General features: G+C 39.8%; 5 protein-coding genes across 12 annotated transcripts; 2 read left to right on the top strand and 3 right to left on the bottom strand.

Annotated features, from left to right (window-relative positions):
- Positions 1-11,615: 11,615 nt before the first annotated feature.
- On the bottom strand, positions 11,616-16,019 carry adcyap1 (adenylate cyclase activating polypeptide 1). 6 transcript variants are annotated; one of them, XM_023950331.1, is made up of 7 exons: positions 15,699-16,009; positions 15,430-15,534; positions 15,016-15,153; positions 14,540-14,644; positions 13,764-13,898; positions 13,179-13,299; positions 11,616-12,098 (listed from the first exon to the last, which is right to left on the bottom strand). In XM_023950331.1, exons 2-7 carry the CDS (start codon positions 15,525-15,527, stop codon positions 12,090-12,092), a joined length of 606 nt encoding a protein of 201 aa, XP_023806099.1. In that variant the 5' UTR covers positions 15,528-15,534; positions 15,699-16,009; the 3' UTR covers positions 11,616-12,089. The 6 variants fall into 6 exon arrangements, with proteins under 6 accessions (XP_023806099.1, XP_023806097.1, XP_023806098.1 ...); XM_023950329.1 differs by having other exon boundaries at positions 11,616-13,299; positions 15,699-16,008; XM_023950330.1 differs by having other exon boundaries at positions 11,616-13,299; positions 15,016-15,150; positions 15,699-16,006.
- A 7,021-nt stretch (positions 16,020-23,040) lies between these two features.
- On the top strand, positions 23,041-51,341 carry yes1 (YES proto-oncogene 1, Src family tyrosine kinase). 2 transcript variants are annotated; one of them, XM_011489015.3, is made up of 12 exons: positions 23,041-23,640; positions 37,890-38,187; positions 40,479-40,578; positions 41,021-41,119; positions 41,324-41,427; positions 42,853-43,002; positions 43,714-43,869; positions 44,212-44,391; positions 45,013-45,089; positions 45,973-46,126; positions 48,982-49,113; positions 50,117-51,341. In XM_011489015.3, the coding sequence occupies exons 2-12, from the start codon at positions 37,896-37,898 to the stop codon at positions 50,323-50,325; spliced, it is 1,653 nt and encodes a 550-aa protein (XP_011487317.1). In that variant the 5' UTR covers positions 23,041-23,640; positions 37,890-37,895; the 3' UTR covers positions 50,326-51,341. The 2 variants fall into 2 exon arrangements, with proteins under 2 accessions (XP_011487317.1, XP_004081179.1); XM_004081131.4 differs by having other exon boundaries at positions 23,042-23,756.
- A 1,438-nt stretch (positions 51,342-52,779) lies between these two features.
- enosf1 (enolase superfamily member 1) lies at positions 52,780-57,168 on the top strand. Of its 2 annotated transcripts, XM_004081129.4 has the most exons (15): positions 52,780-52,925; positions 53,020-53,122; positions 54,307-54,422; positions 54,799-54,885; positions 54,958-54,984; positions 55,062-55,134; positions 55,212-55,250; positions 55,419-55,501; positions 55,573-55,695; positions 55,760-55,894; positions 55,989-56,030; positions 56,111-56,240; positions 56,720-56,819; positions 56,893-56,974; positions 57,054-57,168. In XM_004081129.4, the coding sequence occupies exons 1-15, from the start codon at positions 52,845-52,847 to the stop codon at positions 57,144-57,146; spliced, it is 1,314 nt and encodes a 437-aa protein (XP_004081177.2). In that variant the 5' UTR covers positions 52,780-52,844; the 3' UTR covers positions 57,147-57,168. The 2 variants fall into 2 exon arrangements, with proteins under 2 accessions (XP_004081177.2, XP_023806028.1); XM_023950260.1 differs by lacking the exon at positions 53,020-53,122 and having other exon boundaries at positions 52,817-52,925.
- Positions 57,169-57,507: 339 nt separating this feature from the next.
- tyms (thymidylate synthetase) lies at positions 57,508-60,258 on the bottom strand. The gene is made up of 7 exons (XM_004081130.4): positions 59,954-60,258; positions 59,627-59,700; positions 59,349-59,523; positions 58,309-58,410; positions 58,059-58,234; positions 57,915-57,986; positions 57,508-57,846 (listed from the first exon to the last, which is right to left on the bottom strand). Exons 1-7 carry the CDS (start codon positions 60,177-60,179, stop codon positions 57,709-57,711), a joined length of 963 nt encoding a protein of 320 aa, XP_004081178.1. The 5' UTR covers positions 60,180-60,258; the 3' UTR covers positions 57,508-57,708.
- A 1,700-nt stretch (positions 60,259-61,958) lies between these two features.
- Positions 61,959-66,609, bottom strand: clul1 (clusterin like 1). Its single transcript, XM_004081306.4, has 9 exons — positions 66,296-66,609; positions 64,754-64,856; positions 64,506-64,654; positions 64,071-64,241; positions 63,558-63,996; positions 63,341-63,466; positions 62,723-62,937; positions 62,356-62,536; positions 61,959-62,175 (listed from the first exon to the last, which is right to left on the bottom strand). The coding sequence occupies exons 2-9, from the start codon at positions 64,842-64,844 to the stop codon at positions 62,165-62,167; spliced, it is 1,383 nt and encodes a 460-aa protein (XP_004081354.2). The 5' UTR covers positions 64,845-64,856; positions 66,296-66,609; the 3' UTR covers positions 61,959-62,164.
- Between the last annotated feature and the right edge of the window lie 2,984 nt (positions 66,610-69,593).

Genomic DNA, 69,593 nt, shown 5'->3' with positions numbered 1-69,593 from the left:
ATCCTTCTGATCCCATCAATTAAACATTGCATGAGGGAAAGTTTCTGACGCACCTCTCATTTTCCACTAGTCTTTATTAACCTTTGTGGTTTGTGTTATAATTTAAGGCTTCAACCTGACAGCTGGTGGTAAATTGCCCGACCGGGGGGGGGGACTCATTTCCCCCTTGAGGTGGACTTTTGTTGGAGAGGTTACCCTTGGGGGTAAATGAGCTGATGAAATGCAGTGTGAGTTAAGGCCTGACTGTCGTTGGAGAAGCACCACTGTGCACAAATGAAATCTTTTCACGGAGAAGAACCAACCTTTAATGACCACTATTAACACATCTAACTTTCTGCTGATGGGGCCTGGGGGTCACATTCTGCTCTTACCTTTAACTTCACATAACAGTTAGAAGTTTAAAGTGGACACTTGATAACTGCCGTGCAGATTGCAGTCACTTGTAATGGCATTCCTGCTGCCACATGAGAAAATACATTAACCTGATGGGTTTCTTTAGCAATTAAAAAGATTGCTTTCAACCGACTTCACGTCTCTACTTCTGATTTATTCCTTTAGAAAACACTGTTTACTGTATTTCCATCACTCTTGTCATTAACATTTCATTTTAATCAAGTACCACAATTATTTTTGGACTATAAGTTGCTCCGGAGTTTAAGTCTCAGCAGCCAAAATGTGAAAAATAAAGAAAAAGTAAAATAAAAAATTATGATAGCTTTTGGGAGAAAAGTGGAATTTTGCCAGTGTAATTCTGAGTTCACTACCTCTTTTTGATGCACGTCACATTCCATGCTCAATGCTTGTCCATAAACGTAAAACTAGACCCTACTTACCGTTGTGTGCGGGAGATAACGGGGCAAAATGATGGCAAAAGGTTGAATTTACTGTCAGGACGGTTTAGTATTAGAATAAGCCTAAAGCACATTTTCTGCATCATCTTATGTTGAACAACAGTGGTGTTCAAAGTACTTCAAGTATAGAACTGTATTTACATCTATAAATAAAAAAATAAATAAATATGAAATCCCAACTGGGTACAAATTTACCAATGTTATGTTTAAAGTTCATACTAAAAAGGAGAAAAAGGAGGAAGTTGCACAAAAGTCACAATGATAGAAAATACAATTTTTTTCCTTTTCTTGCATTTCAATTGCAAGTATATGGATCTGATTTTACGCAATGTATTTTATTTTGAATGGAACTTGTGTGTGCTGTGGTTTTCCTCATTTATCTACCCTCGTTTTCAGTTTTCATGCCAGCTGTTTGCTTCCATACCCCTCATTATGTCCAGGATTGGCATTTTTATTGTGCGTTTCAGATTCTGGACTTTTGTGTATTTGAACTTCTCTCCTCCCATATTTCAAACAGTTGTGAAAACAATGTGCCAGGACGAAACAGTTTGTGTCTACTTCTTTCAAATTAAAATGTAATTTTTTAAAAGTAAATACATGTTAATAAAAGTGCATTATAGAGTGTGGATCAATTGATTTTTTTTTTTTACTTAATTTAAAAAAAACCTAATGTTGCACTTATTTCCTTTAACCCAAAATTGCCCTACAGTTCCTAAAATCTGTTTTCGGTTAACATTTTTTATTTAGCAAAAAAAAGTTTTTTTTTTTTTTTTTAAATGCATCATTTTTTTCTGCAGTTGAAAGTGTTGAAGTTTTTTATTGGCTTTCTTCATCAACACTTACACAGGGAGAATCTGAGGAGACAAAGTTTTTTTTTTGTCACTTTCTGCTAAGATGAACTGTGAAGAGCTAAATATAGAGGCTCTATTTTAGTGCTTGAAGATATTAAAGAAACATATGAAACAGGGTAGCCGAGAAGAAAAGAATGATTCACGTTGATGCACGTTCATTCATTGAGATAGTGGGGTGAAAAAAAACGAAACAATTACTGTGAAACATCCACCACCACTGAAATTAAACAGGATTTAAAGAATTCAGCTTCCAATTGTTCAACATCTGTTTTTGGTGGTTAACCTCCTGACTTATTATTCAGGAACATAAAAGAGTCAAATAAGACAAAAACCTTACATCTCACATCAGGACAAAAATAAAAATCAGCACAATCCTGATTTTAGCTGCACAATTACATTAATGCTAATGATGTGTGACGACTAAAGGAGGGCTTCAGTTTCTGAACCATGACCAGAATAATCTTCCAAACAAGCCGTTTAATCATCTATGACTTGGAAATGAATTTTCACCTAAAGAAGATTGCCACAGTAAAGCAGCTTTTGCTCAGCCAATTAGGAAATATGTTTAGCTTTGAGTCAAATCCAATTACTCTCTCTATTCTTCACCGTTTATTTGTGTGTCACCATCGTGGCGGCCTTTTGAAAAGGGTTATGGGAAGTTTTGAAGCCTGATTTAGCTCCTCTCTGGATAAGCAAAAATACGTAAATGATGGGAAGAAAAAAAATCATTAACAGAGATAAATAACAGAGGAACTGTCCTACCAGAATGTTGCTAAATAGGAGGAATTGAATGGAGTTTTATTTTTTCGAAACTTTGATGAGTTAAAAGTAAAAAAGTTCCTTCAATCATTATCCTAAAAATGTGTCCCCATTTCAGCTCAACTTGACAGGATACTAATTTCAGGGGGAAAGCTTTAAGTGCCTGTAAATTTTCTGGAACACATACAGCCCAATCCATGACAACCTCAGAAAATGGTCGGAATTTACCTTCTAGGTGTACTTCAGAAAAGAATCAGCCTCATTATGTTCTTGAGGGTTTTTGTTTTTGTGTTGGTTTTTTTACGCCAACTTCCTGTAAAGTTCCTAACAGCATGATCTGACCATGAAGAACTGAAAACCAGACACTTAAATACACTGAAGCTCATCAACACAAATCAAAACAGCTGTAGATGATTACAATCTGGTGTGATTGACAAAAATAGTAAATGGTATCGTATCTTTTTTGCATATTTTTACATAGTTTGGCTGGGAGTGTGACTTATACTCATATAAAGGTTATATTTGATATTAAAAAAAAAATTAATAAATATTAGGCTCATAAATATAGGGTCACGTGTTTCTTGTTTTACCACTAATTTGACACTCACAGCAATGCAGAGGAAGAAGCTGAATTGGCAGATTCTTCAATAGATTCACCCTGTGTCTGAATTCCCACCCTAATCCCTATATAGTGTACTATATAGGGATTAGGGTGGGAATTCTGACACACCTTTAGTGATCTGAAGTGACAGAAAGAGTTTAGTTGACTTGTAAGCATGTTCTGTATGCTGTTGTTAACTGAATAATTGTTCATATGTTGTTTTAATATATTAGAAACTTATTCAATTCCTCCTATGTTTCATCAAGACAAATATGGTTATTGTAGTGAAGCGTGCAAATATTATTAGTACCTATTCTGTTATTTTAGTTTGTCTTTCAAGAGGAAATGTCCGTTCTTGTTCCTGTTTTGTGTGAAATACGTTTCTCCTTAAACTTCCACTTAAGTATGATTTATTTCTTCCCTTTTATGCATTTTTGGTGCTGCGACTTATACCCTAGAGCGACTTATAGTCTGAAATATACAGTAATTGAATCGGTTAGTTTAAAAGGGGCCCAAGTCCACAATCTTTCAAAATAGAGATCTTATGTGTCTCTATGGTCTTCAAGGGAAAAGCTATCTGATTATGTGCAAAAAAGTCCCAAGTCCCTTGTAATGTATTGACAATGCTTGACATTTAAAATGCATTAAGTGCAAAATTCCTAGACTTGGGCCTCTCTTGCATGGGTTTTGCTTTATCCCATAGACGGCAGCACTGGTTATCCAATATGGCAGTGCCCCTGTTTAATTCAAGAAGGGCCCAAGTCCAGAGACTTTAGTTTGCTAGTCTTCTGAAATGATAAAAGTGATGTGCTTCATATTATAGCATTTGTAAGCTATGAACTGGTGCTAAATCTGGGTAAAGTATTAATCATTTGGTGTAGCCTCCCTTTAAGCTATGCAATTAAAATTAATTCCTGGAAAAACAAACCTCTTGGACTTGGACCCCTTTTGAACTAACCGATTCAATTATATAGCGCTTTTCTAGCTTCTTTGATGGTCCAAAGCGCTTTACAGTCCCATGCACGCACGCACGCAAATTCATACAATGATGAGACACTATAACCACCAGAAGCAAAATAGAGTTCAGTGTCTTCCCCAAGGACCCATGGGGCAGGGTGGGAACTGAATCTGAGATCTTCTGATCAGAGGTGTACTACTTTACCTCTGTCTGCACCAACATGATAAAAACTGAAGAACATCCCAAAAGTCCAAGTTCAGAGTCTTCCTAGATTCCAGATGCCCCAAAATAATGCAACATGCGGGAGGAGGGGACACAGAAGAACAAGAACACAAAAGCAAACCAGAAAAAGTTCAGGTTCCCGCAGCAGTGAGGGGGTAGCAAGGAGATCCCCTCCTCAGGAACTGGCACAAAGAGGGGCAGTCCCGACAACTCTCCCCAGGAAACTTGACAAGACACATGACAAGACACCTGAAGCATGGTCATGGAAATGCCCCTCAGAAATAGCCTGGATGTGGCATGCCGTGGTTTGAAAGGGCTGCAGGAAATCCGTCACCATACTTGGCATACTTGGCAGGATTCGGACAGCAATGGTAAGAATCCCGCAAGGATACAGATACTGTCAAGAACTAGTGGTGTAGGGCCCAATATGCAGTAGACCAGGCTTGGTGGCAAAACAAAAAAACATCTGATCAATAAACTTAGACAAGACAAAACCCAAAAAAGTGACAGAGCAGATGACCTGACAATGATAAAGCAGTGAGGATAATTAACTGAAATGACGTCAGCTGCAGATGACTAAAAACATGAGCCTGGAGTGACTGACAGGTCAAAACCATCACTGAAAATCCAAACTTAACTGCACAGTCCAGCTATTTTTAAGTACAGTTATGTTGACCTCTTTTCCAGGCTTATTATTTGGGATCAGAGGTGCTTTTTCTCTGCAATTTGGGAGTAAAATCAAACACTTTTCTATCAAAAATCCCCTGCCTTTCGTTTTCTCTGTCCCTAACATTCCATCTAAAAAAGAAAAAAGAAAAATTGTGCATCTTTTATTACAATTTAATTCAATTTTATTTATTTAGCCATAGTCATAGTCATTTCAATGGGCTTTAATCTTTAAAGAACTAAATCGTGAACTCTTCCTATAATAGCTTTTGCCTGAAAGGATTAGATCAATCATTTTTGCATTTTCCATTTTTGATTTGGACTGTACTGAATGCCTATTTTAAACCACAGGCCACCTGCTACTTGCACATTTGTCTGATTTTTGCACATTCAGTTTTATAATTTTTTGTAGCCTGCTGTGTTTTTTCTAGTTATTCATCTGCATTGAGCGTAAACAATATAGAGAACTGTTCCTATCTCAAATCTTTCTTGTTTGCTGCAGAACATTATACCTCAGTAGCCAACAGAAACATGCGGACTGTATCAGTTTACAACTTTTCTCTAAGACTAAATGCTCTATTTTCATACTGAACGATTTATTTTAGTTTGCAGTGTGTGCCTCCTACGGACAAGTGTAACCAAGTCAGCACAAGTGAGATAAATTAACTTAACTTCTATCTTTAGCAGGATATAAAGCAAGGAGCTGCTCTGATTTATCGCCTCCATTTTGCTGCTGTCAGGTGAATGATGGACATCTAGACCTATTTTCAATACTGTGTGAATGTCTGAGACGTGTGTTTGTGTCTGTCCAGAAATGCCGGTGACCTCATTTTTGCCGTTTGCTTAAAAGTTACCCCCATTGTTCATATTAGATATGATTTCATGTGGTGATGGGGTCTGTTAATGGAGAGATCGATAGTGTGACGACAGCGAATGCATATTAATGTCACTAGGAAGTAAGCCCTATGAGAGCGGCTCTGAGATGAGAAGGAAATGCCACGGGGGTCATCGGGAAAGCTCCGTAATGAGAGCAGCGTTCAGTCCAGATCCAGGTACACGCTCCTCGACCTCTGACTTTTCCAACCAGACCGACATGACGTCGGACTTCTAAGGAATGGTAATTGGGCAGTGATGTGCACCTCTGCGGAGAAACCCAGATAGGAGCCAACTCAACTCGAAAAAGGGTTGTGTGCCACAGTGTTTTGAAATTGATCTTTGCTCAGAGTTTGCAAATTAAAACCTGCTTCCCCTTGGAACCTAAAGCTTTAACTATAAAGGTGAAATATTTTCAGGAGCAAGAACTGAGAAATTCAGTACAAGAATGTGAGCAACGACAGCTCAAGATGCAGGAGGCGGGTGGGTAAACATCAGCTGTATAGAAACATTTTCCCCTGGACACCTCTATATTTCAATGAATTATTAAATAAGAAAACACTTGGAATTTAAGTCGTGTCAAAGCCTCCTTAGCCTGGACAGCAAGGACCAGATTGTTTTTGCAATCCTTCTTTTAACTTTGCATTTGAGCAAACATTTTGCCCCCACCACATACTCAAAATTTTACGCACTTAGTACTCGATGAAAATGAATTTTTGACATAGTAAAAAATAAATGGATGACATCACAGCGGGAGAACCCATCAATTTGGTAATTGTCACATTTTCCCACAATATGGGAAAATGTTTTTTTGTGTTCTTCAAAAGATTTCACGCACACGTCATCTGGTTAGGTCCACAACCACAACTGAAGTTTTTTTGACCCTTGACACTTTGACCATGGAAATGTGGAACGTGGTTAACCAAACCCTCTGTTGCCAAGATAATCCAAATGTTTACTTTTGCCAATTCTTCTAAAAGTTACAAGATCTGTTTGTCTATGTAAAAATGACATAATGACACAGACACTGCCCATCATCAATGATGCCTTTAGGATTTTATTAAAATGACAACAATGGTGAAGAGCCACAGTGCAACACTTAACACCCTTCAAGCGCTTTTGAGACACTTTATTTATGGTTTGTTTCAAAGTCTAAATGCTTCTAAAAATAGAATAATTTTAGCGTTTACCAACATTAGACACTAAAGTTGTAGATACCAGTCCCCAATTTGGAATCACTGGTATAGATACCTTTTTAAAAGTTTCCTCTTCAGTAATTTGAATGTTTCATCACTTTTATTGTTCTTACTATTTCCTTACTTTTATGGTACTTTCACTAGTGATTTTATTCTATGTCTTTAATGTTTCACCATCTTTTATGTATGGTTGCTTTTATATATGGACCTCGAGTCTGTAAATAAATATCTTGTGTCATCCCCAGGCAACCAACCAAGAAAACAGAGATCAAAACTAGCAGAAAAACTGCCTTTTTGAAAAAGGTGTTTTTTTTTTAAATGAGTTTTTCAAATCAAATAAAATCAACAATGTTTCCAGAGAAATGTTTGGCTAGTAGAAATCTTATTTGGCTGCTGGATTTTGGATGTTACTGGCCTCCCCGGCTGGAAAGCAAAAAAGTTCATTTTGAGCCCTGCTTGGGTGGCGAGCTCGCCAAATGTCTGCGCATATTTTTCTAAAAGTGTCTTTTCCTGAAGAATAATTTTCCAATAAGAACAGACTAAGTGTGAACTCCTATTTATTTTCAAGCACAAAATGTAGAAAAATAAACAAAAAACTGTTTTGTGTTTGTTTCTCATTCCTCTGTTTTATGCAAACATTGATGTTTGTATCCCATCAACATTCAGTCTTCCATACAGTTAGAATTACAATCTGCTCACCGCATCGTTGGTGCATTTTAGTCATGCTGTTGTTGTTGTTTCTTCTGCCATCAGTCACCTCCCACATGGCACACAGTCACCACAATCCAGACTTGCATAGTGGTGAAAATTTCCTTCACAAGATGGTGTTATTCCAGGTCAGCCTATCTTGCTGCAAATCTTAACTAGAAGTTTCTTTTTTCCTTGAAAAAAAATTGAAACATTTCCTTGAAAAAAAATTGTTTTTTTTTTTTACTCAGAGAAGTTGCTGAAAGAATTTTCTGTACAAAGGCCAATAAAAAAAGTCATTTCTGAAGTCATGTTTTCCTTCATTTTTACAAAAAACGTACTTTTTCCATTTGTTATTGTATTGTGAAAATACTGAATATGGCCACAAAGTTTCATTGAAAGAATATAATGATTAGTTTTTGTCCAAAACCACTATTTTTCTTTGTATATAAAAAAGGATGCACACATATTTATATTGACAAGCAGCATTTAAATGAGCCCTTCTTACAAACATTTTTGCCAACTCTTTCACATTAATAAAACCAGAAAAACAGTTTTGTATGGACCCAGTAGGAAAGACATTGAAGGTACTTTTGTAGTAAATACATAAAAACATTATAAAGACGTTTTATTACAACATTTTCACAAGTCTTCCACAAGGGTTGGAGGAAACCATCTGCTCTTTTTGAATAATTTATTGCTCATCTCCATTTTTTAAATAAAGTTTTTCTGTCCAGGTTTTTTTGTTTTTTTGTTTCTACTAGTTAAAACTTGTAATTTGCAGTATGTGCACCTGGCTGAACACCACCATGAATCACTCCTCATCACTCAACCTCTGTTTCCCTCCATGTGAGCCGGTTTATCCGTCACTTGCTATTTCGGCTGTGAAAGACGGCACAACCAAGACTGAAGCCATTTGAGTGAAATATATCCTCTGTGATCTTGTGATACTTGCGAGGGCCACCGGCACCCCACCCACTCCCGAACCCAACCTCCTGGGACCGGTTGCCTAGCAACACTGGCTGATTGGGTTAGCAGGGTTAAGAAAGGGTCTGGCTCAGGCCGGAGGAATCAGATCACTCTCATTGATCATCCGCCCTGCGCGCTCCGCTGAGAGCTCTAGCTGCAGCCGCAAAATCAAAGCCCTGCCTTCATGTCTGCGAGCCGGCCATTACGCACACAGGGGAGCTGGCAAAAACATGACAGCTCTTTGTGCGGTTGAGCTGACAAAAATCCCGCGCCGCACAAGTGGGTATATTTGATGGAGTTGATATTGAAGCCCTTTAAAGACAGTTGGGGGGGGGGGGGGGGGGGGGGGACAGAGTGCTAACAGGAGGTGGACAAATTCAACTACATTGTTCATCAAAGCTTTGGGAAAATCTTCCACACATTCAGTCTCCTTTTGGTGAGCTATTTGGCTTGAATCCAGATGCCAAAAATTACTCCTGAATGTTCTCTGCGGCCCTGAGTGGGGCATGATTGCTTTCACCCGGTGGCCTAAATTTTGGATTGAAAGATGGCAATCATGACAGAACGACCTAACGGGCTGCTTGTGAGGACAACAATTGCTCGTGTTCACCTGTTCCAGCTTCTGTGCCTTCATTCGTCCCATCATTTGGAACAACTTTGGGTTTTTTAAAACTATCTGAGCATTTGCATGAAATGATCTGAATCACATCATCACAGCATGACTAAGCTTTACTCGCATGCGCCCGTACGGGGGTCGACCCAAACAGGTTTTAGGGTTGTCCAAGGAGGATTGTAAAGAGGAGCGGCTGCATTTTAAAAAGCCAATCTGAGGAAAATTGTGGATTTGTTTTTTTAACATGTTCTTGTGGCCTTTCTCTCCTGATGAAGGACATATATATATAAAAAAGTTAAGAGTAAAACTGTATTTCTGAATGATTCTTTATTCAAATAAATCCGGAGCAAGCAAAAAAATGTTTGAAAAAGCCAGCAACTGTGGCATAAAAGCTACTACGGAGAACCACAAGCTCCCTGCTCTGCTCCATTATGATGCATCGACTTGTAGATGACTAGATCCATGTAGGCTGCACGGTGTGAGCAGTAGCTCACAGTAAGGCCCCCCCGTCCCGGCTGGGGGACCTGAAGCAGAACATCAACGGGTGACCTTTCTGTGTGGAGTTGGCATGTTCTCCCCGTTCAAGCGTGGGTTTTCTTCGGGGACTCCGGCTTCCTCTCACTGTCCAAAAACATGCTTCATAGGTTAATTGGTAACTCTAAATTAGCCCTAGATGTGAGCGTGAGTGTGAATGTGTGTGTGATTTGTGACCCTGCGAAAGACTGGCAACCTGTCCAGGTGTACCCCTGCCTTCGCCCACAAGTAGCCGGGATAGCCTCTGACAGCCCGGTGACCCCGAAACGGGTATAGAAGATCCTGGTTTTCTTCATCTGAGCTGACATCTGGCTCAAATTTACAGCTGGATAGTTTTAGTATTGCTCACCTTTTTTAGTTGCAAGGGCCTGTGAGCCAGCAGGAGACCATGTGAACAGATAGATGATGGGAAAATGGGGCATTGTGATTTATATTTTTTCTTTTTTTCCCCCTGTTTTTTCTTTTGGTTTTAAACATTAGAAACATGTTTTTATGTGAAGTACTTAGAGCTACATTAGTCAGAAAAGTGCTCCAAAAATAACGTTTTATTTGATTTGATCGTTCCCTATTTTTGCATTTTTGCTCTTCCTGTTTACAGAGCGGTCTACGACCTTGACATTTTGTGCATGTTTGACCATTTTTCACCCACAGACAGCCCGTATCAACTCATATGCGTAGTTGTGATTAAGTTAATTGGAATTTTTGTATTTGTTTTTTAATTGTAAATATCTAAACCTTAACAATTGTTTGAGTTTATGAGATCTGCAGTAAGTGTTCAGTCATAAATTGTGATTCAGGGTAATATGTCATAATTAGAGACTTTGAAAAGCTGTTAATATTGCCAAAAGACAAAAAAAAGATGTGAATAATTTAAAATGTAGCAGTCTTTTACTGAAAAATGCATGTCATTTTGCACAATTTTGGTGTTAGTTGGACCAGAAAGTAAACACTCAGGAAAAAAGAGGTATATAGTTAGGAGAACTATTGACTGAGCCTCAAAACAAATTGTATTTTACAAACTCTCCAAAATTCTTTGAAGTGTTTGTTGTGCAGATTATGACTGTAAAAGAGGAGCAGAAGGCGTTTTCGAGCCATAGTGGTGAGTTTGGTCTGCATGAAGTTTACGTTTTTAGATCTTTTAACATTCATCATAATCATTTTTCGTCTTTGAACATATTTATCTGCATTTGCAAAACCTGCACACATGTTCTTATTTCATTCAGAGACGTGGTGCTTTCAGGATGCTTGCCAGTGCAGCCGTAAATTATTGACAGTTTATTGATTTTTTAAGCAGCAATTGTTTCAATTGCTCCTCCGTCTCCTTCAGGTTCATCTTACTGACTTTCCACAAAAGGCATTTTCCACAGTTGAGCCAGACCAACTGTTGGAGTCGCCCCGCAGGTCTCTGATGGTGACTGCCGGAGCCACGGAGGGGGGAAACGTGCAGCGAGGGAGTGTGGCGAGGGCTGGGTGATCCCTTCCACGTCTCTTTTCTCATGCTGTCCCGAGGAGAGGCAGACACCCAACCAACTGTTGACACTACTCCTCGGCCAAATCACAGAGAAAACAGGGCCGAGACTTTTGGTGTCCCCTTTCCCTCCCTCTCTTTCTCTTTCTCCATTGCTGATTTATTCTGCACCTCATCTGGACCTCAACCTCTCTGAAGCTTATGAGACATTTCCTTGCATAAAATACAAAACGGTGTGCACCTTTCTGTACAGAAGAATCCCCAGAAAGATCTAAATTACCAGCTTCAGGATTTGGTGAACATGTTTTATCCTTTCGCATCTGATCAAGACCCTTGATGTTACCGGCTCCAAAGATTAGACAAAATATTTGTTGTTTACAAAAATTTATTCATACAAATTTTACAGCACGTTTTTTTTAGACATTTATTGGCTTTATTCTTGCAGATTGCATTTGAAGATCTAATAGTAAATTTTCACACTATATATATATAGATATATATCTATATATAGATATATACTCCTATAGATTTTTAAGGCTATTTGGCGCTTCATTATCATACACATGATGGTTCATGGAGAAGCGGCTGCTCCTCTTTGTTTTTGACAAAAGTGAAGAATTCTACAACAAATTGGAAAAGAAAGCAGTGTAAACAAACACTAACAACATCTACGCTGAGTGGCGCCATCAAACATCGGTGCGTGACACGTAAGCAACAACAACAAAAAAGTCGGAAATGCGAGCTGATGATGTGCAGCATTGTAGGGCCACTTAATAGCCATCTGTGATTCATGGCGATTTTTAAAGTCGATGCAAGGCACCACACCTCCCTGCTTCCTGCGTCACAAAGCCTAGAGGAGGGGTGGGATGCAAAAATTAAAAAGAAAATTGATACATTGAAAACAGATGCAATTCTTTTAACCTGTTGTGCTTCCTAACACCTACTTTCCGTGCAGTTTTTCCTATGGAGTTTGACAACTTGAAGCTCTCTGTCTGAACATAACTATCTACCACCTTTCTAATTCTTGTCTATTAAAGTCAAAAAATATCTTCTTTTTTTTTACTACCTCACAGAAAATTACAAAACTAGAAGATCTTGTTAGCAGTAAAGTACATTCAGATGCTTCTGTGGAGAACATACAGCTTGTCTGGGAATGTAAGCGAACAGAACACAACCGCATGGATGGTCTACAGTAGTCAGAAATTCAAGCACAACCATAGTTGTCTGCACAAACGTGGTGGCTGTTGCCAGAGCTTTAATCATGCAGTCTACTGTAATTTGTACATTGGTTCACATGACAGAAAAAAGGAAGCACAATAGATCCAGAGGGTTGAAACACAAGAGTTCCTCGAATGTCTCCAACAAACTGAGTGGGATTCCATTTAACAAGTATCATTCAAAAAAATGTTTTTTTTTCCTTTTTTTTTTTTTTGAATTGCCTGGTGGAGATGTCTGATACTTATTATGTGGATAGAGACAACCTTGAACAGAATAAAAGAACAGGATACATTTGATAGAAACACGGGATTGGCACAAATCCATGTGAAAGTTTACTTTGTAAGCACAGCTGAAGAAAATAAAAGAAGGAAAAACCTCAAAAGTACTCAAGTCTAGGAATGAGGGATTCATAAAATGAGTTTTAAAGCTAACACATATTCCAAATCTATTTTTTATTGTAATTACTTGTTATTTTCAAACAGTTGACAATGGGTTTAGGATTTGACCGAGCCTTTCCACTTTTAGCCTGTATGCTTCATACAGGTGGAATGAAAATCTGTGAGACGGGAGCACAGATGAGGTGGAAGAAGTCAGGGTTGAGTGCTCAAGGCAACAAAGTGGAGAAGAAGAAGAAGATTACAAAAAAAAAAGAAAGTGGACGTAAGGAGTCCCCGGGGAGGACGAGGCCTCGTGGAAAGAGCCAGAAACTCACCGCAAATTGGGGGGAGAACTGTTTCAGCCAGTCTCCCAAAAAAGCCTCAAACTCATCCCCGTCCGGGAGGGCATCAAAGTCTAGCTCTTGTAGGACACGGTGAAAAGCTACGTCCTCAAGGCTGTTGTGGATAAAGACAACTAAACTCTTAATAAAACTTCACAGAGAAAAAGCAGCATTGAATGCATTGATTGTCTTTTAAACTACAATTCACTCTCATTTGCCTTCACTGGATGTTTAAAAGACAGGAATGTGGGAGGTAAAACTTAAACGTTTAAGGATTTCTTACTTCATACTTTTCTGGGGGGAAAATTTGTTCCACAAGGAAATACATCTTTAAGTGCTTTAAGTACAAAATAAAACCCAATATTATTATCAAAATATTTATTTAATGGCTTACTTCATACATAAATACATGTTTGAACACAAAAGCGATCTACTGATTGGCCAGATCTCAGAGTGACTTCATCTGGGGGCTGCGCACACTTTTTTCTGTTCAGGGGGGAGAAGAGGAGGAAGAGAAAAGGGGGAGGCAGCTACAAATATGCCATACGTCGTCCTTTGTTTCTAATTCTCTGTCTATACCTTTTCCCCAGGACGGCTGCCAGGTATTTCTTGACGGCCATTTGCTTTCTGTAGCGGCTGTAGCTGTCCGTGAAGATCCCGTCTGAGTGTCGCTTGGACAGGGGCTCCGAGCTGTCGTCCAGCGTTTTCCCCCCCCTGTGGGAGGAGAAGAGGCAAATGAGGGCTGAAGCGGTTACAGGTGCGTTCAAGGCACCCCAACCCCCCTGTGGGCAGCCCGTGGTGATGGTGGACCACCATCTTGGAATTTCCACTAAGATCCATCAGAACCAAAGCAAATGCAGATCATTTGCATTGAAAATTTTGCCTAAGTTGAGATTTTATCTTTGAGCACACCCCGAGAGGATTCGCATTGTGCACCGAGATGTGATAGGCCTGCTCACAGCTGCAGCCCCTCCCTCCATTAGATCTGGGATCTGGCTCCATAAATTATTCATAAAGAAATAAATTTAAACGTGTGTGGGTTAATTCTTCCCTGTGCACTTTCAACAACAGCCAGCTAAGAGAATGACACTTCCCGCATCACTTAAGTAATTGTTTGTGCGCTTCTTCACCACTTTTTTTATAGCATTACAGTAATGGAGGCTGATTCACAGGGGGGGGGACGGCTCCAGATTTGCAGGATTCTAGGATGTGTGGAAACCACAGAAACACGCAACACATGAAACGGTGTGAATTATGGGCTTTTAAGGGACCGATCAACAGGGAACAAACACACAGAAGACGGAAAACAGAATTTAAAAAAAAAAAGAGAAGGACAAACAAGAAGATCTTCTTACCCTACACGTTTTGCCATCAGAGAATGAAGATATTTCCTTGCTGATAACTGACCCAGCGCTTTCCTGTAGGCTTTATTAAACATGCCGTCTGCATGCCTTTCCATTCTGGGATGATAGATAGCCACATAGTAAAAAATCACCACACACCCAGCGCAACTGGCAACAAAAATACTAAAATAAACACTTTTTTTGATGATTATGCCCCCTAATTATTGATCGTCAAGGACATTTTTCTATTTTTTTCTTATCTGCTCTTATTCCTCCTTTTTCTTTAAATATCATTTTCTATATTTTATTTCTGAGAGACATAAACAACAACTGCAAAATGATGCAATAAACAATAAAGAACAAACATACATTTTTTTTAATGCTTTGACATCAAAGGACGCACAGAACAGACACAAATACAACATAAATGCGATGTTTCCAACACTCCGAGCGCGTGGGGGAAAGTTAAAAAAAATGATGATAATCACCTTTTCTCTGGAGGATAGAACAAAGTGAAGACGTCGTCAGCGACAGATGAAGGGCTTCTCACCTCCACTTGATCACCATCATAATCCAGAGATGGTAAAGAGTTGCCACCCTCATCATAAACCTCACTGTCAAGTCTGCTGGGGGGGAAAAAAGGGGATTTTGGTTTGTCCAATTTATAAATATAATTAATTAAAAATGTTTGTCTGAAAAAATTCCCTCTTTTGTAGAACCAATTATCCAATTGTAAGAATTATCTGTGAATGACTACAGATTGAGGCACAGCAGAGTCTAAATCACATTAGCCTGCTCCCTCCTGACTGCGTCTCAGCTGTATGGATTGGTTGTCAGATGATATTATCCAGTAAACTCCTCCATGAAGCTCCTCAGCTTCTGCCCCTCTGCTCAGCACCTACCTAATGCTGGGAAAGCTGAGCCCCACAGGTGAGCAGTTGATGCTGTAATGCATTAAGATCCCATAGATGAGTAATGCTAGAGTCGCTTTACTGGACATTGTCCTGCTGTAAAAGACAAAAAAAAAGGATTTTGGATTTTAAAAAAAGTCAAAAAAAGATATTTTTTTCTTTTTGTAAAAAGCATACATTTTTTAAATATCTCTAGATAGTTACAGTCTTGATTTACCAGATTTTTCTAAATTATCCCTCAAAAGTGTTTCTTTTCTCACCAGTTCTTTGATCCGCTCAACTGGGAGAGTGAGCTCGGATCTCAGCCTCTCGCTGTCTCCCTTGTATTCCTCCAGTGATGCGCGTCTTCTTCCTCAGTCTTGTGGCTCCTCTTGCGTGTGTAGTCCTCCGTGCGCCCGCAGCTGACTTCTAGGGGACTTTTACGCGCTCTCGCTCATGGACGGATCAGGGCGCGCCAAACCGCCGTCTACGCGAAAAGTTTCCTGCGTCCCGTCAAGTTGCCTCCTCTCTGGTTTTTTAATCCATGACTCGGAAAGACATGCCTTTTTCAATCGTCAGGTCGGTGGGAAGAGGGGTGGGGGAGTTGGCGGCTGCGTCATCACCCCACCCCATCTCCGTCCCATTGGAGAGCTGCGCGTCAATGAAAGAGTCTTTTTCTTCTTTTTTTTTTGGTGTTCGTGATGGTGGTGGTGGGGGGTGGGGGGTGGGGTATTTAAACCTCATTAATTAAACTGTGAATGTCAACTTATAACGTCACGCTGTAGGAAAGATCACATGATGGGCCTTTTGGAGCCCTGGGAGACAGGTGAGAGCTGTCCAGTGCTGAAACACGGTTTAAAGCAGATACGTAGAAGACATAAATACCACATTATATAAAATTTATGCATTTATAAATAGTCCTTTGCTGAATGGATCTGCATTTGACCTTCATGAAAAGATGCAGACATAACTTATAATTCCTGACAGGGTTTTGCCAGTGTTTGAGGTTGCTGATTTAATGAAGTGCCCATAGACTCATGGTTGTTTTCTTTATTTGCTTTATTGAAATGTTCTTCACTTTAAAGGAAGGTTTCTTGCTGATTCACAATGACACATAACTGTGTGGAACTGTCCACACTCATAAAACAAAGTGACAGGTTTGACCTAAACAAGAAAAAAACTCCCAAAAGCTTTTCAAAAAATCTTATGTTTTGGTGCAAAGCCCTATCATATAGTATAAAAACCATGTTAATGTTGTCTAAATGCAGTTACTGCCCTGTGACAGAAGAAAAATCTGTAAAATCTGAAACAAAAACCTAAGATGCATTTATAAAAGATGTGTTTTGGAAATAAATTCAACTTTGAGATTGAATTCCATCATTCTGATGCATCCACTTGCAGTCAAATAGATTCATGTACGCCTTTGTTTTCCTCGTCTGAGCTGGAATCTGGATCAGAACTAGACGACTGGATAGCTCCAATAATCCTCGCCATTTTTGTTGCACCCTTAATGCCAGGTTGGGGTTGTGAGGGGTTATTAGCTAGCAGGAAAGAGTGTAAACAAAAGGATGTTGGGAAGGGGGGACAGGCTTACTCTGAGCCAATAGTACCGCCCACAACTCAGAGGTGTTCTGCAGAAACTGTGTTAGAAAACAATGCAGGTTGTTTGGTTTTGGCTAAAAACAGCACAATCATAATTAAAAGATCACTGGGAAAGCTTTAAACGCCGATTTAAAAAAAGATTGCAGTAGGACTCATCTCACTGTCTAGACACTCTTTAATGTTATTTCACAAAAAGTTTGATATGTCACTTTTATATTTAGCTCTCTGATTTTGTCTTTTTAAATCATTTTCCCATAGATTTGTTTTTATGTTTGCTATCAAGTCTATGACACAGTTGACTCCAGAATAATAAAGTTTACAGACCATCTGTACTGAGGGTCTGGTGTACATCAAGTCCAGTTCCTCTGCCGCACTGAACTTTCCACAAAAAGAGGAAAAAGTTTACACCAACTGCACTTTTCCAGCTCTTTTTAAAAATTTTCTTCCATGGTTTATTCAATTGTTTTTCTCTGGGTGGTGCATCATATTCCCCTAAATCTGACACCAAAGGTTTGGCAGAGTGAAACCATTGCTGAAGATACTTCCGTTAAATATAGCATAAAGGGATTTGTTTAGTCTTTTTGATGCCATATTTTGAACTTGTTTATGAAAAATCCTGTCTCACATAAAGCCTCAAAAGAACAGTTAAGTCTTACAGGCAAAGCCTCTGAAGTATTTCAAACACATTGATCAAAATTAATAGGTACACTCTGTCCCTATGAGCAAATCATAAAGCTGCAGCACTGCCATGTAAATTTATGTAACTTTATGACTTTCGTTGTGTGAATCTCAACAGTGTTTAGAAAAGCCCTAAAAGTCTCCTGATTATGCAAATACATCTCTGTTTGTTCTTATAAACACATTTAACTATTTAGGAAAAAGTATCTCTCCGAATAAAATCTAACAGCGCTGTCAAATGAATATTCTGATATGAAATGTACATTTTTATGCCTCACTTTGTGATTAATCTGAAGTCTAACGGCATTAGATGAAAAGCATTAACTTTGGAATTAACACTTCCACTTCTTTCCGCTTCTCTGTCCCATTCATTAAGAGCCCGGCACATCTTTCCTTCACATGGCTGGTTGAAAGGCCACGCGCTGAATCATTAGTGGTTGATTCCGACCAGTCAGTCCTCCTCGCTGACGTCATGTGACGCTCTGCTTTGTGCAATGAAACACCTCCTTTTGAATTCTTTAGAAGTGCAGAATAAGAATGAAGCATGAAAAGCACAAAAGTGAGCTTCTCTCTGGTTCTGTGCTAGCGCTGCGCCCCAGTGGTTGAAATTACAAAGTGCACAACTGATGGATGGAAGAGAAGAACCAGAACCAGCAAAGTAAAAGCCCATCCTTTAACAGTCTTTATCATTATTTGTAAAATGTTAAATGTTCCCTTTTTAAAATGAGTCAACTGCCTCCTGTACCATTAACTAAGTCATTCTAATCAACAAAGTTGAAAGAATTCTAATATTTGCACGACTAGCTTTTAATGAAATGAATTAACACAATTATTGCAAAGTGGCGATTACAGATTCAGCTTCAAATTTTCTTAATGAGCACTTCTCATGGTGTTTGCAGAATATCATCCGATCACTGAGAGCCGAAGTGGATATGAATGTTTATTTTTAATCACCTGAAGTTTGACTAAACTGCAGCTGTTAAGTGTCTTTCCTGCATGAACAAGCCAAATATTAATAAACTTGTTGACCTGGTCGGCCATCTTTTCATCTGAGCAGCTTGAAAGGAAATCCTGTATTTTATGTCATCCAGATGGTATAAAAGGAAATGATAAATGCAACACAAAATTCATCCACTTTGATCTGTAGCAGGGTAATGAATCCCAAACACAATAACAGAAATTGTCCCTGTGTTTGCTTGGAAGTGTCTGCAAACATGACCTTCTTTGTTCTCTGATTGTTTCAGAGCTTTTTGCTTGGAGTGGGTAATCAAACCTGACCACACGGAGCACCAAGAAGTTTTATCACAACCCCCCCAGCAAGACAGCAATAGAACATATGACTCATTCTAATTTTAGTACTGTTTGCTTTTTATAGCCGCTGCCGGCGCTGGCTGTGGTGTTTGAAGACTTTTATTGATGTGGCCGTCTCACGGCTCAAGTGTTGACGGAACGGCGCTTCCGTTAATTTAATTTGAAAACTGTTTGTGCATGTGCTGCCGCATAACTCATGGGCTGAAAACGCTTGATCCGTAGCACGGGGGTCGCCTGACCTCTTTGTTAGGACTTTAACCAAAAAAAAGAATCACTTTGAGTGAGAAATAAAGGTGGTTGATGTTTCTAACAAGTGATATTCCCTGTTGTCCTTGAAAAAAAAAAAAGAAAACTCATACCAGGAATATTTATTCTATTCATTAGTTTTCTGTGAAAAAAGTCAGCTGCTATAATTGTTTGGAGCTTACTTAAAATGCTGCTGTGAACACAGGGTTTTATTGGAAAAACATGTTAATAAAAAAGAGCATACATCTTGTTTTTTATTTTTTTTCGTCATCTAATTATTTTTTTTCTGCAGGACTGCTTTATTTGGAGACTTATAGATTTTGCTTGTTTCATTTCAGACAGAAAAAATGTAAAAAGTAAAAATTTTACAATGATTTCTAGCTTAACAGTACAATAATTCAACGAAAGAAAGGAAAAACACAAATTCATCTGCCTATTTTTCCTTATGAGATTGGGTCAAGAAATGCAAAGAGAACAAAATAGCACTGACAGAAGATTAAAAATGTGATGATTAAAACAATTTCCTTGACATTACATGTATGTAAGGCTCATTGTTGCATCAATTTTGTCCTTTTTTGCTTAGATACATTTTGCAAAATTGTGTCTAAAACATTTACCATATTTTCAATTCCTCAACTTGTTTTTTTTTTAACTTCTCGCTTTTCATTAAGAGAAAAATATATTTTTTATCTTGTATTTTTTCAAAGGTTTTTCCTATATTTAACTTTGGTACAGGTCTACTGTCAAGACGCTTGAGTATTTTTTAAATATATAGATGATGAGATGGTTTTAGCAGCCACAAGGCGGCTTAGGTCTGGGCCCCCCTTCTCAGAGAACAATTTGACTGCAAAAAAAAGGGAAAAACAAAGACAAAATGTATTAAAGTTTCAGTTTTTTGCAAATATTTTCACGTGTGCAATCGGTTATATTTTGAGAAACAACCTACATTAAAAAAACTGTTCACAAAAGGCTTAATATAAAAGGCAAGTTTAAGGAAAGTTTACACACGGTAAACTTATAGTCAAATAGTCAAATTTGTGGCTTTCCTGTCCCACATATGTCCAAAGGACTCTTGATGCATATGACACAGACGGATAACTTGTTTTGTGTACATATCCTGTTAAAATTATGTCATTGATGCATGAATTTGGGGGCAGATTTGGCAATTACGTTGATTTACGTGTTCTTTGCATGGTTTAATTATATTTCTTCTGTGGTTTTAACGTGGTTCATATGTGATACAACTGTGTACATCAACTTTTCTCACTTTTTTCACGTATATTCACGTATGCAATAATTCCACACATTTTCTATTGTGTATTTTAATCTAATATGTATGTAACTTTAGTTTATTTTGCTCAAGCAGCTGGAGAGCACCAGTAATTTTGTTGTAACAAGCCTCTTGTGTACAATGATATTAAAGGATTCTGATGACGAATTTTCTTCCGTGCAAAATGCGCAAAGTGTACGTCGTTGGCTGTGTGACACAGTCTTTAGAAGTGCAGCAGACTCTCTGCCTGTTTTAAAGTTAAAAAGAGATTTATTTAGAGGCATTCCTCATTGTGTAAACTCAAAATGGAACAATATCAATTCATTCTTTTCTCTGTTAACTGAGAATTTGTCAGTTCCATGTACAGATATAGCAAAAAATGAGGACATTTAAAGCTTTAATTTAATAAAAAAAAGATTGAGAATCACTTTAGTTTAATAAACTTTGTAGAAATAATAAGTTGAACTCACAGATATATGATGTTTTTAAGGATTTTATGAGCAGAGCAGACATGTGCTAATCATGAGCTGCTTTGCCTTTGTTACTGCAGAGGTTTTTTTTGTGTACTTTAGCACACATTCATGCTTTATCCACAAATGTCCAGGTTTCCTTATGAGCTAAACCAGCAGAACATCAAGCTGAGAGTCAGCTTTCCTAAAAAAAAAGTCAGAGTTACATCTGCAGTATTTTTCAGGCAGATGCAAAGCCTTTCATAACATTTTGGGGAGGGGTGAATTACTATATATATATTTTTTAAATGTCAACGTGAAAGTCTCTCAAAGTGACTCAAAGACCCAAATCTCCAACCTTTGCTCTGTAAGCATGAATGAGATGACAGCTCTAACATGTGACAGCTGATCACAGTGTTGTTTTTGGTGTAAAAGATAAAAGATTGAAGCCACATGTTCATTTTTCAGGAAGCACTTTTGAATATCTGATGTAATTTTTTAAATAAATGAGTGAGCCGTAGAGTTTTCACATAACTATTCAGGAAGACGCAGACAGCATGGTGCTGTCGTGTCACTAAAGTCCAGACTCGGGTGAAATCTAAACACCACACCCCTTTACGACACACACCGGTGTTACAATCTGTGTCTTCTACGGTTATTGTCCCCAAATTTCATGAGATTTTGAATGATATTTCAATTAGTAAGAACTGGCAATTTTATTTGTTTTAATCTACAGAAAACTTCTTTAATATGCTATTTTTTATTTTATTTTTTTATCATAAACATAAAAGAATTAGTCATTTATACATCTCTGGGACGATGGTCAGAGGATCACCTTTAGTCAGGATGGAGACTGGACTGATTTCAAGTGTATCAGACTGGACAAACCCAGGGACAAAGGAGAAGCTTCAGATAAAAAAAGATATTTTAAAAAGGACCCCCTAGGTGTGAGGTGAAAAGGTGAGCAGTTCCCAACCAACGCAAGCCCAGACTACAAACGCTCATCTTCAGGTAAAAGGTGATGTGTTCCTGACAAACGATGTGTCGTTAGAGGAGAATCCTCCTTTCTGTATATCAATTCCTTTATGTTTCATTGAAACATTTTATGTTTATGTCTCACAATTTAATTTTGTGGGTGTTGGCTATTTCTTTTATGGAAAATGATTTATTTTGTTCCATGTCTAACGAATTATTCAATTGTGGTAATGTGGAAGACCCACCTGGAAGGTTTATGTGGGATTTGAACCCAGCACCATTCAGAATGATGAAGCCACTATAGGACGAGTAGGAAAACCTTTTAATTAAAATATGGTCAAATTCCACGACTCAACCTCAAGACTTGAGGTAAAGATAGATTAAAAGCAGTATTGTTTTATTTTTGTTGTTTTCTGTTTTTTATAGAATTTATTATTATTTTTTTTCTATTGCATTTGTAAATTTTTGCCATTTTGTTGTAGTCCAGCCTGTGGCTCTGTTACCCCTCCATTGTGACTCTCTGGTTAAAAAAAACGTTACAGGATTCAGTAAAAAGTATGTAAATACTGAGGTAACTTTATTCAACTCATTCACAAACAGGTGAAGGACAAAACGTAACACAAGTTGAATTTTGACATTTCGACAGACTTTTGTGAGCCACGTCCCACCGACATTATTGGAGGTCAGAAAGCACAACCAGAATTAAGGCTACTGAATTATAAAATTGTTTTTTATTTTATTTTTGAATTGTAAGAATTTTATGGAATGTATTATAATTAAAAATAATATACTAAGAGTCACTTAATTAGCTTTTATTTAATTTTGTTTAGTTAAATGTACGCATTTCTGGCTGAGATGCACCACAAATGATAAAATAAACTGTTTTTTTTTTTCATTGCTGACATAACACTACCTACTATTTGCTGCATTGAGATGATCCTATGTGACACAGAATGTCTTATTTTAAAAGAAAGTCATGTGAACATTTGTCAACGGTTAAAAGCTTTTTCATATTTTGAAATATTTTTAATGTTTCAATTCTGCAAAAGAAAAACTCATAAAACCAACAATTACATAAACAAAAATCAGTTTCTTGTGTTCTAAAGTGTGAAGTCAGAATTTGTTGCTCCTACTGGTCAGTGTCAAATCCACATAAATAGTTATTAAAGTGTTGAAGGTTGTAGACCTCTGCTGGTCCAGCCGTGTCCTGTGTGGATCAATAATCGATATATTTATAAAGTGGGTTGCAGTACCGTGGCGCACCAGCAGAGGTCACGATAGACCTGCATTTGTGAAATAAAGCAAAATGACTTTTCTTTCTTTTCTTTTATACATGAAACTATTCTTTCCACTGTTTTTTGTGCACTCCAGTTCAGTCCTTGTTTATCAGTGGTAGTTCCCCCCCAGGCGGCCCCCACGTTGGGCCCTCCCCGCTGCAGCAGACCGCTCCGTCCGTCTCCAGCTGCGTGGATCCAGTCCCGCAGGCTGCGTCGGCCATGTTGTTATGTGGGGGCTGATGGAAGTTTAGGAAGTGGAGGCTCCGGAGCGCTGGTTGGGACACTCCAGGATCTGACCGTGACATGACGCTGATGCGTCCCCGTCCATGCGCGCGCTCTCCTCCTCCTCCACCCGCCTCCGACGCAGCAGCGCCTGATCCGCCGGGATCGAACTTCAATCAGCTGGACGCGTGAAGTAAGGATGAGGGCTGATCGGTCCCGCTCGGAGTAACTCGGATTTACTTTGTCCCGATCTGATTTACGGCGGACAGAGAGGAGGAAACATACCGGCAAGAGTCCGATTGAATTAAGGTACTTTATTGGTATTATTATTTAAAATAAATTAGATGAAGACGAGAGAGGCAGAGAGATGTAAAGGATTCTTTTGTCCGAGCAGGATCAGATGGAGATGGGCCGATGCAGCTGCTCGGCTGCTGGAGCTGTCATCAACAAAGGGAAAAAAGCGGATCATGGCCCCAAAACCAAACTGCTGACTTTCCTGCCGCAGCTATCAGACGCAAACAGAGAAAAAAGACATTGAATCCTAAATCAAGAGTAAAAAAAAAGTAGGACAGATTTATTGTTATTCTGTTAATTTTTAAATCAAACATCCCACTGAAATTGCATCAAAGATTGAAAGAGATTTTAATTGGTATTTTTGTACAATCCTTTTTCTAATATAAAGGAAAAACAGCAGTTTTCAGGTCAATAAGTGCTTCCTCTCACATGTGACCCAATTTATGACTGATCCATTCCATTATCTAAGTAGCGGTAATTTTGATTTTGTAGTTAGGTTTGCAGTCAGTTCTAGTTTGTCTTTTCTTACTCACTCCAGAGATGTTGCTTCATGCTTCCTGGGTGCAGTCCTTCCCTCTTGCTCAGGTTTTTCCTGGCTCAAAGGCGCCAGAATCCCGTCTAAACAGTTTTGCACAACTGGATTTGAATCATACAGGCTTGAATCCTTTTAGAGGCAGATGGGGAAGTTCCACTATTGCTGCTGATGTTAAAATAACAAGTTTTTTTCTATACTTATTTAACATTTTTCCTGTCAATATTTTCTCAATATAGCAGTTTTTAAAGCAGAAATCCCCCCTGTTGATGGCTTGCAAACAAAACGTTTCAAAAAAATTACTTGAATCTGTTTTTATTTCAGACACAAGTTTCATTGTTTTACATTTTGTAGGCGCTCTACTTTTTATCAATTGCTTAAAGAAAGAGTTGACATTTAAAAAGTTAATTCCCAAGACACGATTTATTTTTATATTTTTAAGTTTGGGACCCAAATTTTATATTCAAATATGTTTAGAACACAATTTATGTAATCGGTTGGAGTTATTCATTATAGCTGCATGACAGTACAAGAGATTAATCTGCCTCAATTAAAAAAAAAAGAAGGCGTTTAAGTAAAAGAAATATAAAGGTAAAATATTAGCAGGTAGATCAAAGGGAAACCCTTAGACTTCCAGTTTGAGGCTCTTTAAAAAACCAAAACAACTGAAGCCAGGTCAGTGGTGGATTGCCATACAAAGAGAAAAATTCTCAATCACTCCAACTAGGGCTGGGCGATAAAACGATAATTATCGTTATTGCGATATTACCTTTTTTCGATAGTAGTGAAATGAGTCTATTGCGATAAACTTTCGTTTTAAATGAACACGGGAGAAACCCCCGGAAGACCCGCCCTCTTGTCCAATCAGAATTAAGTATCACAGGGCTAGACCAATCACTGAATAAACTGCGCCACGTCTAGTTAGAGTGAACGTTATTTACAAGCTAGGATGCAAGCTAGTATCTGCATGCGTTGCAAATCCTAACACTTGCAGAAAATGAATGTTCCGTCTGAAGAGAAGTTAACAAACTCGAGCCAAGCGGGCGCAGATGAAGGTTCAAGAGGCATTGTAGAACGGACCGGCCCGAAAAGTTCCGCCGTGTGGACGTTTTTCGGTTATCTAGTAAAGTCGGATAAAAGTCAAAGTAACGTCTACTGCAAATTGTGCCAAAGATACGTTCCTAATAAATGTGGAAATACCACCAACCTTTTTTCTCACTTAAAGCAGCACCACCCCCTCGAGCATGCTCAATGCCAGACTTCAGAAACAACGGTAAGACCTGCGCTTCAGCAGCAGTCTTTACATTCGGGATTTTCCAACGCCATACGACAAAAAATCTACAGTGGTGGAAAATCCACGAGAAAAGTTTCCCGAGGATTAGCTGCCTGGCAAAGCGCTATTTGTGTATCCCTGCGACCATCTGAGAGGGTATTTAGTACAGGGGGTAATATTGTAACCTGTCAAAGGGCAGCTTTAAAACCTGAAATGGTTGATACACTTGTCTTCCTTGCCCGCAATCTGTAGGCTTTTGTTCATTTAGCAGAAATCACACTGACCATGGTGCCTATTTGTTGCCTCACAGAATAGGAGGCCATTTAAGTTGATCTGTTGTTCTTTTTTGACTTGTCTTTGAAAGCTATTCGAAGTTGCACAAAGTATTTAAATAAGAACATTTTTGTTTTAAGCTTTCTTTAATTTCTTGAAGAGCATTTTAAAGAAACTGAGGAGTTTCTTGGGAGTTTTTTTTAGTTTATTGCACTTTTTTTTATATTGACATAATTGTGTGTCAATTTTTTGTCTATTTTTCTGTTAAACTTGAAAGTTCAAACATTTGAATTTATTTGTGGTCTTTTAAAACTGTGTGCAATAAAGATTACTTTGAAAAATATAGTTATTTGATATCGTTTTTAATATCGTTATCGCACAATATGAAAAAAACAATATCGTGATATGAAAAATCCAATATCGCCCAGCCCTAACTCCAACATAAAGCAGCTCATCTTTAAAACAGAAAAAAATATATATATTTAAATTATTTTAAAACGTTTTCTTACGTCTATGTCAATATTTAACATCTATTACAAATGAATAAAGAATAAAAATTTGGTTGCACATTAATGGCATTTTATAAATATTAAATAAAATTGAATTCCAGTTGGGTTGTTCATATTTTTTAGGCAGATAATCCTTATTATTAGGACAGCTTTACTGGACGTTTTAACCCAGCTTTTGGAAAAGCAGAGGTATTGGGACACCCAAGTCTTCCCAATTACCACCCCCCACCACCCAAATAAAGAAAAAAAAAAAAAGAAAAGTCTTCCCAATCCAAATCAAGAAGTCACATGACCACACATTTCATCTGTGTTTTAGCAGTGATTGGGCTAAATGAAAGGGCCTTATGGACGGCAAGGCATAATCACTAAAAGGCACCAAAAAGCCACAATATATAATAAGTCACTCATGGCAGTTTTAACTTTTTTTGCTACCTTTATATTGAAATAGGCCAACTTTCAGTTTTTGTCTTTTTTTAAGCCACGTCCCATCCACGTTAATGCATACATTCTTCCGTTACGCAGCAACATATTGACCTGTAGTTGACGGCTGAAGTGTTCTCTGTTACCTCCATTGGCTGTATTTCAGAACTGGACTGAGTGAATGTCATGTCAATCATAGAAAAAGGGTTTACAGTCTTCCCCCCGTATTCGCGGGAGTTAGGGACTAGAGACACCCTTGAATCCGCGAATATGGAAAACCAGGCAGGCTTCATCCACCATCCATTAATCAGGATGATAATTATTCTCTGCTATTATCTTCTTCAGGGTATCAGAATATTTTCCAGCCTGGGTTATTCTGAGTCAGCTGATGCCATCTCTCCATCCAGTGGCACAAATGTTGGTTAGAGCGATTTAGGAACCGGGGAAACCAGCTTTTGAAGGCCGATGGGCCAGCGTGCTCTTCCTCTTGAGTTGTCTGAGCTTTTGTGATAAACCAGAGGAGTCACACGACTGAAATAAAATCTGTGAAAAAATAATCTGAAACCGCAAATATAGAAATGCAAATAAGTGGGGGAATACTGTACTCCCGGCTCCAAATGAAATCAATTTATTCGCCATTCTTTCACAAGCATATAGGATACAGCCACACATCGTAGTAAGCAGTGATTGGTCCGAGTGGGTCTGAGTCAGCGTTTCAACCAATCTTGCCTATCAGGGGTGAGCTTGTTGGAAGGCCACAGCCCTACCACTTAAAGGGGGCTACACAAAATCTGTCAAGCGTTTCAAACATTGGACGTGGGGGCCAGCATTCACCACCTATGTTTACCGAGGCATCTGATTGGTCAGTTTTTAACTTGGATAACTTGTATAATAGAAAAAATATAAGGAATAAAAATTAGGATTACAAAGAAAGTGTAAAAAAAAAGAGGTAGCAGACCAAGAATGGTTATTCTGACAAATATATTAAGTAAGAAATACCTGTTTATTTCTTTATAGAAGTCTATGGGATTCTTGGAGCCACCACCTATTTGGACTTGTGAGGGGCCACTCAGTCCAATTCACATATATAATCAATGGTTATGTTTATCACAGTGCCACCATCCTGTTCTTGAATCCAGGGGTTGGTGTCATGTCACACGTCTGTAAGGTAGATCAGTGTACTGTATCAAAGCAATGGCCGTACTTCGGGCCCAGATGGAGTCTGACACGGCCCGACTGGGGTGCTGCCAGTGGGCGCTGGGAGATATTTATACACAGAACAAAGCTTAAAACTGCTGAAAGAAAAGATCTCCGAGCCTTCAGGCGGCACTGCTTTTAAACAGACGTGACTCTGATGTGGGATTTGCTGCACAGACTCAGACCCACTTCTGAAAGCAAAGCTCATTAGTGCATAGTTCCAAAGTACACTCATGCAAAGAGAGAACAGGTAAACAAGACACAGAAGTGCTTCCTCTCTCTGGGCCTGAGCTCTTGTGAGACTGATGAAGTGACCTGTGGAGAGACAAACATCAGAAGTAGCTTTTCTTTGAATGTCAGGTAAAGAACCAGCATAAGTGAATGAAGATTCAGGCTGTTCACATGTTTGCAGATAATCTGTGAACCCATCACTCGTCTCTTTCAGGGATGACTTTTATTACAGGACAGTGGCAGACCATGAAAAGATGGCTGAGCTTTGACTCCTTGGCCTCTTCTCCATTCCTGTTAATGACAAATGGAGCCATGAAATTTAGGACAACAGGTTGAATCGCACAGTTAAAGAATTTATACTGTGCAACAATAGGGCATTATGGGGGTTCACTGAAGGTATTGTTGGTAATTTAACAGTGTCACATTATTTTTTGGGGGAAAAAGGCTAAAATAACTAGAAACAGAGCTTGTAAAATGCAGCGACAGAAGAGTAAACTCCCATAATGCACCTTACCGAAAGTGGGGAGACTATATGAGAACTGTACTGAGTGACCACCCCCCCCCCCCCCCCCCCCCCACACACACACACACGTTTCAAACAGGAAGTATCACAAAGATTTGTATTGAGAAGTAAACAGATATCGCTCAGTCATTCTGTTGGACAGAGTACATGTATGTGGTGCCTGCTGGCCCCCACGTCCAACATACGAAACATTTGATGGATTCTTCTGAGCCTGCTTTCAAGTGGTAGGGGTGTGGCCTTCCAGCAAGCTTACTCCTGATTGGCAGAAGTGGTTGCCAGAGCAGCGATAACCCGGACCGATTTTTACCAATCACTACTAACTGAGGACATCTGGCTCTGACACGCTGGCAACCGTATGGCAAAAAAATGGTAACTGGATTGTTTTCATTTGGTCACAGTCAGAAGTGAAGCATTTTTTTATTGTGGATGTCACACTCACTCAGTCCAGGACTCATTCACACTCGATGGTCATTACCCTATGGAGTAAATTGTGTGCACATTTTACGGTTTCTTTAGCGGTTTGTAAAATTTATGTTTAATGAAAACGATGAAAAGGTTAGGGGCCGCTGCTCAAGAATGATTGGCATTTAGATTGGATGGGTGGGAAATTGGAGTGTTACAGATGGTCTTTATTCCCCAAACATGGAAAAATAAACCATGTAGGAGTCTGACCAACACCAATTAGCAGCCACATCCTTCTGTTTAATGTCTGTCTACGAGACATGTTCCTACTTTTTAAATTCGTTATTCTTCCTATATACTATTAAGGTTTTTCTTCTTGTTTTAGTTATGTTGGATGCAATAAATCCTCTCAATTTTACTTTGGTCTGCTGGATTGTCTGTTGTGTTTATCATAATAGTGTTTACTTTTACACAGACAAAGAGGAACATTTTATATGTTGAGCAGTCCGACTGCGTAATCCACAACATTTCCCAAACGTAGTGGATTTTCCAAGGACACAAACTAGGATTTGCATCATACAGTCCTGACGATGTAGATCAACTAAAAAAACACGAGTTTAAGATTTCAGGTTTCTTGATGATTGAATTTATTAGATCCTCTCAGCTGTTCTGTTAACCTTCTTTTTACTTTCTTCTGATCAGTTATTTGAATGAATCAATTTGAGGACTCGTAGTCTTCAAAAAAAGAGGCAGGGTTTGTGTCGGCCAATTATTCCCATATCATTATTCATCCACCTCCGCGCTTGATGTTTTTTTGTTTTATTTGTCAGAAAGCTATCCATTTTTGAGCTCATGCATTCATAGCTTAAAAGTTTTGAAGCCTTATAGTTTGACATATTTTATCTGACTTTTCTAAAGTATGATTATATATTTTAGCACATGTAATACTAGCTGTAGCCCACAGAGCCTAACATGCTGCTTATTTGCATTAGTTGATATAAAAAAGATCATAATGGGATGTTCTTCTTGGCCAAATGTCCAACTTTTGTGCTTTTGGTTAAAAATCAGTTGATCATGTGTGTTTGATTCCTTTTTAGGATTTCAGGGTTTTAAAGTAAAATCTCCGTTTTGCAAATTATTTACTTTTTTAAAATATGCTGTTTTAAATTTGTTCATCTCATCTTGTCTTAAGATTTCTTTGAAACAAGTGTTGATGCGTAAAATGTAAACATGGAAACACTTTAAATGAATTCTTTAAATATATAAAGCAAGCAAATAAAGAATCAAGTGAAAGCCTGTTTTTCATGCTTTACAGTTACTGTATCAGAAGTTGACACTTCAAACACCCATCAACGTTGTGCACTGACAAACGTCTGATCAAAAAGTCTGTCCTGTTCTCAAAATAGCCCACAACTACCCGGTCCTGGTTTTCCCATGAGACCTGTTATCATCATAAATGGGGGATATGTGTAGGATACCCAAGTCATAAGTAAAAGATAATATCCAGGACAGATTCTTTGAACTGAAACATGAGCTTCATGTGGTCACGATGCTCTTCAGACCCAGTTTTAACCATTTGAGATTAGAGGAATCCAGCGCACAGAGGCAGGCGGCATCTGCCACTGATGTGAAGCCCAGTAAAGCTCCATAGACCACTGCGGTCTGCAGATCCAGCAAGGTTTCAGTCCTAATCGGTCAGCCAGCATCACTACTTCAGCTTTTGGGTCCAGCTGTCAAATAGTCAATTTTCTAGATGATCTGAACCACAGAGGAGCACAGAGAGGTGGGAACTGGTAAAAATAGCAGGTCTAGCTATATGTTTGAGTCCGATTTGTGTTCATTATTAATATAATACGTGCAAACAGAGATTTCTTTCTTCTTTTGCCAGTAAAATTCAAAATGACACACCACGATTAATGCTTTGTTATACATTTTAGTAAATGCTTTATTGCTTAATAACTTTATTAAATGTTTGTTTTTTTTAGCTTTGCACGCACTTATTTGTAACAAAAACATGAATATCAATTTGTAAAATTTGCAGTCAAAGCAGTCCCAAGAAATAAAAAAAATATATAAATTATTAAAAGAAAAACAAACTTTAAACTTGTTTCATTGGTTATTCTTTGGCAAATTAAATGTGTTGCAAATGACAAATTCCTGCATTATAGATGGTCATCTTAATAAACGAAAACATTTTCAAATATTACCAGCACTACCAGCCTAATGTAAGATCTGATGGAGCGAATACATAATCTTAGTCAAATAATCTTTCTTTCTCTGCTACCTTTTTTTTTCAACATGTTCTTGATAACCTACCTTTTTCCATTACATTTTTCTGTAGTTGTTCAAGTCATAAACTCACCAATCAGATGCCTCAATAAAGCCACATTAGTGCCTACTGGCCTCTACATCCAACGTTTGATTGACAGACTTTCTATAGTCTGCTTTCAAGTTATACAGATGTGGACTTTCAATAAGCTCACTCCTGGTTTGCGACTCTTGTTTCTATGACAACCATTTTGTTTGCCATAAAAACTCATACTGAGGTTGTGTCTGAATTCCAACCCTAACCCCTAACTACTAAAAAACAATGTAGCGGACTATGTAGTACCCTGAATTTGAAAAGCAATGCGGACACCATGTTCACTGCTTTTTTTTTTTTTAACAGCGAATATGACGTCATCGATTTCACGAAGTCAAAATCTGATTAATATGAGCGTTTTGCGATGATTATTTATGAGTCCACTGTCTTCTGACGATAAAAACACTGATGTTCACTAAGAAAATACATTTAAATAATTTTTTGGGGCAAAAAATTGTTCCGACGCAATGCATTGTGGTCTATATTTGGCGAATAGTGAGCATCGATGCACACTGGTTTTTCACAGAGACTTCTGGGAAATTTCTAGGGCACTCGATTTTGGAATTGTAGATAGACTACAAAATGGCGAACGCACTATATAGTGTACTATATAGGGGTTATGGTGGGAATTCTGACATAGCCTCAGACTGATTCGGACCAATCGCTGCTTATTGTCATTGTCTGGCTCCATCCTGGCAGCATCTATATCGTCTAAATTGACTTCATTTGATTGGAGTCAGAAGAAAGTCATTCCCTACTGGTGACATCACACTCACTCAGTCCAGTTCTCATATACAGTCAGTGCATTTTCCTAACGGCTAAATCATATTTTAGATATCACTTTGAAGTATGAATGCTGCTGAACCTTTTCTGAAAAAGAACCAGTCCTGTGCTTTCAGTAAACTCGCCCAGCTTGACTTGGCTTTGGCTGCATTCTTTAAAATTCTCCCCCACACTGATAGTAATGAGAGCCCTCAGCTGTCTTATCAGCATTTTGTGAATCCTGTGTGGTATTATCCCACCGTGGTCAGAGTGGGGGAAGGAAAGTGCAGGAAGGTCGACGATAAGGCATCTGCAGGTTTGAATTATGGCCGCTGCACATGCAAAGCATGACCTCCCAGCTCCAGCTGGTTCCAACAGAAACTCTGAATAATTTCATGCAGCGTTCCTCCGTTTAATGTGTACCACCGCATCTTAACCTCTGTTGAAGACTGTTTCTGAACTAGGTCCTGTGTGGATTATGTAAGCCACAGGAGTAAATGAAACTCATGGAGAAACGTGAATGAGGGCGTGAGAACGTGGCTTTACAACTGGTGGAAGACACAGAGACAAAAAGTTAAGAGTCACAACCTTCGGAATCCTCTATAAACATCAGACATTCATGGAAGGATCTTGTCCCCGAGGGTAACATCTGGAGCTGAGTCAGATGTCCGCAGATAATTTTTCTGTCGTTTATTATTCATTACCAGTAAAGTCTAAGCCTCAGAAGGTCTTTTGTTCTTTAGAGAAGCTCTTTTGTTTTTTGTTTTTTCATGAAACCTTGAGCGAAGAACCCAATCCTTATCAGCTCACAAGGCAGTCTGAGCAATGCTGGAAAAGGAATATTAAACAAAGAAAGTCTGTAGTGGTAACAGGGTTGGAATCCAGGGTTGGACTTTTTTATAGCAAGAACTTTAAACCAAGATGTTTTCTGCAAGCAGTGAGGAAGAGTCCTGCGCAGACAGGAGAAAACACAGCTTTGCTTTGACCGTGGGAGTTATCTGTGTCTGTGCTTTGCTTCCATTTAAAGCCAAACAGACCAAGACAATAGCACTTTTCCTTGACAAAGCTTTACATCCACACTTTCTTCTGTAAACTCCTCACCTTCCTCCCTCACTGTTACTATTGGTCTTTGTCTGCAGCAAACGGGTGTCTTCTTGTGTTTTTTAATGCAATCTGCTGTTGTAGGTCATGCTTTGGTCCTGGGGGGCAGTGGGATGTTGTTCACAGTTACAATATGTTACTATAATTAGCAGCATGGAAGAGTTTTCCTTCTGTTTTCATGGCCGCTCAGTAATAATCCTGCATTGAGCTGATTGGACATTTTGATGCTCCTTTACATCCAAGCGTGGATATATTTGCGTGCTATCAAGTGAACGCTCTTTAATCCGGACTGCCTCGCCATCGTGAACCTAAATTATCACTCAAGGCCTTTTTTTTCTCTGTTTAATCCACTTGCCCTTCATTTGCGGTCGTTCTTACTTTGGCACCGTTCTTCCTGGTTTTTCAGCCCTCTCACTGTCATTACGCAACAAGCGGGTGATTTAGGAAATTGATTGAGAATTAACAAGGTTGAGCTCCAGCGGACTTTATCTCATCACAGCGGGAAATCTCTCAGAGCCTCTCCGACTGAAAGGCTTTTGAAAGAAACCACATTATTTCAGACGTGAACCATGGTTGTCACTCCTTTTTTTAATGTATTTATTTTGTTTTCAGTTATTATCCGATTGGAGAAAATCCACCACTCTGGTAATCCTTCTTGTTCTTCCAGCTGGTGGAGCTGGTAGCCCCTCGTTTCTTCAACCCATCTGCTGTTTTTTCTCCACTCACAGTCATTCTGATTCTTTTTTTGAGGATGCAGCGCTTCACTCATTATGATCTGCTGCAATGTATGGATTGGACACTTGAGTGGCTTGTATTTGGTAGAAAAGTGCGAAACATTCCATCAGCGGATGTCTTTAAACCGCTTTTAAATCCTGCAGGCAGTGAAAACAGACCTTTGTTGGTTTCACTAGTCTTTCCAAAAGCTGTAGCGGTGACCTTCACGGTTTCCATGACAGCAGACAGTCAATACCTGAGAGGTTTAACACGAAATGAAATAAGGTTTAGAAATGATTTTTCTCCTACGATTGCAGATTTCTTTAGGTAAACAAGCCAATGCAAGCCTTGCATGCTAAAAGTAGAGATACCTTCTTTAACTTTGTAACCGCATTCACAGCCAGGTAAACCCACTTGACTTCACAGGTGACATGCTTCAGGTTATTCTGAGTGAAGGCATTCCCTAAGGATGAAAAAGTGACGGTATTATCAGCATATTTATGTGTGCTTGAGCCCTAATAGAAGAGCCCACACAGGGTTTGGCAGCAATGTTGCAGATGCACACATGTGAATACAGATTCGGTAAAGTGCCCCTTTCAAGGTCCACCATCCATCCGTTATCAATGCCTACTATCACCTGTGCAGGTTCATGGGGAAGTGTGGTTGCTGGAGCCTATCCCTGCGACTTTAGGCCAAAAGCAGAGAACACACAGGGCAGGTTTTTCAGTCTGATCAGGACCACGCGAAGACAAACAGCCACACACAGATTGACTCTAGGCACAGTTTAGAGCAGGGGAGGGCAAAGTACGGCCCGGGAGCCAGAAATCTTGCCCACCAAACTGGAATAAATTATTATGATAATCCATGTTAAAGGTTTTTTTTTCGTTGTAATTCTATAATTCTGGTGTGTCCACAGATGGGGCACTAAAATGAATGAATATTTGTCGAGGTGTTTTCTGAGTTATTTTTCCTATCATTCTAACACCTCATGAACGCATCATTTCTCTAAGTTTGTATTTTTCCTTGAGGGACATCCAACCATTGATGCAATTGGGACTAAATGAGAACAAAAGACACAGTTTTGATACAAATAAAAATCTGCTCCTGCTCCGGCCCTTCCGTCGAATTTTTGGAACCCTTTGTGGCCCACGAGTTAAAACGTTTGCCCACCCCTGGTTTAAAGTCACCAGTTAGCATGATAAGACATATTTTCGGGAGGAAGCTAACATGCAAACTCCACATAGAAAGAACCACAACCTCCTCACTGTGAGGTGTAAGCACAACCATCAGGTGTTTTACAAGGCAAAAAAAATGTACTAGTCTCCTCACCAAGTGCCCATTAGCCGTTGTCAGTTTAGTAAACCTAAGAAAATGTGATATAACGTTTGTTGTTAAAAGCTTCTATCTGATTGCTGTTGGTCCTGAAAATATCCTAAAAGTAGAATGGGATGGAAAGTGTCTAGCTCCTGAAATATTTTTGGTTTTCATTGGAAACCAAATATATGGACCAGAAGCATTTTAGTTCAAATGTAAGCCTTGACATAAACTCACTAAAATGTATGATAGAGCTTAAATTTGAGCTGAAATTAATTGAGTGATGTTTTAGAAAGACTTCTTGAGTCCTTTAAGGTCCTACGCCTCTTAGATAAAAAAAGGGAAATCAAAGATGAATTTTGGTTTAAAAAAATGTATTAGTTTTCTTTTTGTGATTGATTAATGTGAAGAAATAAAGTTTTTTGTGGTGCATTTGGTGTAGGGCCTCATTTCACGGTGCAGATATGCTTTACACTGTGGTCAGCACCGAGCGGCGGGGCCGTGCTGTCCTTTGCCCCGTAATGAAATGCAGAACTGACCGCAGTCTGCCGCTGAGCAGTCTGCTTTCCATGACAGCGGTTTCAACCCGAGGCTGAGGAAACGTTTGGCTCGAAAACGAGAGTCTCCTTTCTGTGCCAACGTTCTCCACTGGTTGGCTGCAGATCTAACATCTCAGACTAGATTTATTTGCATATTTCTTTAAAGCGTTTTACAGGAAGTCAGTCAGCTTTTAAAAGGCTTTCACCATGTGATACAACCTGGTGCTTTTTGTTTGTGAAAAATGCTGTAAATATTTAAAAAGTATTTGCGAGTTTTTTCCCCCCCATTTGTTGGATTTTCATTGTGGTCCTGCTGGAGAACTCAGTGAACTCCTAATTGAAACAAAAATCCCTCCCCTCTTTCAGAGTCAGACATTCATTTCCATCCTAAGCCGGCCCTCTGGCTCATAATTGGATAATTGCGACCCTGCAACTAAACGATGTGGTGTCATTAACATCTGTACATGGTCCTCAGTGGAGCTGCTTGTTTTGTGTGCTTTCATCTTCCTCGCTTGTAATTAATCCTCATTGAGTGCAAATTGTTAGTGTTAACCTGGTCTGCAGCTTTAGTTCTTTGGTAATTAAGAGTTCTGATTTGCTCACACTTCTGCGCATTTGTACATTTACTCTCAAACGTGTCTATTTGTTGTTATTTCACGTCTCTGATATATTTTAGTGCATGTCAGACCACAAATCATTTTTATTATACGTGTTAGTCATCTGGGTATTGTAGTTTGGTTTTATATTGTTGTGGGTTTTTGTGTTCTCTTTGTTTTTTGTGTATTTGTGGTTGTTTTTATTAGTACTTTTTGTATATTTTTCAATCATTTGAAGTCATTTTACCTTATTGTGAGCGTTCTTTTTAGCGAGTATCTCTAGTCATTTCTTTGTTGTAATTTAGAGGTCTTTATTGCTATTGCGGTTCTTTTTTAACGGGTAAAACAAATGTAATTTCAGTAAACAAATCCACACAGAACTTCTCTTTTGTTCTGAACCAATATTTGCTTTTTCCTGAACTTTTAAGAAACCCCCATTCTCTTGGATGCATCTTAAGGTCTGTAGTACAGAGGCCCTTAAGTGCCATCCACACCAACAAATCATTCAAGGCAAAGGCAGATTAATGATCACAATTAAAAAAGCCAAACAAATAATGAAAAAAATAACATTGTATCCAAAACACAATTCCAAAAAAAAGGATAAATATTTTTAATTTTCATCAAAATTTAAAAAATGAAACACTATTAAAATGTTTATTATTATACATTTTATTACGATTTCTGGAATTTCCTTTTGTTTTCCAACAATGTTTTCTCTTTTATGGAACCTGGAAATGGTAGGGATTATGGTACATCGCTGATTGGATGGTGACTTTTATCCATCCTTTCAAACAAAAATAATTTGGCATGAGGTGATATTGGATATTCTCCATATTAATCATAAACTTTTATAACTATGCGTACACTGAAGGCACATTTGAAAGACTCACACGTCAAAAAATCAAACGTCATCCTTCAATCTGGAATTTTGTTATTCTATTTTTTTTTTAAATATAATGTTTTTTATCATTCGTTTTGCTTTTTTAATTGTCTCTGTGATATTTTTGGGTTGGGTGATTTGTTGATGTGATTTGGACCTCAGGGCCACCGTATTTTAGACCCTATCTGCACTGAAGGCACTTGGCCCTCACAACTCAATTTTTGAGCCCCCACCCCTACAGAAATGCACAATTGAACCGTCCGTGGCCACATTTGGATCACTGGAATTCAAAGCGGATTTAGTATTTAGCCATATGTCCTAGTTACAACATGGCTTAATGTCTTAAATGTTTGAAACAACGGTAGAAAAAAAATCAGATCCTGACATTTACGTTTCCTAACATTAGATTAAGTCCATCCTAAGCTTATGCTGCAGTTGTTTATCTCTGCAGCCCCTCGCTCTCCTGACTTTATCTCTATTGTTTGCATTAAATTCATGCCCTCCATTTGTGTCTGTGCAGGACACCATGGGCTGTATAAAGAGCAAAGAGAACAAAGGCCCTGTGCTGAAGTACCAGCCTGAAAGCTCCCCCATGTCCGACTCCACTGCCGGAGCCGCCACAGCCCACGTAGGTCACTACGGCCCAGATCCAACCCAGCAGAATCAAGCCCCTGCACCGTCATCCGGGTCTGGAGTTGTAAACTTTAACCACAACCTTGCACCGTTTGGCGGCTCCTCGTCCACCATTACTCCCTTTGGAGGAGCGTCAACCTCCTTCTCTGGTCCTTTGTCCAACTCCTTCTCCGGGGCCGTCTCAAGTGAGTCTCTTCTTTACTGAGGTCCTCTGACAAATTATCTAGAAAGAAATCATGAAAAAAAACTTTCAGTCAATGAATTGATCCACAGACTACCAGCTTTTTAAATACGGTAAGAACCAAAACTTAACCAAATGCAACTCATGCTCAAAATGAAGTCTTAAACAAACAGACCTAATTGTAAACTGTACAGGATATGTTAGGGCCTCTTGAGGAGCCGATGGCCTCGGGTTAATGTCTGATGCGCTTCTGCCTTACAAAATACACCACAGTCCATTCTGTTGTTTTGCGAAGCTCTTTTTTATCTACATAAATAAATCTTAGGGAGAAAATAGTAAGCTGACTTTGTCCGTGTGGAGAAAACATGAATAACAATGTAATAACAATAAAAATGTGACAGCAGAGAAACTGGTGGCGTAAATATAATGGAAAAGAGCGGTCAACAGAAATAAACAGCCACCTCCTCCATCCAGAGTGCAGGTGAGCGGGTGTTTATCTAAAATTTCACCCAGGTGTTGCTAATTAACAAATAAAGAAAGGTGAAACATGCAAAACTATAAAGTAACTAAGAGCAAAAAATCTTTATTTTGGCACCTATTCTCCAATTCTTCCACTTGATAGTTAAAATGTTGTAATTCTCTTTTTAGTTTAAAGAAAATTTGTTTTTATGATCTAGAATAAAAGATACATTCTTTGGTTCACTTTAAAACTACTATACTAAAAATAAATATTAGGTCATGTGATTTAATTCCAGTTTGATGTTTTTATATTTTTGCTCACTGGGCCCCATTTTGAGGGTTGTAGTGATTATCATTCTGGACATAGAGCGAAAAGGCCCTGCTGTCAGGTACTGGTGGTGCAGGAGCCTATATGCAGGAGATCAGACTCGGTGACGCAAAATAATACATTTAATAAATAAACCGAAACCTGACAAAAACTCTGCACAAACATGAAGGTGTTTAAGCGGAGCAAATTACCTGACAAGGATGAACTGAAAACCAGACACTTTAACCGACAGAGCAATGAACTAAAATGAAGACAGCTGTGTATAATGATGAAGCTGAAACTGATGTGACTGACGGGGCAAATCAGAACATGACCAAAACCATCATAAAATCCAAACTAAACAACAGAATCCTTACACGTTTTGATGGACGAAATGAAAAGATTTGATTGCATTTTAATGCGCACCTGTGGGGGGAACGTTTCACACACTAGTGATTTTCTTCTAAAAAAATTAGAAGAAAAAGCCTTACACCTGGTTCAAATCATAGGTGGAACATCACCATGTGGAGTTGCCATGCCCTCTTCGTGCATGCATGGGTTTTCTCTGGGTATTCCAGCCTCCTCCCTAAGCTCAAAAATATGCTTTATAGGCTAATTGTTATTTCTAAGTGTGTAGGTGTGTGTGTGTCTGTGGTGGTGGCCAGCATGCAGTCAACTGGCATCCTCCCCAGAGTGAACCCTGCCTTCGTCTAGCTGGGATAGGCTCCAGCAGCCCTGTGACCCCAAAAGGGATGAAGCGGATGTGGAAAATGGATGAAAGGATGGATGGATGGATGGACAAAGCACACAGTTACAAACATTAAAAAAAAGGTTAAAGGGGGTTTGAAGGGTTTTGGAATTATAGCCGGACTCTGTTTAGTTAGAGACAGGTCTCTTTAGACTGAAGACCCATATACAGCTGCAGAGCTTTGTGTTCTATTCATGGCAACTGTCTGTTTACTTTCAAAATCTTTCCTGTTTCTCTCTGTCAAAAACTGCTCAGTAAGTTTCAAATGTTTTTCTTCCCATCCCATTATAGAGTTTAGGATTTTACAGTTACATTACGTATAGAAGTACATATAAAAAGCACCATTTATTTTTGTCCTGTTTTATTTTATTGCCCTCTTTCAGGGTCCTTGATAATCCCGGGTGCATTTCTTTTCTTTTTTTGACATTAAATCTTTATTGTTAACATAGATTCCACGATCAGCCGTGGTCTTCAGAGCAAAGAGCTGAGATTAAACCTTCCAGCTGAAGTGGGATTTGGGTTGTAATCCTCCTCCACGGTAGATTATGTGCTCTCGCAGGGGGATGAAAGCGGCCCTGCTGTGGTGTTTGCTTTCTCGCAGGTGATAATAGCATTATTATTGACAGCATTGTTGTCAGCGTGTAGGTGAAAGTCATCCGTCTGGGAGAGGAGCTGCACAACAGACACAGAACTAGTGAACATTTGGGGATTTGATGACTCGGTTTCGGCTTGTCTGCTGTCACAAAACATTTTCTAAATTCCTCATATTTTCAATTTTCAGGCGGGGTTACCTTCTTCGTGGCCTTGTATGACTACGAAGCCAGGACATCAGACGATCTAACGTTCAAAAAGGGAGATCGCTTCCAGATTATCAACAATACGTATGAATCTTTTGGTGTTTTTGTGATTAGAAAGGCAATGATTACCAGTTCCCCTTTTATGTCACTCCTCTGGCACTCAGCTGCACCTGTCAGTGTGTCTGTCTTCATGAATGAATTAGATTACTGCTTTTGTTCTTAATGCACGCTTTTCGCTGGGGCTTTCAGCTCCGGCGCAGATGTGGCCCAAAATGACAGCATTGTGATGGGAACTAAATGGGGTTTATAGAATTTTTGCAGATCTTGCAGAGCAGATGAAACGTGCAGCTGCATGCCAGCATAACCCTTTTTTATAAACCGTCAAATATGCCTGATTTTAAATAGGAATGACCAGATTTTTTATTTTTTTTTTTTACAATGTTTTAGATCCATCTTCGGAGCAGTAGCAGTCATGGTTGACTGTTACATTTGTCTCCCCTCTCTTTGTATCATTATCCTCCTGCAGAGAAGGAGACTGGTGGGAGGCTCGCTCCATCACCACGGGAAAGAAAGGCTACATCCCCAGCAATTATGTTGCCCCCGCCGACTCCATCCAGGCTGAAGAGTGAGACTGCCCTCTGTTAATAACCTGATGGTTAATCCACCTGAAGACAGATGCGTGATTTCACCTTGCAATAAATCTGTCATTTTTGTCATTTGTGCCACTTTCAACAAACATTTTACATGTAAAATGAATTCTTAGACAGATCTTTTTTTATGGTAAACATTGCTGTCTGTTTTCTGTTTTGTTTTTTTACTGTTTTCACAGATGGTACTTTGGAAAAATGGGGCGTAAAGATGCAGAGAGGCTGCTGCTAAATCCAGGGAATGATCGAGGAACGTTTCTGGTGCGAGAAAGTGAAACGACTAAAGGTAAGAACCTTTTTTCAGGAGCAGTGGAGAAACGTTTTAAGAAATGCAGTTGAAGTGTTGAAGACATCAATTGCTTTTGCCACCTTGCCCGCTTCACAGTCTACCATGTTTTATTGTCTTTTCACTCCATTAAAAAACGAATGTCTTACATTTTTTCTTGAAAATCAGAATTTTCTCTGCTCTACCTTCAAGGATAAAGTCGATTTTTTATATTTTCCAAACAATTTTGTACATTTTAGAGTGGAAACAATGACAGCAGCAATGTTCTGGTTCTTTGGAATTGCTTCATTTCAAGCAGTTAAAATGAAAAAATACCAAAGAAGACAGACACAACAGACGTGTATCTATACATAGATATATCAAATTTTAGAATCATAATCTTGAATTGATTGGAAAAATCAAAAATTGAAAGTAAAAGACGATCCATTATATACATCTACATGTAAATGATGCTTTATAATTGTAATCATAAATAGATATTTGCATGAATACATACAGTACATACAGTACTTGACAATCTGTTAAATGTGAAGTTTGTCAAAAAGAGTTAAATTATGTGCTTGAAAAGAAGTTGGACAAAGTAAACCTACATTATCCCACCCGTATTATGTTATACTTAATAAATAAAGTTTGGTTTGATTTGATTTGATTACTTCACTTTTTTTTTTACAAAATTACGTGAGTGTTTTTTTAATGTAGTTACATGATTATTATAATCCGGTTCATGACTTCAGAGTTATTTATACTTCACCTGTCCGTGTGCTGACCCCTTTTTACTGTGGTCAGATCTCCAAAATCCCCCAAACAATAAATTCAAATCAGCAGGTTTTAGGTCAAATGGAGGGATTCGGTGTGTGGTGCTTTAGGGACAAATATAATGGAAAGTGCTTGATCGGAATTTGTTGTAAGAGAATTTCTTATGCTTTGAGGTCCATGCAGTTGAAAAACTAAAAAGAAATTCAGAAAATCTGCACAGAACGATAAATGAGAAGCACTGTCATCTTGTCTTTAACAGCCGGGAACAGTATCTCTGTTGTGATAGCCAGGAGGACTTAACAGATTAATGCTATGTGTGCACAGCAAAGGCTCTCTGCCTCATTTCTCTTGTTTTAATGGAACAGTTGGCAACTGTTTTTTTTTTTCAAAACTGCATAAAGAAGCAAAGAAATCCATACTCTGTTCGGACAGTTTAGCAAAATCGACAAAAAATGTGTTTTTAGCATCTTATTTTGGTTGCTGAAAAATGCAGAAAATGTTCAGGACACACTTGATCATTTTGACATGCCTAGTTTATTTCTGTAGCTGCATTGCAGCAAAGGCTGCAGACTTTTTTGGAGGGTGGGGTTGTACTTTTAAAATACTTTGTTTTACAGGCACTGAAGTTCAACAACAGACTGTATCAAAAGCATTGACGTCTACTTTCAGGCGCTTATTCTCTCTCAATACGAGACTGGGACTCGGCCAAAGGCGACAACGTGAAACACTACAAGATCCGAAAGCTGGACAACGGAGGATACTACATCACCACACGAGCGCAGTTTGACACATTACAGAAGCTGGTCAAACACTACACAGGTAGGATTATTCCCCACACCTGGAGGGGGTTATCTGGAGGATTCAGAGTCCCGGTGGGAGACCCTAAAGACCCATCGTCTTTCAAACTATCCTAAAAGCGTTCCCAGTGGTCTTTTATTATGATTATGCTGTTTTCAGACGAAATCAAAGAACATGGGACATTTTCTAGGACATAGTTTCTGCAGAGAGGCTGGAGTTCATTAAATATTCATCTCTGAGTTTTAGACGCGGAGCCAACCCAGCCGCCCCTTCACCTCGCCATTTCTTAGTGCTCGGAGCAAGGAGCTAGTGGCCCGTCCACCGTATTTTCTAGGTCACAAATAAGCTTTTTTTCAAACGTCACTTTTTCATCTGCTATGAATGAAGAAATACTTACAAAGGCATTTTGAACTTCATATTCTTTATGCATGTCCTCTATCAAGAGAAAAATGCTAAAATAACATGTTTAAAACACCAAAACACAATTTTCATCGGCGTGGGTCTTTAACTTTAATGAGAACCGACTGTGCAGTTATGATTTGGAGCCTGATGAGGTTAAGTCTCTGTGATTCCACTTGGTCTCAGTGTGACTCTAGAGAGGCTTCCTGTGATAAAAATCCACTTCCCCTCATCAATTTTTTACTCTGATACTATGTGAGCATCCCAGTCCGTAAGTCAGGATGAGATGACGTGGAAAACCGACTTTTTTAATGTTTTGTCCTTGCACCGCAGAGCATGCAGACGGACTCTGCCACAGGCTGACCACAGTGTGCCCCACAGTCAAGCCTCAGACTCAGGGACTCGCTAAAGATGCTTGGGAGATTTCCAGGGAGTCCCTGCAGCTGGAGTTGAAACTGGGACAGGGCTGCTTCGGAGAGGTCTGGATGGGTAAGGACAAGGTGGTTTCTGACATCAAGAGTTTAATTATCAGGGCTTTTGTGCTCGCCGTGAAAAACTGCCGTTATCCTCTTCCTGCAGTTTCTTCCTTTGTTTGTTAAACCGTCTTTATCTCCAGAGATCGCCTTTGTCAAAAGGACAGCTGAATTTCTTTTCTACTGTGAGCTCATATCCGCCTATCCCAGGGATATTTTATTGCAACAAGTGCTTGCATGACAGCACATGCCTGAGCAATTACAAGACCTAATTAATGATATTGTCCTGCTTCCAGGCCATTAAGTGGACTGATTCCCCCTGTGGGCTGCTGGCTTTTGTCTTCCTGTCTCTGCGCAGGCACATGGAACGGCACCACCAAGGTGGCCATAAAGACGCTAAAGCCTGGGACCATGTCACCTGAGGCATTTCTCCAGGAGGCTCAGATCATGAAGAAGCTGAGGCATGACAAGCTGGTGCCTCTTTTTGCCGTGGTGTCCGAGGAGCCCATTTACATCGTCACGGAGTACATGTCCAAAGGTACCTGGCGGCCTCTGGGGAAGCTCCAGACTTCATTTGCAGTCAAACAGAATCTCTAAGTTCTTTGTAAAAGAGCTGAGATCTAGTTTTAAAGGAAATCACCTCCGACTCCACGGGCAAAAAATAAAATAAAAGTGTGGCCTCGGTTTGTCAGGCAGAACAGCAAAGCCAGATTTATGCAAGAAAATCTCCTTAAAGGAAAAAAATGTAAATTTTACGGGCATTTTAATTAAAATGCTGTATGGCTCAGGAGGCCTTGGAAGCCCCTTGTGGTTCCCCGAAGCCTGAAAGTGGAATGGTTAATTGAAAAGTGCAGCAGTTTTTGTGTGAGGTCTTGTAGCTTCAGCTGCAGAGCATTTTTTATGAGTAATTCGATTCATGTGGGGCTAAATGTTAATTCCGTGACATTTGCCTCCTTGCGTGTCTGAAAAGCCTCCATTTACTGATCCACTGTGTTTTGAGGATTTCAAGAAAGCAGCTGTTTTAGTCGAATCCACACTTACTCTGGAAACAAACAGACTTTAAATGCACATTTAGGCTCAGCTTAAATTTAATTAGACTCACTTTTTGGTATTCACTCACTCCACTGCCCTTTATTTATGGCTGTGTTTGCTTTCACAGGAAGCCTGTTGGATTTTCTTAAAGAAGGTGAAGGCAAATTCCTGAACCTGGTCATGCTGGTGGACATGGCTGCAAAGGTGAAATCAAATTTAAATGATTGTGTCGTATTTTTCACGCCTAACATATTATTCTGCTTAAAGTCCCATTCCGATGAAAACTGTGTTTCTGACATATTTCCAAGGCATTTTTCTCATGATGGAGGACATAGATAAAAAAAATTAAACTCAAAATTGCATTTCTGAGTATTTCTTTATTCAAATTGTTGTAAATCAGGAGCGGACGAAAAATCCCTTTTGAAAGAAAGCTTATTTGTGACATAGAAACTACAATCACAAACACAATCTCCCTGCTCCGCTCCTTTCCAATACATCCACTAAAGGACAAATAGATTCAGGTAGGCCTTCATTTACCTCATCTGACCTGGCATCTGGCTCAAAACTCTACGGCTAGAATGCTTAAATAGGGCTCTTCATTTTTGTTTCATCTGTAATGTTAGGTTGGAGGTGTGAGGGGCTGTAAGCTAGAAGGAAAGAGTGTCAACAGAGAACTCCCAGTAAAGCTTTGACATAACTCAAAAGATGATAGGAGTGGGTCTCTCCATCCATTTTCTAAACCCGTTCTATCAATAGGTTGCCGGAGCCACTCCTGGCTACTGTTGTACGCCCTCGACAGGACACCTCTCTGTCTCAGGGCACACATTCACACCTACAGACACTTTAGAGTAACCAGTTATCGTATGAAGCATGCTTTTGGAATTTGAGAAGAAGCCAGAGTGCTTGGAAAAACCCCATACATGCACGGGGAGGTCATGCAAACTCCACACAGAAGGTCCCAGCCAGGATTCCAGCAAGCGCCTTCTGGCTGTTAGGCAAGAGCGCCAACCACTGTCCCACCGTCAGGCCCCCAGAGTGGATCTTTAGAAGCTAAAGGGGGGTTGACGCTCAAAACGTTTACTTTCAGATTGCTGACGGCATGGCTTTCATCGAGAGGATGAACTACATCCACAGGGACCTGCGCGCAGCCAACATCCTAGTGGGGGACAACCTGGTCTGCAAGATCGCAGATTTTGGACTGGCTCGGTTGATAGAAGACAACGAGTACACGGCAAGACAAGGTCAGTGCTGTGGGGATCCCCAAATTTACAGACCAGGAACCAGGTGTCAAAAAGGCAGAAATGGAAAGAGCCTCACATCTGGGACGACTCCTCTTTGTTCCAGTCATGGAAACCAGATGCTTCTTATTAGTTGCACATTCAACCAATGGGGTTATTTATCTCTGCCACGGATGCTTCTGCTGTCATTTTTTTTTTTTAATTCCATCTGGTATGCTGAAGGGTTTGTGTGCTTCTAGTAAAGTATGACGGCTTTTGGAGTTTGTTCAGAGACCAAATATAAAACTGCAGCAAAATAATGAATTGAGCTTCAATCAAAACCAAAAGGATGTTCTGCAAACATGGAGAATTTTGAATCATGGTCCAGTGAGGATTTTAAAGTAACAGGTAGTCTTGATGGATGGTCACCACATCTGCATTTTTTGCAATTTAATTTGATCGTATTACATGTTCATAAAGAAATGTCATCACTATGATGATGGATTAGGTGTGATTTTGTCATTCTTGTGCCTCTAAATACCTGAAAATGTTGTTTATTTTCAGCAGAACTGAAGGACAGAATCAGTTTCAACAAAAAAAAACAACACATCACACTTTTTTAGCCGAAAAATACAATGAAATCTTAAACTTTGAAGCAAATGCGTCACAGCAGAGAACACTTCCATCCAAGATCAGGAATGTGAAGTATGAAGGTATTAGTGAAGGTACTGTGGGCTTAGCAAAATCGCTCAATAAGTTTGGATTTCTGCTCTGACATTAACATGTTGAATTTGGAATAAAAACATGAACATATAGGTCCTTTTTTATCTTGAGCCAGTGGTTGCAGGCTGATGTTGTTAACACTGTCTTATTGACGTACTCCATTAGCAACAACTTCTCTCGAAAACCACAGCCTCTGCACTGACACGAGGAATTTGATTACCATCATTTGCCTGTTTTCTAATGTCTACCTGCGTTTTCTTGTCACAAAGCTTAAATACTCTCAGAGACGGTGACAGATTTGAATCAAATTACCTCAAATACCGTTACTGGAACTGTCAAACCCTGCACGTTTAATGACGGAGCAGCTTACCACTAGTCTGCTGGATCTGTAGTCGCATATCTGTCAGAAGTCAGAGGTTTCTCTTCCCCTCTGGTCACCGCCTCCAGAGTACTGAATGCACTACATCTCCCAGCAACCCTGCAAACAGTTCCTGACTTTTGTTTGCAATCACTTGCAATTCTTTTAAGCACCGTACTGAGCCTCACTCAATGCGAAGTATTGTTTGTGCCACTTCGCCTGCATTACTGAGCATTATAGCAGGATCTGATGTTCTGTTTCCTGACTCTGTTTGTCTCTGACTCCATTTGCCTGCCCCGAATCTCGCCTGGATCCTGATTACTCCTGTCTCTTCTCTGATGCTCTCATGCTCGTTACTGACCCCTGTCTGCCTGACCCTGAATTAGCTTTGTGGACTTTTAGCCATGCTAATAAAACCTGCTGCAATTGGAACCAGCCTTCTGCCCTTTCAGTATCAAAGACCATGGCAAAGAATGTTTTTGAATCTTTATCCTAGAAGAAAATAATTAAAGAACAAAATAGATGTAAAATGGTACGGCGAGACTAATAGCCACTTTTCTGTGGTCTATAGTCGGATGACACTAATAATTTTGATGCAAGTTGTTTTCTGCTTTTACAAAAAATGTCTTTAGGCATTAAAGAAGCCATGAAAACATAGTAAATATAGAAATTCAAATAGCTTTCACCAACTGTTTGATACTTTGTCAAAATTGCACAAAAAATGAAATTGCAAAAAAGAGGCAGAAAGAATAAATTCTGCAAAATATTTTTTATTGTTCAACGTATTTTAAAGGAAATGTCACACAGCCACATACCTACATTTTGCACACGTTGCACGGATTAAAATTGGTCATACATGAATATTCATGGCAAAAAGTGAGAAAAGTAGATGTATCACAAATGAACCATGATAAAACCACTGAAAGAAGTATGAATAAACCACGCAAAGAACGCATAAATCAACGTACAACATGAACCCTGTGTGATTATTGCACTGTTTATATGCAATTCATTAGTGATTCGTGTGTCAATTACGTAATTTGAATGTGATCTGTGTGCCGTATACATAACATAGGTGTTGCACATCGGTGGTACATGCGTGAAAAGTCCCTTAGACATACGTGGAACGGTCGTGGAAAGCCACACATTTGTGTACTGTATGCATCTCGCAAAAATCATGCACAATTGCATAAGATTTACGGAATAATTGTGCACAAACTACGTAGAATATACATAATCTGCACAATTCTTCAGCTACCAAAACTTTTGAAAACCAAATTCACATAAAGACCTGTCGGCCGAAACCCTCGACGGACATCTGCGCACATCAACGAAGGAGAAACCCAAGAAACACGTACAAATTATGTACCGAAATTTCATAAGTGGAAAATGCGCAAAATTTACAGTAAGTACTGGCTCTGTGCCACGGCCTTTAGTAGAAAATAAACCGAATTACTTCTAAAAATGTTTTGGAAAATGTGTGATGTTAAAAGGTTTCAATGAACACACTTAGATATTTCCATGGACATAAATCAAACCATAACTTTGTTCTTCTTCTTTTGTGTCTATAAGTCCATGAATGAGACTCACACTTTAACATTTGTTCAACCATTTATGATCCTATAAGGTACATAACGTTACTAAATTTGCTATTATTTGCATAAAAAACTATAAAACGTTCTGTAAGTGAGTTTTTAATATTCCTGTTAGTGGCATTTGAGGGGGTCAAATCATGATTTTAGTTAACTTACAAAGGATAGAATGAAGGTCATCTTAGACTTCTCCAATCTCCCCACAGGAGCTAAGTTCCCCATCAAGTGGACGGCTCCTGAGGCTGCATTGTACGGCCGCTTCACCATCAAGTCCGACGTCTGGTCTTTTGGCATCCTGCTCACTGAGCTGGTCACCAAAGGCAGAGTCCCCTACCCAGGTAAATGGCACACCCACAGGTGCACACACCTGATGATGGGACTCACAGGTCCTTCAATGGGTGAGCTGTTTCAAATGCCCTGATTGTAAATGTCACATGTTGAAGGGAAGCTGTCTGTCATTCTGTCCTCTTGTTTAGTCTCTACAAGGGGAGCGCACACACACACACACGTGCACGCACACACACAGGCAGATCTGAGATTAGATGAGACCATCTGGTGGGAGACGATCAGGAAATTGAACACTTGTTTATGGCCATCTGCCGCAGTGATGCTGCCCTGGGGAGCAGTCCTCTGCTGTTCTGCTCTGCTGCCACACAGCTCGTCTTCATATCTCAGCTGAAGTAATTCACAGGTTAGTTAAGTGTAAGGAATCATGAAGTCTACGCACCAAGAGATGCAGTAAAATAAACACTTTTGGCAGCATTTCTCCTTCAATGTTTTGTGAACTGAGGACACTGCGGGAGAGGTAGTGCCGAATAACCGGAAAACACGGTGGGGGTTGTATCATGATTGAAGAAAAGAGCTTAAAATAAAGATGTGCAGGATGGAAACTGAAGTTAAGAACCTAAAGTCAGATTGAAAGCAGAAAAGGTAACTGCCTTCTGGTGAGTTACCTAATGCATGAAGCTTTGAAGTGAAAACGGGTGGCAGAAATAACTTTAATACTGTCACATTTTGACAGAAATATCAGATTCAGATCTCTCAAAAAGTTTTTCAGACCCCAGGGGTCTGATCTTTTTGGGGAAGGCTGTATTTGAGAGTTAAGAACTCTTGATATCAGGTGAATTCAGTGGGTCTCCTTTGAACACTTTTATGTTGTATGGCACACAGGCGCTAGCCTTTCCCCTTGTCTCCCTCTACCCTCACTTGCCCTCGCCGCACCAACACCTCCCTCTTTCTACCCTCCCTTACTGACAGGGCGGCCCATTGTGCAGCCATTGTGTTAAACATCATCATATGCTCAACACATTGTTAAAATCTTTTGTGTTCTGTCGTCCTCAGGTATGGTGAATCGGGAGGTGCTGGAGCAGGTGGAGCGTGGTTACCGCATGCCCTGCCCGCAGGGGTGCCCCGAGTCCCTGCACGAGATGATGAAGCTCTGCTGGAAGAAAGAACCGGACGAGAGGCCCACCTTCGAGTACCTGCAGTCCTTTTTGGAGGACTACTTTACCTCCACAGAGCCACAGTACCAGCCCGGAGAAAACCTATAGCCACGGGAGACAAACCAAAAGACTTGCAGGACGTTTGCACTCACCCTGACTCGCTCCCTTTTCCCCCAGTTTCATTTGGATTCCTTTTTATCAGCGTTTGTTGGTACTACACAAGCTTACTGTGTTCACATATTGGTTTGTGGGATTGGTGTGGTTCTGTGCACACATTTTGGAGACATCTTTCATGTGGGATTTTTATCTGCATTTCGTGGTGTTTCTGTCAAATAAGCTGCCGCCAAACTGAAAACCATTTGCTAGAGTTGCGTAAATTGCATTTAAAAATTGAGGATTGAAATCCACATATATTTTGTTTTTATATTATTGAATTATCCATCAATTATTCATAGAAATGGTATGTTTTCTTAATAGGGAAAAGGTCTGAGGGAGTATTATCACGGTCCATTCAAGGGTGATTATTTTTAAAGCAAACCCCCACACAGCTTCAGTTTATTCCATTTCATCAGTTAGAGCGCCCTTTGTGTCTGTGCGATAGTCTCATTTGTGCATTCTTTTAAATTATTTTTAAATTTGTCATTCCAATCATTTATTATGGTTTATTTAAAGCACATGAACTAACGTCATTTTTTTTTCCTTTGTAAAACTGTGGTTTGATTCTGGGCTTGCTGTCTAGTCATCTTAAAATGCAAACCTAGACTCCACTGAAAAAAAAAGGTATTTCAGAACGAAGCTGAGAAATACTTTTGTTTTCACCGCTGAAATGTGACTGAGGAACTCTTTAACTCATGGGATCAACAGGACTCTGCAAAAAAATGTTTATGCCGAAGTGGATTTCCATTTAGAACATTTTACTTCTGCGATTTTATGCTCCCGCATGGACTCATCACTCAACATTGTGTTATATTGGGAATTGACCACAGAGCTTATGATAAAGGGCTTTATACTGTATATGGTGAAACACTCATTTTATATGTGATTATTAAGCTAAAAAGACATGCATTTGGGAGGAATGGTAACAATGACTTTGTACAATAAAATCCAACTTTAATTCAATTTTTTTACGTTTGTTAAAGAATAATGATACGTATCTCTTTATCTCTTTAAAGTGCTTTCTCTAGCCAAAATATTTTTAAAAAGAAACTGTAATTTTCCAGGACATAGTTTCACAGAGCGGCAGTAGTTCATTACAGAATTTGCCTCTAAATAGTCGGTGGGACACTTGATGCGGAGTAAGTCTGCCCCCTTCACCATCATCCATCTGTTTACGCACTCTCCCGCTACCAGACATTATTGATGCAACAAAGTTGCCGATCAATATTGGAGCTATCCAGCCGTGCACTTTTAAACCAGATGCTAGTTCAGATGAGGCAAAGAAAGTTGAATTCTGTCGAATTCCTTCACTACTCGCCACATAGTGCACTGTTGCGTTTTGCACAGCCGTCCGACTTTCCAAAATCGAGTTCCCTATAGATTTCCCAGAAGTCTCTGCGAAAAGCCTGTGAGCATCAATGCTCGGTCATGGAACATGACCCCTCCCACCTGGCATTCTAAACAGGAAGTACCTGTTTGCTCCAAGAAGTCAAAATCCCATAGACTTCTATAGAGAAATAAACAGCTGTTACTGGTACTCAGTCATTCTATTGATCTGAATCACCTTCCTCTGCCACTTTTTAAAAAAACGTTATTACTGTTACTATTATTTTTCTTTTTCACAAGTTGTTTATGTTATAAACTGACCAATCAGTTGACTCAATAAAAGCATGTGGTGCTCGCTGGCCCCTACTTTAAACATTCAAAATGTTTAGGGTCCAATTCCAAAATCAAGTAGCCCTAGAAATTTCCCAGAAGTCTCTGCAAAAAACCAGTGTGCGTTGAAGCGCACATGATTGGCGAATATAGACCACAATGCATTGTGCCTGAACAATTTTTGCCCCAAAAATATATTTTAATGTCTTTTTTTTAATAAACCATCAACATTTTATCTTCAGAAGACAGTGAGTTCATAAATGATCGTCGCAAAACGCTCATATCAATTAGATTTTAACTTTATGAAATTGATGTCATATTTAGTGTTTAAAAAAGAAAAAGTAGTGAGCATTGTGTCCGAATTGCTTTTAAAATCCAGGGCACTACATAGTCCTGTGCTGTATAGTGTTTTTTGTAGTTAGGGATTAGGGCAGGAGCCTGAGATGATTTGTTTTTTTTTTTTAGATGATTTTGTTGGAGCCGGAAGTAAGGCATAGGTGACGTCACACTCGCTCAGTCCAGTTCTCTTATATAGTCAGTGAGTTTGCCTTTGTAACTTGTACATCACACTTCAAAGCTTTTTCCACAACGATTTGAATAAAGAGTTACTCAGAATTGCAATTTTAAGATAAATTTTCTTTTTAAATGTCCTCATCCTCCATTATGAAAAAAATGTCACAAGATAATGTTAAAAAGCACTAAATAAAACACGTTTACATGATTAGGGTGGTTCTTTAATTTTCTGAAGAAAAAAGGGGGCGGGGTCATCAGTCAAGTGACTTCAGGGCAAACCGCTTAATCCCGGGTCAAATAACATGTCGCCTAAAATCGTGCGTGTTTCAGTGAGGGATGTGAGATTCCCGACTTCTCTGGAGCAGCACGGCTCGGATGCGATGGTATGAACCTCATGAAGAGGAGGTGAAGTTCTTGTGCTGCTGCTTTTGTGAGGAAGCTTTAGGCCTTCTTTTCCTCTCTCCGTCCGCTCCCCAGCACACAGACCCGGATTATTCCGCCGCCTACGTGGTTCTGGAAACGGACGGTGGACTGAGAGGATTCGGCCTCACATTCACGTTAGGAAAAGGCACAGAAATCGGTGGGAAAAGGCGCCGTTAAACGCCGCAAAACCAGCACAAAACAGAAGTTTGTGCCGCTACAACAGCGCTAACTTTGTGATGCGTTCAAAGGCTTTTTAATAGCTCGGCAATTGTAGCTTATCACAATAAAGCAAGGCAATAAAGGTATTTTTTTTTAAAAAGAGGAATTAACAGGTAAACTGGTAACAGAAAAAAAGCAAGTATAAGTAAAGTAGTCTTTTATATACCTACTCAAGTAAAAATAAAATAAAAATATAAGGTTTTGAATGACAGACACATTGTGAAAAGAGAAAAAGTACAAAGTCTGGTATGTTCAGATATTGAAGTAAATTATAATTTTAATAAATAAAAGGTATAAACCACTGATGTGCAAAGTAAAAAAAAAGAGTTCCACAAAAATCCTTACTATGCATATCTGGAAATCAAGACAACAAAATACATAATATAACTAAATTTGGCTAAGTGGGCCTAAATGTGTAATGAAATAGTCATAAAGTTGAGTAAAATATTATATTAAGCCAGTTTATATAAAACAAAGTGATACGATGAACATGAAGAGACAAAATCCAAAGGTGAGAGATGTTCTGTTAATGTACTTTCTGACTTAATCTGGTTGCTGAAGTCAAATCATATACAAAAAAAAAGAAGACACAGAAAACAGCAAAATAAGGCTGAAAAAAAAAATCCCATATATTAGGATTGAATTTATTTTAAGATGTAAAAAGGCCTGGTGACAATGATATGAAATAAAAACTATTTCAAAATGTCTATAGATGTTGAAATAAAGCCTTAAAATACAGAAACACATTTGGTAAATTTAAAAATATACATTTTTTTCTATTAATTTGTGTGAGAATGCATAATGCATTTTTGATAAACTAAAGTTACAATGTAGACTTAAATTATCTGCGCTCATAACTTGTACAACTACAATTAAAGTTTTTTTCCCTGAGTGTACCTGAAGGGAACATGCTTCTTGTTCTGTCCTCACAAACAAACCCTCTACTGCCCTCTTGTGGTCTGCAGACAGACTTACATGACATCAGTCTGCTCATCTGGATGTCAGGGTCTCTCACATCTGAGAATTCTCTGCTTTGTTCCTTACAGGAACTTGATCAACTTGAACTCTGAAAGCTTTCTTTCCCACTCTTTATTTTGATTTTTTTCACTGATGTGGTTGCAGTGGTGTGTGCCGTCCAGGCCATGACTGGACTGGTTGTTGGAAAATCTTTGGAGGAAATTGTGAGGGACTTTCGGGGCTTTTATCGCCTCCTGACCAGTGATGGGCAGATGAGATGGGTAAGAAAAATGGCTTCTAAATGTCTCACAGAAAAAAATAATCATGGATCTGTTTATATATCAGTTTATAATTAGGGTTTGAGAATGTTTTTGAGCATTACAATTTTTAAACTTAAGTGATCACTCAAATCCGTTTTTAATCATTGTAACGTTAAAGATTTGTTAATTAACTTGTAATTTCCTTTTCTTAGATTGTAATTAAATGAAAAAGTGGCATTGTAAGATAATAGTTGCTAATAAATTAGCAGTATGTTGAAATTGATGAAACAACAAAAGACGGATTTTTATTGCATTTCAAAATGCTAAAGTAATTAGATCTACTGGTCAAAAAAAGAATAAAACAAATAAGGTTTTTGTCGTATAATGTTGTAAACAGCTGGGCCCAGAGAAAGGAGTGATTCACCTGGCGACTGCTGCTCTCCTGAATGCTGTGTGGGATCTGTGGGCGAGGATGGAGGGCAAGGTGGGCTTTTCATCTTCATCATTGTTGCTTAATCCCCGTTCTCCATGACTCACCGCCACCCTCTCCCTGCAGCCGCTGTGGAAGCTGCTGGTGGACATGGTGAGTCACGGCTGAACTGTGACACTGATCGGGTGTTGGGGATGCGATCACGATCCCCTTCCTGTGTGTCAATTCAGAGCCCGGAGCGGCTGGTCTCATGCATCGACTTCAGGTACATCACCGACGTGCTAACGGAGGAGGAGGCTCTGGGTGAGATCCCCGAACAGTTGAGAAATCTTAATTCGGTGTCGTCAAACCAGCCGACTCTGCCTCTGTCTCTTAATCAGAGCTTCTGGTGAAAGCGCAGGAGGGCAAACGGCAGAGAGGTGAGCCCACTGGAGAGCCATTAATTACACGCCTGAATGGGATCATGAAGCACTTAAGAGCCTCTTTAGAAACCAACCCTGGTGCTTTTAGCTGTGGAAAAAAGGCAACCCTTTGCTCTATTTAAGCTCAAGTACTTATTAGGCTGATGGCTTTCTCTTATCTGGCAGAGGAGGAAATGTTGAGGGAAGGCTATCCTGCCTACACCACCTCCTGTGCTTGGCTCGGATACTCTGACCAACAGCTCAAGCAGGTTTCTGCTTATCAAAACCTACTTATCCGAGTTTTCGTTTGTCTGAATTACCTGCACTTTTTTTTTTCCAGCTTTGCACGGATGCCCTTAAAGGCGGTTGGACCAAATTTAAGGTGAAGGTCGGAGCGGATCTAGACGACGACGTGCGCAGATGCCGCCTCATCCGGCAGATGATCGGACCAGACAACACCTTGGTGAGGATGGATTTTGTTTCGTAAAGAGCGAGGAAAAGCGCTTACGGAATTGGGTTTGTGTCAGATGATCGATGCCAACCAGAGGTGGGACGTTTCCGAGGCGATCAGCTGGGTGTCCAACTTGGCAGAGGTCAAACCTCTTTGGATCGAGGAACCCACGTCTCCAGACGACATACTGGGACACGCTGCTATTTCTAAGGTCAGACAGATGTTTGGTTTTTGCTGGGTTCACTAGCGTCTCCGGAGTTTTTATTTACGAGTGCTTTTTATCGTCCAACATGCTTCCTTTGCAGGCTTTGGCTCCTCTCGGGATCGGAGTTGCCACAGGCGAACAGGTCCGGTTCTGAGTCCGTTCCTGTGCAGGTGCACTGACGGACAGACTCGGGCTTTAAACTGATGGATTTTCCGTCTGCAGTGTCACAACAGAGTCATGTTCAAGCAGTTCCTCCAGGCCGGCGCGCTGCAGTTTGTGCAGATTGACAGCTGTCGGCTGGGCAGCGTCAACGAGAACCTGGCTGTGCTGCTGATGGCTCACAAGTTCCGAGGTTACAAGAAGCATTGATAGTTATTCACCAAGAAATCAGTGAATACATGTGTTTTTGCAACTTTATCCTAATGAAATGCATGTTGGTCTAATGTCAGGTTAGATCCAAACTGTCTGGTCCAACTCTTTCAAAGCATTCCCAGCGGTCTTTTAATTATGATTATTTTGTTGCCAAAATAAAACATAAAAGCCCACCAGCTTACAGCCCCTCAAACTGCATTTTGTTTGAGCTTAAATTTTGAGCTTAATTATCTCAATTTATGTCCATCATGAGAAAAATGCCACAAGAACACATACACAATTGTCATCAGAGTGGGTCTGTAAGTTGTTGGGTACTTAGGGTTTATAGAGGCAACTTGTTGATCAGAAGACACATATAAATGTTAACATGTCCCCTTATCTCAAGGAAACCAATAAAAATAAAAGAGAAATGTTGAGATCAATGGTAAGTATTCAGAGGAGTGTTTGTGTACGTTCTAGTCCCAGTGTGTCCTCACGCCGGAGGAGTCGGTCTGTGCGAGCTCGTCCAACATCTGATCCTGTTCGACTACATCTGCGTGTCAGCAAGTCTCAGCAACCGGTGAGTTCAAACGGTTTCTACGGCCGATTTAAAAACCAAAGTGTGTAAAATTCCTCCTTAAATCGTTTCACAGAATGTGCGAGTACGTCGACCATCTCCACGAGCACTTTGTTTGTCCGGTGGTGATCCACAACGCTCGCTACATGCCCCCAAAGGTTTGGATCCCTTCATTTAGATTAACAAATTTAAAAAAAAAGTCCAGATTTATTATTAAATGTTTTTTTTTCTCTGCAGATTCCTGGTTATTCCTGTGAGATGTTGGAGTCTTCAGTCAAAAAGCATCAGTATCCTGATGGAGACGCATGGAAACTCTATCCAAAGAAATAAAAATCATATTTTTGTAATACGTCAACGATTGCTGAGTGCTTTATTTTATCGTTGGTGCGGGTGTAACAACACTTTAATCAGATCAGACCACAGACTGTATATGAGAACTGGAGTGAGTGACTCCTCCCCCTCATGTTCCAAACAGGAAGTACTCACTGGTTCCAAAATCCTAGACTTCTATTGAGAAAAATACAGCTTTTACTCAATTTATCTATTGTTTGAATTGCAAGTTATCAACTGGCCAATCAGATGCCTCTAAAAGTAGACCCACTTAGGCAATTACTGCTTAACGTCTGGTTCCAACATGGCAGCGTCCATATTGTAAAAAAAAAATAAATAAAAAGGCAATGAATTGACTTTCTTTAGATCAGACTGAAATCAAAAATCCTATTTTTACGAACAAATAGGAATTTTCCATTTAATATACAGATTCTTATGATTGATTTTCATGAAAATATAAGAAAAACTTAAGGATCTAGGATTTAATGTTATATACAACTGATGCAAATATAGTAGATCTGCTTTCTAAACCCCAACGCGGTCCTTTCATAATGAAGGGGCTTCACACAGCCATCTGCATCTTGATGGCGGGATGAGGGCTGTAGCCACAGATTTCAAAGTCCTCAGCTGTGAAGTCGTCGATGTTCGCCACCGTCCTCTTGATCTTCAGTTTGGGGAAAGGCCTGACGTCCCTCTGAAGCTGCACATTTAAAATCACAGTGAGTTTTCACGACTCAAACGGAAGGAAATGACGCGCCCGAGGCTCACCTGCTCCTGCAGAGGCTCGGCGTGGTTGACGTAGACGTGGGCGTCTCCCAGGGTGTGGACAAAGTCGCCGGGCTGCACAAGAGGAGGAGATGTGAAGACAAGGACGCACAAGGAGGAGTGTTCGACCGCGGCGAGGGCGCTGACCTGCAACCCCGTGATGTGTGCAATCATGTACGTGAGCAGCGCGTAGCTGGCGATGTTGAAGGGCACCCCCAGGCCCATATCAGCCGACCGCTGGTAGAGCTGGCAGGACAGCTCGCCGTCGCACACGTAGAACTGGCAAAGGGCGTGGCAGGGGGGCAGGGCCATGAGGGGCAGGTCTGCAAGGAGACGAGAGACTGAACATCCATCATTCCTTAAAAAAAAAAAAATCACTAAGGACGGCGATCGTCACCTTTGGGGTTCCAGGCACACATGATGATCCGCCGGTCCTCTGGGTTCTTCTTGATGGTGTCGATAATGTTCTGCAGCTGGTCGACCCCTTTGCCTGTGTAGTCTGTTTAAAAAAAACAACAAAAGAGATTTTAAAACAACCTCCAGGACGATACCTGCTGCACGACAGAGAAAATGAGAAATGACACCTTAGTGTCAAAAAGACAGTCAGGGTGAGGTCTCTGCAGGGACGTTTGCAGATGTTTGACTTGAAAGTATCTTCTAGCTGAATGTGTCAACTTCCTTTCCTTTTAAGAACTGATTTGTAAAAATAATCGTCTTTTTGTTTTTGAATAGAAGAGATCAAAAGGAATTCCATGTGACTTGGGAAGATGATTCAATGTAATGTGATGGTAACAAATTTCTCCTGCATCAGGACAAAAGGTTTCACCCAATAGGCGACCCCCACTGGGATTCAGCGGGTTTCAGATAACGTCTGGATGGATGTTTTCAATGAGTCTCCTTTTAGATTCAATTCCAAAAAGTCATTTGCACAGATGTTCCAATGCATGCTGGGAGTTCCCAACTAGATTCCTTTGTCTGCTCTGTCCAGTCTGACAGATTGACTGAATGAGACCAAGGTGCGACATCACCAACAGAACAAAGGTTTACGTCCAGCCTCAACTAAAAGGAAGTCAATTCAGCCGCCATTTTTAACAATATGGACGCCCCCGCGTTGGAACAAGACGTTAAGCAGTCATTTGGCGAAGTCGGTCTGAGTCAACAATTCAATGGCAACCAATGTCGCCAATCAGGAGTGAGCGATAATGAAAAAATTAGATGAATTGAGTAATAGCTGTTTGTTTCTCAATAGAAGTCTATATGATTTTGGCTTCTTGGAACCAGCGGATACTTCCTGTTTGGAACATGAGGGGGAGGAGTCACTCAGTCCAGTTCTCACATACAGGCCTCTGGATCATGGTGACATCCCCTTACAAGCACACTTCTAAAGATTAAAGAAGATTCTCCCCAAAAGTAGAAGCTTTGAGCAAGGCTTTGAACCTGTGTGCATGTCTTTGTATTCTGCCCCAAAGTGCCTCCACTGGAAGCCATAAACGGGTCCCAGGTCCCCCTCCTCTCTGTCCGTGAATCCCAGGTTGTCCAGGAAGGCGCGGGACCCGTTGGCGTCCCAAATCTTGACGCCTTTGTCCGACAGCTCCTTGGCGCTTGTGGACCCCTGTGATTAAAAAACAAAACAAAAAAAAAACCCACAGAAGATCACCGCTTGATTACACATGTCACACAATTACAGTAACATCACTGTTTGGGCTTCAGGTCACCTTGATGAACCACAGCAGCTCCTCCAGAATCCCTTTCCAGAAAACTCTTTTGGTCGTCAGCAAAGGAAACTGATCTAGAAACAATGCAGAAAGATGTTCTTACATTTGATGCATTTGCTAGAATTACTCCTTCGGAAAAAGCCCACAAGATTCTCAGAAATGTGTTCAAAAAACACCTTTTCCATCCTGAAAAACGCATTTTGTGTACAACACGATTTTAACCACCATGTGTCTCAAACTTTTTTGTGTTGGAATTTCCACCACCAACAGAAAGGAATTATTTACGTGTAAAAAAAAAAGCAGTAAGTAAGAAGCTGCATTATTTACCTCGCAGACTGTACCTGACCTGGGCACCGAACACAGACAGAACTCCGGTTCCGGTTCGGTCTCCTTTCCTTCTTCCATTCTGCAGGATGTGCTTCACCAAGTCAAGATACCCGCGTTCGTCGCATAGAAACCCGGACTGCTTCTCCTCGGCGCTCCGCCTCTCCGCCGCCTCACAGACGGATTCCCGCCGCTGCTCTTCGCTGTGGATTTCGGAGGTGGCGGGCATTTCGACGAGCCTCAGCTTTAACGGACCAGATGCGACAGCGACAGCGCGACGTCCAGTGGCTTCCCGGCTTAATTTTGCCGCGCAATTGACGCAGCGTGATGACGTCAGCAAGCGCCAACAAGGTTTTTGTTAAAAAAAAAAAAAAGGTTTAATGTTAATATTTCTTCTAAATGATATTTTAATTTGTTTAGAATATAATTCTAAAGGCCCGTACACACCGGGACGAATATTCGCCAGGCGTTATTCGCCAGCGTTTTTCGCCACGTTTTTTGTGTTCACACCCAGGCGATTTTCGCTGACGATGAGTGGAGTGAACATGCAATTTCATTCCCTGACATTAGATGGCGCTTAATGTAAAACCGAAATACTCCTGTACACAAGGTGGCGCTGCGCAACTTTACGCTTCTTAAAGTCGCTTTTCACTCAGAAGAAGAGAGCAAGTATTTACACGCTTGTCAGAATCAAACAAAGAAAACATGAATATTTCAAGCACCAGTAGCTCCAACTGGTGCTTGGTTCGGGGATGTTTTAGAATGTCCGTCATTATTGCTTCGCGGCTGTGTAGACGCTACTTGGCGTCTATCTTCTTCGCTGGTATGTGTGCTCAGCAAGGCAGTTTTGTTTGAGCGCCCCCAAGTTGTGTTTTACTGTAACTTCAGAAGCTCCAGACACGTGAGCAAAAGCGCCATTCTCATTGGTCGAGTAGATTTCGACGCGACGCGTCGAAAAAAAAAAACGAACCCGAGGCGTTTTTTTTTTTGACGCTTTAACGCCTGGCGTTTTTTCGCGTCGGTGTGCACACTCTCATTGGGGCCCTTTGTTTAGTCACGAGGCGTTAAACGTCGGCGAAAATCGCCGGCGAAATTCGTCCCGGTGTGAACAGGCCTTTAGGGTTAAAAAAACTTTTGAGAAATAGGGTACTGGGGTGTATTGGGGGCGTGGCTAGATGAATCAGTTACGTGATTGGTCAGATCTTTCAACTAGATTTCTTGCATCTCTGCTGACATCCAAAAGATTTCTGGTCTGAACAGTTTTGACTAAACCACAATTTTCCATAAGTGGCATAAAAAACAGAAACAAACAAACTCGAAGTAGCCTGTGTTGCAGTTCTTCTGCAACGTTTTCAAGGATCCTTTCTGTTTGTATTCGTTTTCAAGGATCCTTTCTGTGTGTATTTAATTTCCAATTTTAGACTGGGGTTGACCCTTAAACCTTTATGAGAACTTGATTGATTGACCCCACCCCCCTGGTGTTCCAAACAGGAAGTATCTGCTGGTTCCAAGAAGCCAAAATCCCACTGATTTATTTTGAGAAATAAGTAGCTGTTATTCAGTGAACATATTTGTCAGAATAAAAAAATACTTATCTTCCACCTATTTTTAGATATTATTGCTGAAAAAAATTAACAAAATAATATTTTTTGATAATGTTTCTGTAGTGCAAGTTATTCAAGTTAAAAACTGGCAAATCAGGTATGTCATGTGGTCTCACATCAAACTTCTAAAAGATTTGATTCTCCTGAGCCTGCTTTTAAGTGGTAGGTGTGTGGCCTCCCAACAAGCTCACTACTGATTGGAGAAAGTGGTTGTCATATAAATGTAGACTCACACTACCTTGGACCACTGCTTACTGGTGACGTCTAGCTCCAACACAACTATGTCCATATTTAGAAACAATGGTGACTATATTTTGTTGGTGCCAGAGGTAAACTTTAGAAATTTTCTTTTCTATTTCAAAAGCTGATAAAAAAAAGCAAATCAATTCTGGTATAAGCATTTTTATTGCATCATTTATTGCATAAAAAGTTCCTACTCTAAAGATAGACATTTACAGGAAATGACCATGAAGAACACAAATTGTATGTGGGATTGAGAGGTCTACTCTGAACAGTTTTAGGGTTTATAAAGACAAGCTTATAATGGTGAAAAAACATCAGACTGCATTTTCTTTATCCTCCGATGAAACTGCATGAAGGGACAGTTTCATTATTTCAATCCTGCAGAGAAAACATAATGTTAGTCTATGCTTTGCAGTTTAGTAACTTTCAATGGACAACGTTCTGTCCAAGACATATGTTTATAGAAGAATATTTGGATGATTTGTTTAAAATATGTGCAACTATGCATGAATTTAAAGCTATTTTAATGGAAAATTTTATATTACGTGACTTTGATACCTCTTATCTGCTGTTTCTGGAGTTTCAGAGCTTCCTGGGCAACATACTGGATGAAGGCGGGGTCATCCACCTGTAGCTCAGCTGTAACCAGCACCTTAACTGGTGCTGAGCCCAGAATGGACACGGCCACACTGCTGTCTGTTGCATGATTGCTGTTCTTCACCTTCTGCTCTTGACTCAACTGAAAACAAGGAGTTCAAATTTTGTTGAAAAGGAAATCTGCAAGTTTTAACTTAATAGTGTTAATCTATTTAAATAATGTTGAAATCAAAACAATATCTGGACTTTTATGGATTCTTCTGGGAACTGACATTTTAAGGCTGAATTCATACATAAAAAAATCATCTAAAACATAATTGAAACGTACTGTGATTACAGTGAAGGTGCTACTCGGGTCCACTGTGGTGTTCAACAGCTGAGTGACCCAAGCATATTTGTCCTGCATGCTGGTGAGCCACCGCTGAGTGTCTGCTGTGTGTCTCTGGACCAGCAGCAGCCTGTCGTTGTACTGCAGCCTGGAGGCATTCAACAGGGTTTGCATCTCCTCCATTTCAGCGTGCAGCTGCTGGACATGCGGACACTCTGAGAAGAAAACAGTAGTCCATCCAACACAGATGTGAGAGCTGAAAATCTGCACAAGCATCACCTGAGATGCCAATTTAGACATTTCTACAGCATTCTACTCACGTAAAATATATATATTTTTTAAAGATAACACAAGTTCTGGACACTGGGATAATCAGTTACCTAAAAGTTCTGTGACAAAAGAATCAACAGATTCATTTCTTTAGGAACTTTGATTTGTTATTAAATTTATTCCTTTACTGCCGGAAAAATGAATAATGAAAAAAGAAAGATTTTCTCACCAAATTTGCCAAAATACAAACAAAAACTACATGAAGTACCAACATTTGGGAGAGGGGATGATACATTAAATGCATTAATTATGGTATATTTGCCATGTGCACATGTCTTGGTGCTTTACCTCTTATTAAATTATCTTTGCATGCCTCACACAAGTCTTGGAGCTTCCAGCACTCGGACGCTTGTCTGCGGAGCCGCCTGCACAGAGATCCACTAGGCTGTTCAAAAGCAGAAAGCGAGCCTGCATCTTTTTACATTGACATAAAATATTGTTACTCAAATGTCCGCACACGTCAGTGACCACATTTCCTTAGAGTGGAGCTTCATGGATCAGATACCTCTGCTTGGAGGATCCGAAAACCCATCAGGTCCTTGGATATCTCCCATCATATCAGACATAGAGGAGCTGAATTCTTCCAGAACCTCCTTCCCAAAGTCATATGCTGACACAAGGAGGTGATCCAAACTAAAAGTTTTAAAGAACCCACTGGTTGATCCATCCTGTGCAGCTGAAGGTGAGCTTATTTGAAGCTCTGAGCTGAGGTCTGCCAGAAAGGAATGACCAAACACCTCCTGCATCTTCTTCACGACTGTGACACTGTGGTTGTACAGGATGCTGATGTTGGAGAGCAGTTGGGAGAACGATGCTTCAGCCTGGAGAACCTCCAGATTGGTTTTGTCCTCCGTGATCTGGTTTTCAGCTGCAGTTGCCTTGTCCTGGTTCTGATCATAAACAGCTTCTGCCTGGGTCACCATCTTCCTAAAAAACTCATCGACCTGTAAGAAGAGAGATTCATAAATTCATGCTCTTGCTCCACACAAGAGTCACACTCTTGCAGTTGAAGTAACACCTTAAATGAGAAGGAGGCAAAGCCACGGCGACAGGTAGAAGCGTAGAAGGCTTTACACGTATCTTCAAGACAAGGTTTGCACTCCTCCAGCGAAGATTTGGTGGACTCACGACACTGCTGCTCAGCCTCTTCAAGTTTGTGCTCCATCTCTTTTGCCAGTTGTGTCACCCCCTTTTGAAACCCCCAAACCAGAGACATTTTTTTTATTAATAATCCAGACACATGTGGCGCTCAGTTCATTTATCCCAGCTGCTGTAAAAAATAAACAAGCTGCTTTGAGGTTTCTGTGGCTTTACTTTAAAATGTAGTGGGTCTCAGAAAAACTAAAGCTGACATGAATCTGCAAAAAGGCAAACTTTGTAAAAGGGTTTTTCATCAGAAACCATGTCTTCATTGTGTGCAGGCTGTCCTCAAATGTAAAAAAAACAAACAAACCATCTTTTTGTTGCTGCCATGTTTCAGGGCCTCCATCAGGCGTTTGTGCTTCTCCTCCTTCTTTTCCATCATAACCTTCACCTGCTTCACTCCAAGGAAAGTCTGCTTTATCTCCTCCTCCAAATACTGTTCCCCGGCTGTAGACAGCTCTGCAAGAATCAGCAAATCACACTGTGTTCAGCATCTCCCGCCATCTTTCCAGGATTTGTTTTTTCTTCTTTTTATGTGTGCGGTTGTTGTGGCCTTACTTTTCAGCACGTCTTCACTCGGTGATGGAGAGGCAGCCACGTACAACACGACCACAGCCATGCACAGAACGGGAGCTGAAAGCTTCTGCATCGTGTGTAAGCTCTGGAAACAAAATGGAAAATAACTTTTGGTCTATGATTTTTAAAAGGATTTTAAGAGAGTGAAGGAGAATTCCTTCACAAGGGGGTGCCATTTCTTCAATTTAGAGCCTTGTGTGAAGTCTTGACCCACCTGAACTGAGAATGTTGACAAAAAGTTATTTAGCACAGCCATATTTTTGCCAAGTAAACAAGTATTTCTGCTAGATAAATGTAACAGGATGACATCTGTCTTTTTGTTGTATTTACACAAAATGTTATATGTCCTTATTAGGTTATTTCACCTCAATGAGGGACTCGCAACACCCTCCTTGAGTTCTTCTTTGTGGGTTTCCTCTTGTCCCTCTCCCCTTCTTGTTTCATTGTCCGATGGTAGAGGTGGGTGTCTCGTAGCACAAACTGTATGAATAGTCGTTTTACATCAGTTTTGCCCAATATTTTTTTATTATCCGAGTTTTATTGTGGAAGAAAAGGGAAATATTTCCACATGCTTGTGGCTAAAAACAAGAAAATTATCAAGATTTTAATGTTTTATATTAATGCAAAGATCCACTCATCTCTGTCTCCATCTGTTGTTCTCATGCAGGGAGGCTGACACTGTCTTATCTTGTATCGTTTCTATTCAAAAAATTGCCAGGAATGAGTTATGCTGTTGTTTTTGTGTCATTGTCCGATGGGAGAGGCGGGCGTCTTGTAACACAAACTGTAAGAATAGTTGCTTTATTCAGTTTTTCCCAATATTCTGTTATTAGTTGAGTTATATTTTGGAAGAAATGAGGGAATAAATTAAAAACAAAAAAACTACCAAGATGTTATTGTTTTATTTCAATGTAAATATTATCTCATCTATTTCTCCATCTGTTGTCCTCATTCACGGCAGCTAACACTGTCTCCTTTTTGTACTTTTGTTTTATTTTTCTCAATTGCTAGGTGTGTGTTTTCTTCTTGTCTGTTAAAATGGCTGGCGCTGTTATATCTTGAGTTTCTTTTCGAAGAAATCACCAGATGCGCAATAAATGGAGGGGCTCTCTATGGGGTGTTGGTGTGTCACAACACTTTTTATTTTCTTTAAACAAACAAGTGAAGTGGCTACATAAATGCGTGTATTTTTGCAGTAATAAGGTGGATGTGTTGAAACTGCATGAAAAAAATTCCAAAAGGGGAAAAATTGCATTCCTGAAATTATTTCATGAATCTTTGGATGATAAAAACATTCTGCTATGTTACATTTGTAGAAGTTTGAAACCACTCTTATGGTTTTCTGAATCTCTTTTACATTAAAGTGAAACAAAACAAATAAGCATTTTATCAGCAATAATTCACTTATCTGTGACAAAACATTATTTTCACCAAGTGATACTTATTTATTTTTTTCAAAAGTTGCAAAGTTTTCTCAAAGCAGAACCAAAAAAAAAAAAAAAAAAGCACAGCAAAGGAATTTACCTCAAGGACCTTGTAGACGGACTCCAGCAGGTTTTGCAGTTGCAGAGATGTGAGCAAGACGCTCCTGTGGGATTGTTCTATTTTTATGGATCGACTCAGCCGTCCAGATCCTATTACTGTATTTGCATTATGAGTTATTGAGCATCATATCTGCAGCTTAGTGCACAGTTAGCACACTACGCTTGTTTGCAAGTCTATCTCACACACTTAGCTGTCTCCTACAGACTCCAGAGCCTTCCTCAGGTAAAACTTTATGGTCTAATCTCCACCAGACAGACGGTAATCCTCGGCCCCCTGCAGGGCCCAGCATGCAGGGTCTCGGTCAAAGGCTAAGCTCTGCTTTGCAGGCCACAACTGGAGCAGGAGTGTGCGTGCGTGTGTGCACTGTTAAATGGGGAAAGATGAAACCTCATTCTCAGTTGTGGGAGTTTTTGTGTAGTCATCTGAAAACACTTTTGTTTTTTGTCTTTTTTTTATGAGCATGTAAAGCTTCAGGTTAAGATGTTTGACTTTGTGGGTTTTCTCTGTGGGTCAACGCCAGCAGGTCATCCCTGGGACTCTGCTGACATCTGCAGTGTCAGGTTGGCAGATGATCCTTTAAGTCTCGTGAGTTGTGAGGTGGAGCTTTCAAGGATCAAACTTGTTTTTCAAGCACATCTCACACAGGTGCTGAAATGGAGTCTGGTCAGGTGGACTCAGAGGAGCACAACTAAACCTTAACCAGAAAAAACGGAGGTCATTATACTAGGTCCTAAAAACCTGAGGGATGCTCTGTCTGATCAGATAGCCTCCCTGGATGGTGTAAGTATTGCCTCCAATTCCACAGTTAGGGGTTTTATTTGATCAGGAGTTGTCATTTAAGGCTCATATATCACAGGCGTGTAAAACTGCATTTTTTTCACCTGCGCAATATAGCTGAGATCAGTAATATATTATCTAAAAGTGATGCTGAAAAACTCATCCATGCATTTGTCACGTCTAGGCTGGATTACTGTAATTCTTTGTTAACAGCGTGCCCTAAAAGTGTTTCATAAGAAGTCTCCAGCTTGTTCAGAGCGCAGCAGCTTGTTTGTTAACAGGAGCTAGCAGAAGAGATCACATCGCTCCAGGGTTAGCTTCACTTCACTGGCACCCAGTTGATTCTAGAATCAAGTTCATAATCCTCCTTTTAACCTATAAGGTCTTACATGGTATGACCCCATCCTATATCAAAGACCTCATAGTGCCTTGCCAACCAAAAAAAACACGTCACTCACAAAATGATGGACTTCTTGTGGTTCCCAGAATTTCTTAATGCACAGTTGGAGGTAGAGCCTTTTGTCATTAAGCCCCTGTTTTATGGAATAAGCTCCCGGCTCATGGAAGAGAGGCCAACACAGTTTTTACATGCAAAGTTAGGCTTAAAACATTTCTCTTTGGACAGGCTTATTGCCAGACTAGCTTGTAATCAGAGAATATTTAACCTATTGCTCCCCCTACCTTATCTACTGTAATGAAGTTTGGTGGAATAATTAGAAATTTTCATTATATCCATCATACATATTTGTCCACAGAGGAATTACTATTACCATGTTTAAAATTAAATTTAATAACAATAAGAATTAGTTCTTAGTAGGCTGCTAGAAGTTAGAAGCTGGGGAAAGTATGGTGCACTGGGGCTCTGTCCTCCATTCTCGTTTACTTCTCCTGTCCTCTAATCTTGATCATTTATTTATTATTTAGGTTTCCATACTTCTGTTTGGTGCAGTGGGATTCATGCATTGTCCCTCTTTTCCAATATGCTCTATGGGAGCAGAAGTGATTCCAAATTCCAGTTGGCTCGCCTGTTCTCCTGTACTTTGCCGTGGACCTCGCCTCTGGCTCGTCTCGCGGCCCCAACCGTCCCCCAGTTCCATCTGGATGAACATGCACTTGTAGAGTTAGATAAGCCAATTATTCTCTAAGAGTTCTAGTCCATTGCCTGTCCGTCCTGAGGGAGGATCCCTCCTTCATGTGGACACCCCGGAGGTTTATTTGTTTTTCCCCGGAATCCGTTTCATTTCAGGAGTTTTTCTTACCGTGAAGGAGGGTCTAAGGGCAGGGATGTCCAGTTTACTTTAGTCTTTTTAGTTAGTTTAGCCATTACCATTGGATTATGACTGATTTCATGTTCTTAAACAATGACTGGTGTGAAACTCATTAATACAACTAATCTTGTAATATTGGGCTAAAGAAAATTGCATTGAATTGAACCTCTTCGCTGTGCTCCAAAAATGCATTACTGAATAGATTTTGGACTCTGCCCCGACAATAAACATCTCTGATGCTAGAAATCATCTGACAAATATCCCATAGAAATTACAGTCAACATCACGAAAAGGGTTGGTCCCTTTTACTGCTTCAAACTAGACATTGGACCTGTCCGATTCTGTGCGTTCCCCTCCCTGTGTGAGTATTAAATACATTTCTTAGCATGAAAAGATTAAAATCCTCTGAAAATGTTTTTTTCAAAGAGATTATATCATAAATTGTGGAATTTTAGTTAAATTTATCAAAAAATGCCAGAACCATAGTGTTGACATCAAAGTGGCTCAGTCTAAAAATGTTCTTTAAGGCCGTATCACACAGCTACTATGTGCACATTTTCCTTGTATTAAATTTTGGTGTGTTGTGTTACATGCGGGATTTACCTTATTGTTTCGTGCGTTTGTCATTTGTCCACATGCGCCGTCAAAAATTGTGGTCTGTTGAGAATTACGCAGTTTATGCGTATTTTATGTAGTTTAAACGCAATTGTTACGTGATTTCTGCAAGATGTGTACGAATTTTTGTGTCCATGTACGGCTAACAGACTTCTCGTGCATTTACCACCAATATATAACTTTTATATCGCATATCCGGCGCACATAAAGACAAAATTATGTAACTGATGCACACATTTTGGGCCAGATTTGGCTTTTACGTTGACCAATGTGTTCTTAGCGTGGTTTATTAGTACTTCTGTGGTTTTACCCTGGTTCCTTCATGATACATCTGTGAAAATCTAACACAGAAACCACTTTTCTTACTTTTTCCAAATATTACCAATTTTTCTCTGTGCAATGTGCACAAAATATACGTATGTGGTTGTGTGACACGGCATTCAAAAACAGCAGAAAAAAACACTTCCAATAATCTTATTTGAAAAGATGTCTAATGAAGTATTTGTATTTGGCCATCAGTAACCTTTTCTCTGAGGATATCTATATTAAAAGACCATAAATCAGCAATTTCTGAGTTCTTTGTGAGGTTTTAGCATACTGCTGAGGTCCTTGACCCA

The sequence above is a fragment of the Oryzias latipes genome, chromosome 20 (assembly GCF_002234675.1).
Source record: "Oryzias latipes chromosome 20, ASM223467v1".
NCBI lineage: Eukaryota > Metazoa > Chordata > Actinopteri > Beloniformes > Adrianichthyidae > Oryzias > Oryzias latipes.
This window is presented reverse-complemented; position numbering and strand designations above follow the sequence as displayed.

What these genes read in the sequence shown, in the direction of transcription:
- adcyap1 (XM_023950329.1), bottom strand. Translation starts at nt 15,527, where the DNA reads ATGTCCAGTAAAGCGACTCTAGCATTACTCATCTATGGGATCTTAATG. An exon ending in CTCAGCTTTCCCAGCATTAG is followed by an intron (nt 15,154 to 15,429) that starts GTAGGTGCTGAG and finishes TTTCCCCCCCAG; the next exon opens with CAGACTTGACAGTGAGGTTT. An exon ending in TTCTATCCTCCAGAGAAAAG is followed by an intron (nt 14,645 to 15,015) that starts GTGATTATCATC and finishes CTATCATCCCAG; the next exon opens with AATGGAAAGGCATGCAGACG.
- yes1 (XM_011489015.3), top strand. Translation starts at nt 37,896, where the DNA reads ATGGGCTGTATAAAGAGCAAAGAGAACAAAGGCCCTGTGCTGAAGTAC. An exon ending in TTCCAGATTATCAACAATAC is followed by an intron (nt 40,579 to 41,020) that starts GTATGAATCTTT and finishes ATCCTCCTGCAG; the next exon opens with AGAAGGAGACTGGTGGGAGG. An exon ending in TGGTGGACATGGCTGCAAAG is followed by an intron (nt 45,090 to 45,972) that starts GTGAAATCAAAT and finishes GTTTACTTTCAG; the next exon opens with ATTGCTGACGGCATGGCTTT.
- enosf1 (XM_004081129.4), top strand. Translation starts at nt 52,845, where the DNA reads ATGTCGCCTAAAATCGTGCGTGTTTCAGTGAGGGATGTGAGATTCCCG. An exon ending in GAGTTGCCACAGGCGAACAG is followed by an intron (nt 56,031 to 56,110) that starts GTCCGGTTCTGA and finishes TTCCGTCTGCAG; the next exon opens with TGTCACAACAGAGTCATGTT. An exon ending in TCAGCAAGTCTCAGCAACCG is followed by an intron (nt 56,820 to 56,892) that starts GTGAGTTCAAAC and finishes ATCGTTTCACAG; the next exon opens with AATGTGCGAGTACGTCGACC.
- tyms (XM_004081130.4), bottom strand. Translation starts at nt 60,179, where the DNA reads ATGCCCGCCACCTCCGAAATCCACAGCGAAGAGCAGCGGCGGGAATCC. An exon ending in ATACAAAGACATGCACACAG is followed by an intron (nt 58,411 to 59,348) that starts GTTCAAAGCCTT and finishes TTTTTTAAACAG; the next exon opens with ACTACACAGGCAAAGGGGTC. An exon ending in CCGAGCCTCTGCAGGAGCAG is followed by an intron (nt 57,847 to 57,914) that starts GTGAGCCTCGGG and finishes TTAAATGTGCAG; the next exon opens with CTTCAGAGGGACGTCAGGCC.
- clul1 (XM_004081306.4), bottom strand. Translation starts at nt 64,844, where the DNA reads ATGCAGAAGCTTTCAGCTCCCGTTCTGTGCATGGCTGTGGTCGTGTTG. An exon ending in GAGTGAAGACGTGCTGAAAA is followed by an intron (nt 64,655 to 64,753) that starts GTAAGGCCACAA and finishes TGATTCTTGCAG; the next exon opens with AGCTGTCTACAGCCGGGGAA. An exon ending in ATGGCAGCAACAAAAAGATG is followed by an intron (nt 64,242 to 64,505) that starts GTTTGTTTGTTT and finishes GGGTTTCAAAAG; the next exon opens with GGGGTGACACAACTGGCAAA.